Below are 72,089 nucleotides of genomic sequence, written 5' to 3'. Positions count from 1 at the left end.
AAAACCTCATCGGGTGATTTTAAGGTCACCACTCCCGAAATTTCACTATTATCACAACAAGCGGTTACAAGTAAAGGAATCCCAGTACCTTATACCAGCCTACAGTTGAACCCTTACTCTAATACCCAATTGGACTTGTTTTGTAGTGACAATTTCTCCTTTTGATGCACGGCTCCCAGTACGTGACTAACCAACTGTGCGGATCCCAGTACGCGACTTCAATCACCAACTAGAAAAGGTTGTTGGCTGCAAAATTCTCCAGTTCATCCTAACGATGAAGATCAAGAAAATGCTTGGTCACAAAACCCTACGGTACACAAACACATCGACTTTTTCATAAGAATGATGAACTAGGGCAAAACTGTTTCCGGTCACGAATTGTTTGAACAAACTTTGCTCAACACTTATGCAACTTGTGTCCTCTTTAACGGCTCTTAAAATAATCCTTTTATATGTCTAGGGTTGTGAGAAAAGAAAACTCAAACACATAATCACGGATTAGAGTCGAAACAGAATTGAAATTCTATTTTTCATAAACCTCGATAGATATCCTATCTGTCGAACTGCTGTCGAGCCACGGGGCTGAACGGCTCTTCAAGCTCGATAGATGGCTAGCTGTCAAGCTTTAATGACAAGCACTTTTCAGCTTAAATCTTGGACAGACTTGCATGGTTTCAACACTTGATCTTGAAACAAAGTTTCTCGAAGTATTAAACACATCCTAGATCTACCCAAATACAAGTAAAGTGTGTTTTGTCAAAAGATTAACCAATTATATAAAATAGTGACATATGTTCCTAACAAGTGAATCACATATGTTCTAACAGTTTTAACAAGGTTTATTCATAATAAACCTAATTAACAACTTGGTTTTAAAACTTGTTAATTTTATCAACTGCGGTCTAAATTTAACTTCAAATGACTCCTAGGTTTTCTATCCCTTTAACTTCAAATGACTACATGGACCACACTAAGAGTTGACTGTGAAACTGATACCAAGTAGTTAGCCCTTTTTTTAATCCCCATTATTGGTAAGTTGCATACATAATCAGTGGATCAATGAAATTTATACATTCTACTGGCTTTGGTTTGAATTAACACAAGTTAGGAGGTTTTCCCCACTGTTCTGTCTATTTATTGTTATAGCGAATTGGACATCCATCGGTTTCCTTGAACAAGTTTCCAGATTGTTTGTAGAAGAGAGAATTTTTAAGATTTATAGTGGCTGATGACGTTAAAAGAATCCTTTGGTTTAGTTTGACTGGCAGATGCATGAGGTGGCATTGACCTAAGTCTAGGAGAGTAAAATCAAGAAAATTCTCTCATCTACTCCCAAAAAAATAGATTCTGTTTTTGCTTTCTCTTGAAGGTTCTAGTAAGAAAATGAGAACTTCTGAATTTTTGTTCAGACTTAGCTTTGCATGGCTTATTTAAGGCCCCTGTTTATTTTTATCATTTTTTTTCATAAAAAAAGGACTGAAGCTTTTTTTTTTTTTTTTTTTGGGTTAAGAGATTGAGGGGTTTTACAAGTTGCACAATATGTCCAAGTAGCCTAAGGCTAGGAGGTGTAGGAATTTCAAGTTAGATCAAGCTAAAAACAATGTTTCCTTTGGACTTATGATTGAAAGAGTTTCTTTGAGAAAATTATTTTATTTTATTGATAAGTTCTTCAAGAAAATTAATCTGGTAAGTAGAGATTGAATGCATGTAAAGCAAGTCCCTTGAAGGTTGTGCGTATATGAGGGTAGAGGTAAACATTTGAGGCTCTTGCTTAACGTTAGGTCCAACAAGCATGCGGTTAAATTTATGACAAGGGTGTAATATTCTCCTTTTGCTAGTGAGATTAATTTTTTTTTTTTTTTTTTTTTTAAATCTTTTGATAAGTAAAGCAATAGTGACAACTAACCTTGCTCCTCAGAATGAAGAAATTAGGGTTTTAAGTTTTATTTATCCGTTGCAGGGACAGACCCAGGGGGCAGGGGGGGCCCGTCCCCCGCGCCCAAAGAAAAAAAAATAAAATAAAATAAAAATTGGACCCCAAAGAGAAATATTTTTTTTTTATTGGTTATATATAAATTTTATTTGCAATAGCTTATACTCTTAATTAAGTAACAATATTATTTTGTGTTTTTTATTTTTATTTTTATTTTTTTTTGGTGTTAGTAGATAATTGCATTTTAATGTATAAACAAATAATGATTTTGCGTATTTATCTTGGTTGATAATTTGTTAATACTATATGGATACTTATTTTTTTTTTTTTTTTTCTTCAGCCCCTAACTTGAAATCCCAAATAAGCCCTGATTTATTTTACCTAGAGGGAAGAGTTTGCTTGGTATAGGACATCACAACACTATCATGTGACAGTAAGAGCAAGCCTTCCCTCTAAAAAATTAGTATTATCTTTATTTCTTATGCAGTTCCACATAATTTTCCAAAGCTTTCAACTTCAACCAAAACTTGTTTGTTTCAGTGATCTTCATAATTAATATCTTACTACAAAAGAGACAGTAAAGAACTAAATGAACTCATAAAAACACTACACCAATCAAGTGCAAGATATTTCAATATTGAGCAAGCTGCAGGTTGGAGGTTCTCCAAGGAAAAGTAGCGGTATCAGTATCAGTATGAATGAATGAAGTGGTCTATGTGACCAAAGACAGACTAAATTGAGGAAAACACAGATACATTCATCCATGTACCTAATTAAGTCGTAAACAAAGTTGAGTTAGGATAATAGTTTAATTTCAACGGTTTCTGGAATCAGAAGAAGCAGCAGCTTTTTTTTTTTTTTTTTTTGGATAATTAAAAAGGTCAAAATAATCTGAAAGGATATAGTATATATACGGAAACTTGTTTAAAAATCTAGGTAGAGGTAGAAGAAGACTTGATTTTGATTTATGAGAGCGCCATAATTGCAAAATCCATGTAATTAGTTCATTAATTAATGAAATTAGATGATATTTGGTGTGATGCACAGACTACTTTATAATTTCATTTGAAATCATTTTTATATATATTAAGACTGACATATAATGCTTACTTTGTTATATAATATTTATGTTTACCCATAATATTGTTGAATACTTTGAAACTTGATGTTTTTAATTCATATTTTATTTATAAAAAATGTATAATACTGTAGACACTCAATTTTGTACCCATGATTTAATCAAGAAGAATGACTAGAGTGACTATCCATGTTCCCAAAAATCATGATTGCATTACATGCATCAATTTGTTCTTGCATTACATACATTAATTCATTCATTGCATATCATAAGAATGATCTTTAGATTCTAACGGCCCCAACGGTGTTTCTGGTTTCCAAATCGGACCATCGGATCGAAAGATATCGCATGATCAAGTTTGCACGGTTAACATACATTGTGTCTAGGTAGAGTCGATCACGCATGATCAATTTAAATTAATCCTGATTGGTTAAGCAATTAAAATTAATTAAATAATTTTGTGATTAGTTGATAATTAGTGTTTAAAATAGGGATTCATGCATTGAAATAAAAGGGATGATTGGATGACAATAAAATTGTGGATAATCTGAACTTTATCAAGATTTATTTTAGGGCATTTATCTACAAGATAATTATTCTTAAAAAAACTTGAATTATCCAAAAAAGAGATAAAAAATCATAGATGGAGAATGAAAACATGTCTAGGTGCAAGGACCTGTCAAAAAACCTTAGAAGAGGAGTCCAAACGGCACCCAAACATGAAAGAGCATTTAGCGTCCAAGAGCCAATTTGGCACTTTTGCAGTGCCGAATGGCACTCTAAAAGGGCCGAATTTTCCCCATTTGGGCTTTCGCCCAACGGCCTTTGGATGACGATAAGGCACACCCTTTTTTATCTTTTCACAAAAGGATGCGTCCGGATTCACATCCTAATCGTCTGTGCCTATTTTATAGAGTCTTCTGGCCTTTATAAATAGAGATTGAACCTCATAATTCAACACTTTTTTTTTTTTTTTTTTATGCTTTGAGAGGCATACGTTTTGAGACTCAAAATTCCTAATATCTGCTAATCCTCTCTGAGATTTGCTACAAAAGTTAGGGTTTTTAGGTTTCAAAGATAATTGAATAAGTTTCTTTGAACCCTAAAACATCTTCTTAAGAACAAGGAGTGCTCATGCAAGAGGTTGTTGTCAATCACTCTTTCTTTTTCTTACGCTTCTTGTTTATAATGATGAATCTTCTTTTATCTATGAATTATTAATCATTGTTTTGTTTAAAGTATGATTGTTTTTATGCAATTGTTATAGTCTCTTTCTTGAATGTTAATAATCTACAGGTGAACAACTCTTTTTCTCAAAATAAAAATAGATCTGCATCTTCATTAGATGTAGATCTGACTTTTTCTTAAAATAAAAACAGATCTGCATCTTCCTTAGATGCAGATCTGAATTTTTCTTCAAAATAAAACCGATCTACATCTTCTTTAGATGTAGATCTGAATTTTTCTTCAAAATAAAATAGATATGCATCTTCTTTAGATGTAGATTTGAGTTTTTCTTCACAATAAAACAGATCTGCATCTTCCTTAGATGTAGATCTGAATTTTTCTTCAAAATAAAACAGATCTGCATCTTCCTAGATGTAGATTTAGATTTTTCTTAATCAAAATTGGTTTGTGTATTCATTAGATGCAAATCTAAACATTTTTATCAAAAAAAGACAAATTTGTATCTTCCTTATATACAGATCTGATTTTTTTAATGCATGTAGATTTTTGAAATAAAGAAAAGGATAAAACATGACTATGTTTGTCTTTGGTTTATTTAATTCATGCTGCATAAATTTAAATTATGAGTGAAACTCTCTTCTTAAAAAATCCTCTCTTTTTTTTCATTCTTTTAAAACATATAAAAAATAGATCTGATTTTTCTATTGTCCAAAAACTTTTTTTTTTATTATTATCATAAAACAAATTTGATCTTTTGTAAATCAAAAAACCATTTTTCTTAGTTCTTGAAAACAGATCTGATATTTTTCAAATAAAAAGACTTTATTTTATGTAATAAACACAGATCTAAATTTTTATCTTTGGAAACCACTTTTTTCCACATACCACAAAACAGATCTTGTATTTTGACAAATCAAAATCCATTTTTTTTACCAACCAAAAAAGATCTGAATTTTTAAACAAAAGAAGAGACTTCATTCATAAATAAATTTGTGTTATTTAATTTTGGTGTCACATGTTCAACATATCATTCATGACATGCATAAAAAGGTACATTGGTCACAAGAGTCTAGAAAACCAAACTCTATCTGGGTGGAATGGATGCCTAGCACCTTCCTATTTCGTAACCTAACCTCTGGATTTAGATCTTTGGTTAAGTATGAATGCTTGAAAATGTGTGAAAACAAAAGAGCTATTTAGACCCCCAAATTAAAGTTACGGCTCAATTGATTTTACTCTAACTTAATATTAAGTGTGAAATAAAGTAAATGCGAGCGGATAAACATATAAGCTACTCTAACCCATAAACATTATAACATACCAGTAAAATGAAAGGTAAAAGAGTAAGGAAGAAGAATGCAAACACAAGATAACATGCCGATATGTTATCGAAAAGGAAATCGAAGAACTTGGAAAAAAACCTCTCCACCACCCTCCAAACAGTAATTGATCCACTAGATAATCAGTTGGGATACATAAGTTAGAAAGAGACCCTCCAAGCCTAATCTACCTGATGTACCTAAGCCCTCCAAGCTCCCACTCCAATAAGGCTTCTTGGAACTGTGTCTTGTCTAGCTCTCCGGATCCCGCAACAAGCTCCATATTGCATCTGCCATCTTTGGCTTCTTCCAATACTTCCCAGCAGCACCAAAACCTCATTGAATACTCTGAAAGGGTGTGGTAAGTGTTTGTGCTATTAACCTCTCAATGGTATGGAAATGGAGAGGTAGGAGTTGAAGAAAATCCATAAGCAATTGTGTAGAAGATTGTGGGTATAATAATCTCTAACTCTCAAGGTTTGTGGCTAGAGTTTTCTCTCCAAAGCACTCCTCAACTTTTGTGGATAATGTGGGTATATATAGTGTAGGTACAGAAAGTGTGTATCAGATAGCACAGTCTGGCAAAACAGAATGTTTCGCGAGTGTCTCGCAAGAAGGCTTACCCGCGAGCTACTCACGAAATACAGCTATCTCCATCTGTCTTGACTCTTCGCATTCCAGTCATGTGCATGGCACATGCATCATTTCGCGGGATGCTTAGTCGTGAGCTACCCGCGAAAACTCTTCTGTCTTCAATTGCTTAAGTCTTCACACTCTCTCTCTCTCTCTCTCTCTAACATACAACTCTTACAATTAAATCCCACAATAAATACATGGTACAAAAGATTAAATAAAATTACAATCAAATTTGGCACGGAATAAAAGCCAACAAAATATATAGTTGTAAATTACAACTTTACAAAGTAGATCTAAGCCTTGTCTTTACTTTTATTTTGGGTAGAATGTAACTAGGACAAAAAGCCATGTAATTATTTGGTAGTTTGTAACTAGGACCCAAAGCCATGTAATTTTTCAATTTTCCAAATATTAAATTTTTTTTATTCAATCAATGAAGAGAACAATTCAGTTATGTATTTATTTTTTCTTATTTTTTTTTTTTTTAAAATAAGTAGCAACTCTATACCACTTACCTGAAAAGAAAGGTGCCCTAAAAAGCACTCCCAAAAATCTCTCTTTTTTGAGAGGCCTAATTTTCCCGGTCTCTCACAAACACTATAAGACTATAACATATTATAATATTTACTATTAAAGGAATATTTTATTTTTTAAAATCTATAAATAAGAATTTTAAACATAAAATACTTTTATATCCTAAAATTATATAAATTTAAGCAACCCCCAAATACTTCCTCAACTACTTTATTCTCACAACCAAATATAGAGACCTCAACCACAAACATCCAATTCATTATCTCAATGAAATTAAGGAAATCATTTGTAAGTATCAACATAAAGAAAATGTTATTAAATAAAGAAATTGGCTAAAAAGATATCAAGTTATCAAAATTTAATTGTGTTTAGTTGGGTTTCTGTATCCTTAAAAAAAAGCAGTAAATACTTTGAAATCATTATCGATTTTCATTTTTATCACTATGGCTCATACCGCACAAAATAGCAGTAAAAAAAACCCTACAAAGAAACATACAAATTATGAGTTCTAACAAAAAAAGTAAAAAAAAAAAGAAAAAAAAAGAAGCAAACTTCATAAATAATAAAATAGAATGTTTCTTTTTCTTTAGTTCTAAAACAAAATGCATTTATAACTTTCCCAAACCAAAATCCCAAACACCCAAAGACTCAAAGAGAATCATAACCTTTACAAAATCTACGACGTCTGACTTCAACATCAAAACTATAAGCTCCCGTAACTAAATAAAAAACACTAGCTCCTTTCCTTAGTTATAGCCTACTCATGCGGGTTAGAATCAAATGGTACTACAATGTTGGAGTAATGTAGGTGTCATTGAAAGGTTAAAAGTAAATAACATCATTTTTTGTTTGAGTATCTTTGAGATGTGATGGCATAAAAGGTTGTGATCATGTATATATAAAGGAGTAGAAGTAAAAAAAATAGTGAATGGAAATGCAAAGAGTTTTTTTGTACGTGAGAAAAATGAAAAATCTTGAAACATTAAACCAAATGAAACAGATATTAGTCACATTGAATAAAAAATGCAACAAAAAGTAGTCTTAAAACATTGAATCAAAGGAAATAAAGAGTCCCTATTTTTAAATTTGTTCTAATCTCTGATATGGCCTAAGAGTATTTCAATTCTCTTCATAGAGTGCGCCACATGGCAGAATCTCTTGCTCACTTGCATGAGGTCTCTACTTTTATATATATATATATATATATATATATATATTAATTGAAACAGATCAGAGCTTACCAATATGAAAATATGAATAATAACGGGTTAATTTAGAGCAACATAGAGAAAGAAGAAAGAAGGAATACATATACCGGGGGTATTGGGAGTAAGGGCAAGGGCAAAAGCATTTCAAGGGCATCATCAATCAATCTTCAAATCATTATCCACCTTCCTTTATTATTAAAATACATTGCTTCAACTTCTGCTTCTTCGTCCTCAATACTTTCCTGCTCAACGACTAGGAGGAAGAGGAAAAGGAAGAGGCTGAGCACGATGAGTCATGCTGTTTGAGCGTTTAGCCTTCTGGATTTTGATTTCAATTTCTTCATCTTATTCTTGGTTTTTGGGTTGGGTGGGCTGATGGCTGGGCCTAGGACCGATCGTGACTTGATCTTCATCGATTGGATTTCTGGTTGCCCCACATTTATTGCTAGGAGTAGAAATTTGTGTTTACGTGTCCAATTCATATCATGTCAACTCATGAGTATCCGACTATATAGGTCAATACTAACTCGACATGTTTGTTAAAAGGTCAAGATTCCTCAATCCTAATATGATTCATTTATTAAACGGGTTAGTCATGTTGACCTATTTATCAGATTTTATCAAAATGAAAAAAAAAATTATGAAAAACAAACAAATAAATATTTTAAATATAAAATTCAGAATTAACGAGTAACTGCATCACAAATAATCATTCAAAATTAAAGCATATCTCAATATCACAAATAATCAATAACAATATGTCAAAGAAAATAAATCACCACAACTTATAAGTTTATATACCTAGGGTTTGAAAGATATATTGGTAAAATGTCATTTAATTAAACATGTCAAATGGGTCAAACGGGTTTCTTGGGTTGAACACTTACCCAACCCGTTTATTAAGCGGGTTAGTCATGTCAACCCGACTATGACACAAACCCATTAAGCCTTAACTCATAACCTGCTAATTTTGTGTTGTGTTGGGTTCGCGGGCCGTGTCCAATTTTGCCACCTATATTTATTGCTTTTCTTTCTCCTTTTTATAGCAATTTTTAAAAATGGTTCAATCTTCAAAGCTAGAGCTATTTGTTTGTTAATTGTAATTGTAATTGATGACGATGATATGAAAATAAATTAAGGCGTAAAGGAATGTTGTGTTTTGTTGAGTTTAAAGGCATGATGAGTAACAGTAAGATTGACAAGTAAAGTATTTTGACAGACTTCAACAATCTGAGAGAGAGGTAGTGCTCACTATTTTTTTTTTTTTTTTTTGCAAATTAACTCCCTTTTTCAAACATATTCGCTACTTAGCATGGTTTTCGAACTATTTAAGAAACTAACATCTTGAGTCTCTTAGACTTGAGTTCACTATAGAAATTCAAATCTCAAAAAGTCAAGTTCCATGAGATAGCAAAGTTGCGGTGGGAAAAAAAATCCACGTTCTTCTCTCCCACTTCCAGCCTGAAAAGGCAAAAACCCAAAAACAAAACCAAACACCCACACAACAAACCAAAACTAAAAGCACACCTCCATCACCATGAACAACAACAAACCCAAAAAATTCGTAATACCCAAACCCATTAAAAATTCACAAAACCAAAACCCAAACCCACAGAAAATTCACAATACCCAAACCAACCATGGCTCTAATCAGATATTGCTCATGTCCCACATCCATAGCCACATCACAACCACAACCACCATTAGAGCGGCTACCAAAATCGCGAACAAGGAGTGAGGCATGAGAGAGAGAGGGACGAATGGATGGTGAGAGAGAAAAATTGAAGAGAGAGAGTGATGGATCTTATTGATGATGGTCAAAATCAATTTAAGCAATAAAATTGAAGAAGAGAGAAGAGAGGAATAACAAAGGCAAAGAGAATAGAGAAAGAAAGAGAAAAGAAGAAACTGTCTGAACTGGAGAAGAAAGAAGGAGAAACAAAAGAAAAGAAAAGGTTGTGGATTTTTCTTTTAAGGAACTTGAGTCTCTAAGACTCGGTTCCATGTGGATTTTTTTTTTCCACCTCAGCTTTGACATTTCATGGAACTTGAAACTTTGAGACTTGAGCTGTTATAGTGAGCTTGAGTCCAAGAGACTCAAAATATTAATTTCCTAAATAGTTTGAAAACCATGCTAACTAACAAAATTGTTGGCATTTTGGTGTTAAATTGCAAAAGAATTTGTGCACATCAATGATTCCTTCCCACCTCTTCTTTTCTTTTTTCTTTTTTTCACTGTCCCACTATATATTGAAATTCTTTTGCATTTAGCATTATTTTTTCACTGTCTCACCAATGATGGAACTCTACAAGTAGTGGTAATCTAATGTGGAAGAAAATATCCATGCAGAACTAAGACTCGAGTTTCTACAATTAGAACTGTTCTCCAGTCCTTTCTTCTTCTTCTTCTTCTTCTTCAATTCTCCAGATCAGATCCTTCTCCTCCTTCCTTTTTCTTCTTCAAATCATAACCTTCTCATTTTTCTTCTTTTTCTCTTTCTTCTTTAGATCTATAATAGATCATCTTCTCCAAAACAAAACTCGAGTTTTAAAGACTCAAGTTCCATTGGTATAAAATATCCACATCAACCTCTGCCAGAGCATCAAATCGAGTTTATAAGACTCGAGTTTCGTTATTGAACTCAAGTCTAAGAAACTCGAGATGCTAGTTTGCTAAAATGTTTCAATAGCGTGCTAACTAATGAACTAGTTATTAAAATAATGCTAAATGGCAAATTTCCCCCTATATATTTTCCAAAAATCCTTAAATTGCCATCTTTTTAATATAATAAAAATAAAATTTTCCCATAATTGACAAGAATTATAATAAATATACACTAAATTATAAATTACATCCATTGTTCCCAATTTAGTTCAATTTTATAATTTATTATAATTCTTTAACTTTGAACTTTATTCAATATAATTATTTCGTCCACTATCCTACTTAGGCTATCATTGAATCCTCATAAAATTAACATCATTTTGAAATCTTAAAACTAGCAGGGAAAAAAAAAAAAAGAAGAAGTCATTTTTAAGACATTTAACAACACATTGTAATGGAAGGGAAAAAAAAAATGACTACATTGAACATTGAGGAATGTTATAGGACTCAAATGAATAAATCAAAAGTTTCAAGATTAAATTAAATTTTGGCCTAGATTAAAAGGTACAATTTATAATTTAACCTAATAAATATGATTGATATCACTTTAAAAATTAGTAAATAAATATTTGAATTACTACTAATTTATGATTGATAATACATAATTTATTAGGTAGTAAAATTTGTAATATCTCTAACATCACTTTGTTCACTATCCATGCAATAAGTATAAGGATACAATATTTTCACAAAGAGTAACTTTGTAAATTTATTCAATCATTATCCTTGAGTTTGTAAATTTACATCGGGAGTAACTTGAGTCACCCCAATAAATTTACATATGGAATAATTGTTTACCAAAAATATTACATGGGAAGAAATTTTATCACACTCACTACTAATTCAAGTCACATTGAATAGTAACTTTATAAAGGGCTATCAATATCATTCCACCAAATAAAAAATGTTAGGCTCTTTTGTAGTGGTATTCTAGTTATGTAATATATTATAAACATGTTTAAAAAAACTCTATATACTATTTCCTCAAAAAAAAAAAAAAAAAAAAAAAAAAAAAGATGCTTATCCTACATTAGTTGTGTGTGTTAGAGTTTCAATTCTTATAATCTCAAGTTACTACTACAAAAGTTAGGTCATTTTGTAATGGTATTCTAGTTATGTAATATATTATAAGCCTGTTTAAAAAACCCTATATTCTAAATTTTTTCCTCAAAAAAAAGAAAAAGAAAAAGAAACTAAGGATTTGTTTGGGATCCGCTTATTTGACTGAAATTGAAAACTTTTTACTGAAAGTACTGTAGATAAAGGTAAAATTTAGTTGAAATAGTACAATGGAATCCATGAGTAGTACCAAAAGTGCAGTGGAACTCATGAATAGTAGCAAAAATAAGCTGAATAGTAAAATAAGCTAGCTTTTTAAGATAGACCCAAACGCACACTGTGTTTGGGATTGACTTAAAAATGCAACTTTTTTTTACTATTTAACTTATTTTTGCTACTATTCAGTTTATTTTTGTTATTATTCATGGGTCTCATTACATTTTTTGCACTATTTATGGATCCCACTGTACTATTTCAGTTACTTTTTAGTTTTATTTAGTTAGATAAGCTATTCCTAATCAGACATTAAAAATACCATAGAAGAATGCACCATCTATAAGTAAAACATAATTTACATTAATAAAATCTAGTAATTTATACTGCCTCCGCCCTACTTTTTTTGCCTTCTATTCTATTTTAAAATGTTCCAAAAAATTGTCCTGTTTCTAAAAATAAAAGTCATTAATTTACTAATGTTTCTATTATATCTCTATTAATTTACTAATTCAATTTTTTGATAAATTTTTTAAGAGTAGTTTTGAAAACTTTTATATTTTTAAAAAGTAGACAAGACAATAAATGGTGTTCCCTTAAAAAAATTGACTTTTCAAACAGGACAAAAAAAAGTGGGACAGAGAGAGTATATATTTACTATTTGACTTAAAAAATACTTAATTAAATCATTTCAAATCCACAAGATAAAAATAATAATAATAATAATAATAATAATAATAATAATAATAAAAAAATAAATTAAAAAAAAAAAATCAGCAAGGAACATGTTTTTTCGCAAAAAGAGAGAATAGAAAAAGGGAGAAATGGATACATGACCCACTTATCCAACCGCCATCCACACACCGAAATCCAAACTTGTGCGTAAGCAAGCAATAACCCCTCCAACAATAATACCAGAAAGGGATCAAAAGAGAGAAGAAAGTAAGTTTAACCATGGCTACAACTTCTCTACACCCCAAATCCCTGTCACCCTTTCTCACAAACCCACCTTCATTCCCCTCTCCCCACTTCTCCAAACTCTCATTCTTGCACCCACCACACTACTCTCATTGCACCAAGAGACCAAACCTACTCCACACCCAGCAAGCCATCAATAACAAGAAGAAGAACCCCTGGCTCGACCCTTTCGATGACGGTGAGGACCCTGAAATGGAATACGGCTCATTGTTCACAGAAGGTAAGCAGGACGAGGACCCCCGACCACCGGATAACCCTGACAACCCTTACGGGTTCTTGAAGTTCCCGGCTGGATTCAGTGTGGAAATCGCCTCATTGGGACTGAAAATAAGAGGAGATGTTAGGCGGTGCTGCTGTGTGGTCTCCGGCGGTGTGTATGAGAACTTGCTTTTCTTTCCGGCCATTCAGTTGATCAAGGATAGGTATCCGGGTGTGCAGGTGGACATCATTGCATCAGCTAGAGGGAAGCAGACGTATGAGCTGAATAAGAATGTGAGATGGGCTAATGTTTATGATCCTGATGATCATTTCCCGGAGCCTGCCGATTATACGGATATGGTTGGACTTCTTAAGGTTGGTAGTTACTAGTTATGTGTATGTTTTTTAATAAAATATAAACATAACGTTTCTTTGTGTTTTTATTTTCTGCGGTAAAGTTTCTGCAGAATTGTGTCCTTGACCATATGCCATGTTTTATATATGAGGTATATATATATATATTGGTGCATGTTATTTGAAGTGGCCTATGATCATGTCTCTTAGTTACGGTGCCGTGTTTTGATAGTCTTTGTATTATCGATGAACACATAACGTGTATTGGTAATATTAAAGTTTAATGTGTCGTGCTTTTGTATTCTTGGAATCCTTTAATTTATTATTATATATATATATGGACTCATATGCATGCGAATCACATAAGCCATTTAACTAATGCTTTGAAGGTATATCAACTCAAGTTTTTTCGGCATTGACAAGTATAACTGATATGGATGCTGTGATGTTGTTTTAGTTTAACATTGAGCATGCCGAATTGAACTTTATGACTATAGCATCTATGAAATTCAGTTTTCATGTGAAATATCAAGGACAGTTACCAAAAAATCCTGAAAAATTCAGTTTTACGAGCCTTGACTGATCAAGAATTCTATCAATCGAATGTTTTTTTTTTTCGATTGATCGAATAGGAATCGAGAATCGATTGAATCAGGCAAAGACTTTATGATGAATTTCTTTATTTTTATGATCGATTGAGAAAAAGCTTTGACCGATCGAAGGTATTGAATTTTTTAATTTTCACTTACTTTTGACTAAGTGTTAAAACTTTGATAAAAAGCAAGCCTGTGTGTAATGAGATTACACATAATTCTATATAAAGTGATTAATTTTTATAGTCCTTAAAGGACATTTATTAGTCATTATCTAACTAAGAGGCCTAATGAGATTAAAGATATTAGTTAAATAGAGCTCTTAGTCCTAAATTGTTTAGGACTTGTCTTTTAAGAAACATTCTAATGAGATTGAAATATTTGTATGATTAAAAGTCCTTGATTTATTTTAATTAGAAGTTTTTAATGAGATTAAAGCTCTAATTAAAAGCATATAGTTTCTAATGAGATTAGAATCCTTTATCAAATAAGTTAATGATAAAGTTCTTTATAACTAATTTTTGATCCATTAGAGTATAAGGAATCCTAAATAGTCTAGGACTTCCATTTTAGTTAGTGATTTTAATGAGATTAGAGTCTTTAACAAGTGCAAGGTTTTAAATTGTGATGAGATCACAATAGTCTAAAGAAAACCCAAATAACAGGTGGGAGTGTTGGATTCAAAATGACCTTTTTGTTAAGTTTATTGTAATGTGAGTAGGTACCTTGTCTTGGCCTTAGCCTTGCATTCCATGTGGAGGGTATTTACTTCACAAATTACATGATTAAACCTCTTTGTGATTACGCAAATGTTTGTTGCACTACTGTGACATGACTTAGTTAGATCACATCGAATGTAAACGATTAAACACATTTGATGTGTAGGGTTAAAATTGTGATGAGATCACAATGATTTTTTAATACAGTCCACTTGTTTTAAAATTTCTAGTGGCAGAGAGATTTAAGGGTTGAGTTTCACAGTCTCCATTGTCGATTAATAGTGGTATAGGGTAAACATCTCGTCTTGGCTTCGAGCCTTGCGTTCCACACGGAGGGTGTTTATTTCATGGTACTATAAGATTGAACTTCCCGATTTATAGTGGTGTGGACAAGCACCTCGTCTTAGCCTAGAGTTTTGCGTTTAATGCGGAGGGTGTTTTGCATCGTTGTACTACAAGATTAAGCCTCACAAGAGTAGAGTTATGTGACTACACATGAGTTTAGGCAATGGTGTACACTATACTAAGTTTGATAGTATCCTCTATGTTGAGTTCTTGCTATTATTACTTAAGGTCCATTTGGTTAACCCACATTTGCATCTACATTTGCTTTGTTTTGCGTTTTTGGGCCTTTTTTTTTTTTTTTTTATAAGTCTAGCGCCTGTTGTACTGTTCATGGGACATGAACAGTGCAATCAGGCCAATGAACGGTAACCAAAATATATTTTTTTTATTGTTTTCAGTTTTCAGCAAAATAAGCGATATCTAAATGTACACTTAGAGGCTAAGGGAAGAGCGACAAATTATTTTTATTTGGTAAGAGTTACCATGATAGCATTGATAATGAGAATAGTTCACACTTGATCAATAGTGGTTGATATTCACTCTATGTTGAGGGATATCAATCGTGGGATTGAGTTGTTTGTTGCACCTAATATAATATGGTTTTATGGGTTTCATATTATATGGTTATGGATGCAAAATTATAATGTCTTTGTAATGTCATAAATTTTTGTTCTCTAACTACTATTTTAATTGAATCACATTGACTAAGAAACAATTTTGGACATTGTGCTTAAAGGAGCTGAAGTACATAAATATGTTTCGATTTAACGTTGTCATAATTTTCCAATACATGATGCATTTTTGGAAGATAACTTATGATGTGATCATAGTCTCATTGAGATGCTAAAATGTTACATTGGCTTCTATCTCAATTATGCTACAGCATGAGATGCAAAAGTTAGCACTAGGTTTAGACTTTATATTAAGTCTAAATGAGATGTTTGGTATGAAATATCGTGCTACTAGTTGATATTCGATATAAATCATATTGAGTGCTAAGAAAGGCTTAAAAAGTTCCAATTCTATGTCATTTTATGAAAATGTTTTCATCTTTAAATGAATTGGAATCCTTGGATGTAGAGATTAACTATTAATCTTATATGGATATGATCCACAAGTCCTTGTTAGAATCATTTGATCAATTCAGATTGTTTTGAAAATAAATAAATTTTTTTCTTTCATCTTTTAAACTATGTTTGCAAATTGGTATTTGTGTTATAATAAATTTTTGGCTTCTCAAATCCTATGGACATAGAAAAAAGTGACTCTAATACCATGTTAATTAAAAAGAGAGAGAGCGGAAGAGAAATTTTTATTTCAATGTGAATTATAATGAAAATCTATATACGAGTTACATTGAAACATATAATGAAGGTATGTAATTATTAAGTGTAATTCTCAAGTAAGTGAGGGAATCAAGATTTGACAATGAAGCAAATTATATTCAAATAATATTATGAATGATTTTATTAGGGCTACAAATTTTATCACTAGCTTTTACAAATTGATGTGCCAGCTTCTATACTTAATCCAAAGATGTAATTAATAAATTTATTAATTATATTGTTAATGCGACACTAATCACATTCAATTTCATGTCAATTTGTAATTGTTGTGTTAGCTAGTTTGTAAATATTTTGTTGTAAAATTGGTAGTAGGTTTTCCTAGTTTTCTAAGAGGTGGCATGAGTGCTTGCATTGGGCTTCTCTCTTTCAAGACTAAATGATAAATGTGGAAGAAAGAAAAATCAGAATTTGAATGCATTTTGTTCTTGCAAAAAGGTAGGCATTATTGAGTGATCGAATACTTGATATGGATTAATCCTTTTAAGAAGTAATTCCTCTGTGCATCTTTATAACAAGGGATTATAATCCATCTGGGCTATAATGAATAGTGCCTTGTTTTTACAGAATAGGTACTATGACATGGTGTTATCAACCAAACTAGCAGGGCTTGGCCATGCAGCATTCTTGTTTATGACGACAGCTCGTGATAGAGTTAGCTACGTTTATCCAAATGTAAATGCTGCAGGGGCAGGATTACTTCTGTCAGAAACATTTACGCCAGATAGTTTGAATCTCTCTGATGGAGGATATAACATGTGAGTTTACAGTTCAACACAGATGATTTAGGTACTTGAATATTCACTAATTCAGTACATAAAGATGCCACTTAGTGTAATAGTAAAACATTGTCCTTTCTGAGGAGAATTTTGTTGTGCAGGATAGCATAATTTTAGATGGCCATAACACAAGTAGCATGTGCCTTTCATCATAATAAAAGACCCCAAATTAGAATCGAAATGTACATAGATTAACCAAAGGAAAAAAGAAAAGAAAAAAAAAGAAGAGAGAGAGTTTCTATTGTATAATTGACAATCTGTTTGGTGTTTTTATCCTAGAAAGTCTTAACATGTGTTTGTTTAAATTAGGTACCATCAGATGCTTGATTGGTTGGGGAGACCATTTCGAAGTGTGCCAAGGCAAGTTGTTCCTCCCCTCAGAGTATCAATTTCAAGGAAGCTTAAGGAGGTTGTAGAGGCAAAATATAAGAATGCAGGGGCAGAGAAAGGAAGATACATAGTAATTCATGGGATAGAATCAGATTCAAAGGCCTCGATGCAGTCTAGGGGGGATACTGATAGCTTGCTACCCATCGAAGTGTGGGATGAAATTGCAGAAGCAGTAAGGTACTAAAATTTTATAAGAAAATTATTAGGTACTCCTGAATTACCATAAATGCGTACTCCCCCCTCTCATATAAATGGTGGGTCCCACCATGAATTTAATTAGTGGGACCCACCATTCATATGAGAGGAGGGAGTACGCATTAATGGTACTCCGGGAGTACACAATAATTTTCCAATTTTATTATAGAAAAAAGAGAAGAAAAGAAAAGAGGCTTGACTTGTGAGCTAAATGTGCTTGTATTTAGAATGAATTAATTTACTCCTTCCATTTATTGATAGGTTAGGCCATCTTTGACGTTCTTGACTTAAATACCTTTTATTATAAACAGACTATCTAAAAAGAGTTGAGATAAAGAAAGTGACATTGAATGCAAAAACTACTGATAACTTTGCTCGGAAAAATTGTCTTCTTTTTAAAAAGTTATGTTTTATGTTTTTTTTTTTTGTTTTTTTTTTTATTATTATTTTTTTTTTCTGACCATGAAATCATTTTCAGCATGAAGTGTTGCTTGGAGATGCAGCCGTATTGTAAATTGGCCAACATGCCTTTTTCATTAGATAATTTTACTACCTAAGCTTCAACCAATGAATTTTATAAGACGCACTTTCAAGTCACATGCTAAATACTTCAACTCAAATGTTCTGCAGCCATGAAATTGTGCATTAGTACCCAGTACACCGTATCACTGAATGTAAAAAATCATTGCTAAATATAAATGAATTACACAAATCTAAACTGTAATGTGGATGTATCACCTAAAAAAGAAAACTGTAGTGATGTGGTAGTGTGCAGAAGGGAGGTATTCTGTGCTACATATGTATTGTTGGCAATAAACCCTCCACATCATAGTATGGAAGTTTTATAAGAAATATTTGTACAAGAAGGATTTTCCATAGAAAAGGGAAATCAAAGTAACATTTATCAACAAATGTATGATTAATTTCATTATCAATCTAGGACTTATATAAATTAAAGGGGATAAAAAACCACAAAAGTTAATGTCTTACACCTGAAACCACATCAGTCAGTCCAGCAACTGTATGCAATTGATCTAATTGAATCCCTTATTTTCTTATCCTGACTGAACTGCCATGTCTGCCCTACTAGTTGGCCATGGTTTTAGAAACATTTTGTGAAGTTCATGTGGAAGTATTGACATGAGATTGTATTTGTTCGCAGGGGATTTAGGCCAGTTTTTGTGATTCCACATGATAAAGTAAGGGAGGATGTGGAGGAAGTAGTTGGAAATGATGCAAGTATTGTGTTTGTCACAACCCCTGGCCAGGTAACATTGTCCTCTTTCAATTAGTCTTTTTTTGAATAGTTATTGCACCAAAAGAGAAAAAGAAAAATTAAAACACACAAATATGATAGGAAATTTTTTGTAAGGACCATATGGTGCAGATGAGGTCAGAAAGGAAACCATGTCTAGCAAGATTGGTTTCTCAACTGCCCAGGTTGGAACTGCCAATCAATTCTGATAATGGCCTCTTGCAACAAAATTAGTTTAGTGGTTGCAACTTTCAAGTCCCTCTAATGTGGACCAACTGTTGTCAAAAGGCATTCACCAGGAAACCTTGAGTGACGAGTCAACATTCATGAAAATACCCTCTCATTGCAATATGATACGTTATGTTTACCAAGGACAGTTGCAAAAAGTTCCCAACTTGTAAAACATACAACGATAATACAAATTTTCTACGAAAGGATAACATATTAAGAATGATAATGCTAGCTGATTCAAAGCATGAAGCATTTACAAATTCCAGTAGTGGCACTTCATGGTGTGGTTATGTATGCTTCAGCTGGCAGCTCTCATCAATGACTCAGCTGGGGTAATTGCTACAAACACAGCTGCTATCCAACTTGCAAATGCACGTGAAAAACCCAGGTAAATGCGTCTGGCAAAATAAAATCACTAGTTTGCTAATTGAGTTGCAAAAAGAACCTCTGTCCCTTTACAATATTATGTATTACAGAATTTCATAAGTTTGACGCGTCTAAGATACATATTTGTCGCAGCATCGCATTGTTTTGCTCTGAAGAAAAGGGGAAACTATTTGTTCCCAATGCAGAAGAGAAGAAATGTGTCATTGTCTCGTCCAAGACAGGAAAATTAATAGATATTGACATTGAAGCAGTAAAAAGAGCAATTCAAATTTTTGATGTGTCCTTAGCTCTAGCCTAAAAAGGAGAAGAGGGTCACTTCCTTTTCCTTTTTTTTTTTTCCCAAAAATTTGTTTTGTTATTCTGGCTGTTTAGCTTTGTTTAAATTTTATTGTATAAATGAATATCAATCTTTCTGAAGTGTTGGGGTTGGCTAAGCATGACCTCAAAATCAATCATGTATAAAAGTGCAAAATTCAAGTTTGTTATTTGCCAAACCAGATTCAACGAAAGGGGTTCAGTGGTTCAGCTCTTTGTAGGAGTTCTTCACTAAAAAAGATTGACATCTTGAATGAAAGAAATTAATGTCATCAGAATTCTCCGAGACAAAAATTGGTACAAAAATCCTAAACTATGACCTCTTATTTCTGATGAAAATCTTAAGCCGAAGGTGTGGCATTTCCCTCAGAATTAAGACTGACTTTTTAACGCAAAATACCTATGCCTAGGGTGTCTTGGACTTCCATAGAGAGTTGCAAAGAAAAAAAGAGACAGAAAATGGAATATGTTAATGATGGGCAACTCCTCATCAGGACAGCAAGAATCAGGAACAGGAAGTACAGAAGGAATGGATATACTTTTGAGGCCAAAAATATCGGAGTCAAAACTATTTGGATGTTGCAATAGCTGAATGCAAATTCCACCCCCTAGCAGGTCAAGAGGCCATTGTGGAAGCTGTCATGAGAGCAAAGGAGTTGGGATTCAGCAAATTAATTGTGCTAACCAACAGCAAGAGCACAGAGAAAATATAGAGAGGCAAGAGAAGAACTAATTGGAGAGAACGCGTCCTGCTCACTGACTTGAAGTCCCTTTCTCAATAGGGAATGAAGCTGACAATCAAGTCTACCTACCAGTATTTTGAACACCACCTACTACAACAATGCCAAATTAGCATCCAAGGAGCCTATGCATCATTTTTGGGTTCATCCAGACCTGAGCTATATTAACTCCTATATGTAAAGGGAGTCATATATACCATGTTTATCGTTTTGTTTTCTGGCGTGTTATTCTTTTTGGACTGTTAACATTCAGTATCAAAAAAAAGAAAATCAATTTTACGTTGATGATTTATATCTATTTCCTTAAAGTTAGTACATAATTGTAAATTGATATGACCACTGCCCTTACCTCTTCTTTTTCTACTAAATTTTTAAACAGCCAAACAATGAGAAGGGGTAACAAATTCCCCTCCAGTCTCTGCTCCTCTCTATCCAAACACATTGTAAGCCCTCCAGGGATTATTAAGCCCTCCATGGATTATTTTGCCCAAATGAATTTAAAGGGTATATTACAATTTACTTACGTGTGGTTTGATTGAAATTTAAGTCGTCTATCTGTAGTTTAAAATTTGACATTTTACAGATTAGTTTAGATGGAGTTCTTTAACACATTTCTGTTAAAAACATAGCTAAATATGTAATTTTGCTTCACTTTTTTTGTCTCTCCTTTCAAAACACAAAAAACACACAAAAAAAAAAAAAAAAAAAAAAAAAAAAAAAAAATACAGGATATAATAAGATAAAAAATAACCTAGCAGAACTCTTGTATCATGGAATTTCAAACCACAGATAGACAATTTAAATTAAAGTCAAACTTCAAGTGGATAAAGTGTCAAATTTCAAACCATAGGTAGACAACTTAAATTTCGATCAAACCACACGTGGGTATATTGTAATTTGTGCAAATTTAAAACCCATTGCATTTATTGATCTTGGGCTCTAGAGAACCACTATTTAGATTTCCTAGTTGTTGCATAATGTTTCATGCCATCTCAAAACTCATTTAGTACGGGAAATAACTACAGGAACGAGAAACCTCACAATGTACCAATCAATTATGTAGGATAAATTAATTAATTTCATAACAAAAAGAAAGCAATATGAAAAAAAAAAGTCTACATAATCCGAGGTACAGTTGATTCTTCCATGATTGCTTCGCTAGTACTGTTGCTATTGCTGCAATCATGAGATTAGCTTCGCACGAGTAGCTGGATCTTCCTTCAATTCCACATAAATCATGAAAACATAGCCAAGTGACCAAAGAAGAATGTATTGAAAAGGCACCCAATAAAGACACGGAAGAAGACTCATAATGCTTCCTACGTATTGCGGATCTCTAATAACCCCAAAAGGGAATTCTGTCACCCAGGGAATGTTCTTTCCAAAACGTACTCCATAGTATGTTCCAGATTCACCAAGCAATTGATACACCCTGTAATTTGAGAGTTTTAGTACACATAAGAGAGAGAGAGAGAGAAGCATTTTAAATCCTGTTTATAAATTAAGACAAAGCATTGACCTTTATATATATATATATATATATATATATATATATATATATCGTTTTGCTTTTGTGGGGTGTGAGTTTCTAAACTATAGGTGTCATGTATGCTCCGGCCCGTCAGTGGTGTGTACTGCTATGGTGAAAGCGACTAAAATAAGTATTATATCCTTCATATAGTTAAATTCATGAGCGCATGATCTAACAGCCCCTTGGTTTGGTTTTCATGTCTAGTTTTTGCTTGTAGGTAAGACAAGTTAAGCCTCACAGTTAATGCATTTTATACAAAAGCTTAATTTCCAACAAAAAACAGTAGCCTGATAAAATTATAGAGTCGACCAGAGTCAGGTACACTTCTTGTTCATATCTGTTAAGATTATTGTAACATTTTAAACACGCTTCCCATTCAGCAAACTCATTCTACCAGTTCCTAAAACCAAAATATATGTGCCATGCTATCATCATATGAAATAAATGACATGCTGCTACTTCTGAGCCAAAGAAGATAATAAAATACCAGTTACAGACATCTCTTTCAATGACATATGCTAAAATTTTATCCAACAAAAAACAATTTTACCAACAGGCAGCAAGCTCCAAACCACCGTCCAAACAACAAAGTAAACCAAACTAACCTATTAACCAAAGACCGTGAAAGGAATCCTCTGCAAGTTACACAAAGACCTAATTTTGATAGTATTTTTTACATTCTTACAAAATTACAACATATATCTAACTTCCTGCCTAATGGCTTGAATAATCTCTACTTCAAATGAAGTTTGGTGGATTGGGTGTTCAGCATTTGAGAATATTCCATCAAACTTTGTTAGGGAAATGGCTGTGGAGGTATGGAACAGAGACAAACTCACCTTTGGAGGCAGGTTATTGAGATTAAAAATGGGAATGATTGGGGTGGCTGGTGTACAAGGAACCTTATGGTGTTAGATTTTGGACAAAGACTGGCCAAATCGTGTGTCCATGCAACATAGGACAAGACTGGCCAAATCTTTCTAAATTCATCAAGGTTGGTGCTGGTAATAGAGTTCAATTTTGGCATGATTTGTGGTGTGAGGGTTGTACTCTTTGAGAGGCCTTTCTGGAACTCTATAGCATTAGTTGTAATAAGGAGTTTTCTATTGCAGAAGTCATGCACTTCCCTAAACAGAGACTACATTGGGATCTATAATTTTCTAGGGCTGTCCAAAATTGGGAGTTGGAACCTTTAACTGCATTTTTGGAAATAATTTATTCTATACCTCTTAATGGAGATGACAAACTTTGTTAGAAGCCGGCAAAGAATAAGGGTTTTAAAGTGTGTGAATACTATTTCTCCCTTCCCTCAACTCCTGGCACTCTTTTTCTTTCAAAACCTATGTGGTGTTCAAAGATCCCTCCTAGGGTTGCTTTCTACTCATGGACTACCGCCTTAGAAAAGATTTTGAATCTAGATAACTTATGGAATAAGGGTGTTACAGTTGTGGATTGGTGCTATATGTGTAAATGGAGTGGGGAATCAGTAAATCATCTTCTTCTTCATTGTCTCATTGCTTTTGAATTATTTTTTTTTGATAAGTAATAAGATATATTGATAAAAAGGAACACCCTAGTGCACAGGAAGTGAACAAAGGAAAAGAAATCAAATACAAAAATATATTTATGGAGGGCTGTGGCACATTATGCATCAAGGGAAGAGAACAGTGTATTCTCGAGATTAAATCTTTCCTTCTCCAGTCTTTACTGGATTGGAGTTCTTTTTTTAATTCTATTCCATGTTCTAATTTTTTAGACATGCTTGATCATTGTAATTTAAGAGATTGATGTACTACTACCAAATACCCATTCACACCACCAGTGTACCTCGGTATTTTGATTAATAAACTTTCGCTATTTATCCCCAAAAAAAAATAAATCTCAACTTCAAGTGAAATCTTTCCACAATAAATTCTAGAATTGGGATCAACCCAGATGTCGATATATGACAGCTGCCCATGAATTCTATTTGCAACTGGCAGCCATTCAACAGTATCTTCTCTGTCAATCAGAAATTTATTTAGCCTAACTTGAATCAAGATTCAAGACTAAGTCATCTGACACAGCAGGAGGCCAGCTCCAATGCCCTCAACGGTTTCTTTGTCTGTTGCAAATTCACTTTCGCAATTTAGAAAGGGATCCCTCAAGGCCTCAACCCCAAAACATACACGGCTTAATCAAACCCTTATTATAATCTCCAATCCTTTGTACTGCTCAGCTAAAGATAATAGCAATCCTCTGCTAAAGGAATCTTCATCTTTGAAACCCACCTCATTTCCCATCCTTCAAGAAACAATTTATTGCCACCCTATGACGAATACAAATATTTGCTCCTGAGAAAACCAACTATGGTTGGAAGGCAATTTGGGGGGTAAAATTTCCTACAATGATAATCATCATAGTTTTAATTTGGTCCCAAAAATAAATTCCTGGCTCCGTCATTATCTGTGTATTCATTCATCCCATGTAACGTGTAACCATTATATTAAAACTTTGAACTTAGCTTAATGTAGGTCCAAACACATTATTTTATCCAGATTAGGCATCAAATATATGCAGAGGTCACTAGTTTAAATCTACCCTTTACCCTCCCCTAAGCCTGAATATATAGAAACAATTTCTAAAACTATTACATGGGCAATTCAGTGAGAGCCCAAACATTTGCTCGGAACCATTTTGTGAGTTGGTTGCAGGTAGAAACGGTGTATGGATCCACGCATAGTCACAACATTTTTTTTTCCCAATGCCATATCATATATATACATAAGTTTAGGATGTAATAAAGAGATGAAAAAACAGAATATTACCAATATATATATATATATAGAGAGAGAGAGAGAGAGAGAGAGAGAGAGAGAGAGAGAGCAGACCTGAAGTTGAGAAACTGGCCAAAGAGAAAGAGAGGCCAGAAGTAGAGAGGAGGAGGCCAAGAGAGATAGTTGTAAGACACTGAGAAAAGTGACAAAAACTGAACCAGCTTCAACAAATGGGACACGTTTGCCATCACCTTTGATGGGTCTCTTCCCTTCCCACACAGTTCAACCCATGACTGCGGATTTGTCCATAGCCAGAAGTAAAACGGGAATGGCACTATTACCCCAATCGCTGCAAATATCCCCATCTCTCTCTCTCATTCATTTCCAGTCCCTTGAGAATCATACAGATTGATCAGTCTTCATGGGCTGCTGGGCTTTTAATATATCAATTCATTCCCGCCCACAGTTGAGCAGGCTTTGTAACTCAGACATGAATTGGGCCGAAACATGGCGAAAATGGGTAAATACCCGTTAAAAACAAACTATTTAGTTAATAGGATCCGTTTACAAACTATTTATAATTTTAGCAACTCGAGTCTCAGAAACTCGATTTTGGGCCCCTAAATCGACTCTTAAAGGCTCGATTTTCATGGGTTGTTCCTCTCTCATGTGGCACTTTTTCCACGTGGCGCCTACATGAAAATCGAGTCTTAGAGACTCGATTTACATTTAAAATGAAAACAAAAAAAAAACCACAAGGGCAGCAGGAAATCCACAGCAACGCGTTCATCAGAGAAGAAAGAAAAAAAAAAAAAAAAAAAAACCAGAGAAGAATGTTCATCAGAGAAGAAAAAACCAGATCGCACCGCGAAGAGAAGAAAGAAAAAAAAAAAAAAAAAAAACCCAGATCGCATCGCGAAGAGAAGAAAGAAAAAAAAAAAAAAAAACCCAGATCGCGGTGCGACCTGGGTCGCGCGGCGACCTGGGTCTCGCGGCGACCTGGGTCTCGCGGCGCGACCTGGGTCGCGCGGCGACCTGGGTCTCGCGGCGCGACCTGGGTCTCGCGGCGCGACCTGGGTCGCGCGGCGACCTGGGTCTCGCGGCGCGACCTGGGTCGCGCGGCGACCTGGGTCTCGCGGTGCGACCTGGGTCGCGCGGCGACCTGGGTCGCGGTGCGACCTGGATCTGTCTGTGTCGCCATTCCTTCTTCTTCTTCTCTTTTTTTTTTTTTTTTCTTTCTTTCTGCTTTTTTTTCCGCTGGTTCTGCATTTTGGGTTGTGGTCATTAATATTTTATTTTTGGGTTGGAAATCGAGTCTTAGAGACTCGATTTCCATGTAGACGCCACCTGGATAAACTGCCACATCAGACAGGAACAACCCATGAAAATCGAGCCTTTAAGAGTCGATTTAAGGGCCCAAAATCGAGTCTCTGAGACTCGAGTTGCTAAAATTATAAATAGTTTGTAAACAGACCCTATTAACTAAATAGTTTGTTTTTAATGGGTATTTACCCATTTTCGCCCCGAAACATTGGTATGGTTGTTTTTCTTTTTTGTATTTGAGATTTTAAATTATAGTTTGTTGCTAAAAATGTCTTCTGATTTTAAATGCAGTCCAGTTACATGCTAAGTGTCCTTTCAAAAAAAAAAAAAAAGTGTCCTTTCGATTATACTCTGGTTTTGTATTAATTATATTTTAGTGCAAATTCATGTTTCTATATCACTTTTTTTTTTTCCTGTCCCTCACTTTAAAACATCAATGAACTTTTATCTTTTATCTCCAAAAAAAAAAAAAAAAAAAAAATCAATGAACCCAAAATCAGTGACAGGTCAAGGAAAATTATACTTAAAATCAAAACTAAAATCTAGACAAAGTTAAGTTTAAATAAAATGTGAAACTTTTACCCAGATGAGAAGGAAAAAAGGAAGAAAATAAAATCAATCTATTTTTGGGAGCATTTTGTTAAAGTTGATTGGGTTTTTATCGGTTCTTTTTGTGTGTTTGATTTTGTAAGGGGTTTTAATTTGGTTGGAATTTTCGGAGATTGGTGAGTCCCTGGGTATGTGTTAGGTAGCTAAATAATTGCAAGAATATAAAAGAAAATTAAAGAAACGAAGAATTCTTTTTTCTTTCAATTAATTTTTCCAGATTGTTTTTTTGGTCTGACATGGCCTTTTATTTTAAATTGAAATGCTTATGTTATGTGCCTCTTTTAATGTTAATATTTGACTTTATATTATTTTGCTGCATGTACCAGCGATGCACATTGTCAACTATGTACGAGATTTCCATTAGTAAATTGGTGGTAAGAACCAAATTAATTGTAAATTAAAAATAATATAGACTAAATTGACTAAGTGCTTATGGAGTGTGCCGAGACCCGGGGGGAGAGAGGGAAAGACCCACAAGTCTCTCAAAAGAAGTTTCATACATATATACACTTAAGATTAGGTTAGAGTAGAATCTTTTATCTTGTATATATATATATATATATATATAATTAAAAAAAAATGTAGATACCATTAAAAGTAACCCAAAATATGAACTAAAATTATATTTTCTCCTAAAAAATAATCACATTTGATATGTGGGTCCCCTTTTTTATATCTTTTTGTTCTCAAGCATTGACACCACAAAACGTCATACCAAATAAACTTTCTTTTCCAGTAAGCCCTAGTTATGTCTCCCTTGTCTATTATTGTCCAGCCTTATTAAATAAATAAAAAGCAAAAAAAAATTAAAAGAAAGAAAGAAAAGATCTGAGAGCAAACAAGCTTTGATGGCATTTATACAAACTTTAGAATCACTCTTTATAAGAGTATTCACATTCAGGAATGTAAAAAAACACCTATTCTACATCCTCAGACATTATTTTATCTATTTTATCAACCCATTTAACAATACACTTAACATCTTAGTTCTTATTTTTACATACAACTCAATAAAATAACATAAACTACACATCCAAATAATATAAACTACTCATCTCCCATCTCTTTTCCTCTTTTCTTATTAAAAAAAAATTAAAAAAATCTCTCTTGCTCTTTTTCTCTCTTTCTCAACCACCCATCACCCAAACCCAAACCTGAACAACCTAGTACCCAACACTCAAACCCAAATCAACCCAAAAACTAAAACTCAGCCTCCACCACCACCACCAATAAAAACTAAAACTATCACCAACAACCAAAGCAACCACCACAATCAACCGTTAGGATATGTGCTCTTTAAATCATATTATATGATGTTATGTATGATATTATGTATGACATTATATATGACATTATATTATGATTAATAAAGTTGTTTTATTATTATATAAAATAATGATAACATGAATATTTGGACTTTATCATATAGTCCATAAGATGCATAGTATGTGATTTAGTCATAGAAGATATAAGTCACAAGTTCTTTATAAATTCAGAATTTTAGTTCGTAATCGGTGGTGAAATTGTGTATTTCATCTACGAAGACTATGACATATCAATTAAGATGATTTGTCTTGATAATGGAAGTGGGGACTTATAGTTGATATATTGATATGTTTTAAGAGTTAAGACATATTGAACCAGACTGTTATGAGAATTATTATTCTCCTAAAGACTGTCAAATAAATAATAAATCTCACGACTTCTATTTACATGAATTCTTAATCTTGAGAGAATAATGAACTTGATCATGAAGTGCAGGTTGTTTTAATATATTAGGAGTGAGATCTAAAATCATGATCAAAACTTCAGTATGTTGGGTAGCTACATTTAGTGTTGATAGAACATATATTCTCAAGATGGAATTCATAATCTCTTAACGAAGATATAAAATATTCTCTTGAGATATATTTAATGGGTTTGGTTATTTAGAGTGTTAGGCCTAACCACTATAATAAGAAGTTACTAAATTATATATTTATGAAATTGGATTTCATAAATATATGATGAATAACTTAAAGGATTAAACTAGGTACTCAAGGATTAAAATGTAGTAATCTTCAAAGTGACAGTCTACATTCATGACTTTGTATTATTACGAATATTTTATGAAGGGGTTAAAAGTATAATAAAGTCTTGGGATATAATTTATTAATAATACCTAGAGTGCAATTATATTTATATAGTGGTATTAAATATAATTAATGGTAACTTTGGACTTGTCAAGAGTTGACAAAAAAGCCCAAGGCCCATTGGAGCTAGAGTCTTATTTGTTCCCTTTTGGTCTTACTCCAAGTCACATACTAAAACCCAATTGGAATGGCCCAAAAGGCTGGCCCAATTAGAAAATCAGTTATAAGGAGAGAAACATACATAATTTTGAAAATAAATGAAATGGTTTGTATGTGAATGTAGGACACTCATATTCTCTCTTGAACACACACATATAAACTAATTGAGAGACTACACTTCTTGGGTACAAGTGGAATTGGAGTGAAGATTAAAAGTGTTCTTAAGTACTTCTGATCTTTGGTTTTGAATTTCACCACATCAAGGTACACTCTCTTGTTCTTATATTCTTAAATTTACATAGTACATGTTACCAATTGCGATGAAGTAGATTCGTTAATTTTCCGCTACGTATGTTTTGTATGCGATACAAACATGTATTAAAGAGAAACCCTAATTTAGCATGTGGAAAGCAAACAAACAAACAAACAGAGTAACAGAGACTTAAGAATCATAAAATAAGATAAAACAGAAGCATATTATACAAACAGAAAACAAAGTGGAACTAAATCTAACAACCTAACATGTTTTAAAACACTAAGACAAAGAAAACCAAAGCTAAGCAAACATGTTATATCACAAATAAGCAAGGAAAACAAAGAAAAACAAGAATTGAAATAAGAAAAGAAAGGAAAAAGACTTAGAACATATACCTCAAACACAAAGCTCTTTGGCTTGATTTTGACCATTCCCTTTAGTCAAATCTATTCACAATCAAATACAAAAGTGATTAGTAATCTTAAAACTTGAAGATCAAGGCTAGAAAATGCCCCAATTAGAAAATATTGACTTGAGGATGTTTTGTGAAAAAAACCCATCTTTGATTCACTATTTCTAGTGAATTTTGTGTTTTACTTCAGGATTTTCTGTGTCTTTTGAAAATGTACCATGTATGGCTTTATATAGTTAAGAAAATGGGGGTTTGGAATGACTCCTAGGCGATGTAGGATTCATTCCAAACCTCAGATTTAATGCTAAAAACTTGCATTTCATAGTTTCTAGAACCCTAACATGTGTACGCATTCACGTGTATGCGTACATATGCATGAGGCATGTGTATGCACGTTTGGAGCATGCGTACGCATATGCATGTTTGCATATGCATGCCTGCATATGCATGCCCTAGGATTTCTGTGGCCTTTATTTTCCAAAAATAGTTTTATTCAACTTGTAAAAGTGTTATATTTTCTATAAAAACCTTCTTCAAGTCAATTTTAATATGATCAGGCCTTAAACCAACCTTGGGCATTAGAATTTTACCATAATTAGGGAACGGGGGCTCGAGTCGTAAGGGGTACAAGATGTTGTGTCTACAGATACCCATCTTTTGATTTGTGAGCTCCAATAACAATAACAAAAGAATAAGAGACAAAACATTTTGTTTTGACATACGGCTCGGGCCCAACCCACGCACACGGCACACAACATGCATACATGGGGCGGGGTGTAACTCTGCAGAGTTGTGTGGGATTCGTATGTTCGAATTCCCACCTTTATTTCTTGGGAAACAAGCAATGATAGGTTCACTTTTCCAAAACCTGTTTTGCCAATTGCAAGCAAAAGGCGAGTGACTCACTATCCTAGAGTCACTTAAAAAGAAAAACAAACATGGCCAACGGCTGCAACCATCAACCAAGCAAATAAGGTTCTCTAACGAGCTTAAAAGGATACATTTCTGTGGTATCCGTCTAGGGCTCTTGCATCAAATTTCTTCAGGTGGCTTGTGCCTCTATGTAATACTTGTCTTCTATCTCCATCTCTACCTGTTCTAGTAAGGCTCTTACCTCGGGGTGACCTTAGTCTCTATCTCTATCTCTACTTCTTCTATTGTGCCAGCATATTCAATTCCCTCAGGATATGTGCACAAATTCTGGCTTGCATAGGGTCTGTGCCTTCATATTCAATTCTAGAAGGATATGTGCACAAATGTCGTATTCTTCTTTTCTGACTGGTATGGGGCCTGTGCCTGCATATTCAATTCCCTCGAGATATGTGCACAGGTGGCCTTAGTGTTTTGACTCACGACAAAGTCCTTGGTGAAAGATCCACTAAGGAGGATGATTTGTTAAGGAGAGCGTTTGTTATTAGGACATATGTGATTCACTTGTTAGGAACATATGTCACTATTTTATGTGATTGGCTAATCCTTTGACAAAACGCACTTTACTTGTAATTGGGTAGATCTAAGATGTGTTTTAATACTTCAAGAAATTGTGTTTCAAGATCAAGTGTTAAAACCATGCAAGTCTGTCCAAGAAACAAGATGAAGAAGTGCTGTTCATTAAAGCTCAACCGCTAGCTATCTATTGAGACCTGTAGAGCTGTTGAAGCTCGTGGCTCGACAGCAGCTCGACAGATAGGGTATCTGTCGAGGTTTATGAAAAACAGAATTCTAATTCTATTTTGACTCCAATCCGTGATTATGTATTTGGGTTTCTTTTTTCACAACCCTAGACATATAAAATGATTATTTTAAGGGCCGTCAAAAAGTTCACAAGTTGCACAAGTGTTGAGAAAAGTTTGTTCAAGAAAATTGTGACTAGAGATAGAATTTGCCCTAGTTCATCATTCTTGTGAAGAAGTTGCTATGTTTGTGCACCGTAGGGTTTTGTAACCAAGCATCTTCTTGATCTTCATTGTGGATGAATTGAAGAACTTTGCAGCCAACAATTTTCTTTAGTTGGTGATTGAAGTTGCGTATCGGGATTCGCGCAATTGGTTAGTCACGTACTGGGAGCCGTGCATCAAAAGGAGAAATTGTCACTATAGAACAAGTCCAATTGGGTATTGGATTTCAACTGTAGGTTGGTATAAGGTACTGAGATTCCTTTACTTATAACCGCTTGTTGTGATAATAGTGGAATTTCGAGAGTGGTGACCTTAAAATCACCCGATGGGTTTTTTACCGTGTTGGTTTTCCCCATTTGTAAACAAATCACCGTGTCAAATTTATTTTCCGCTGCATACTTAGTTTATTGGTAATTTGTTTGTGCTATCACGCATTTGCATGTTAATTAACTTAATTAATTCACTTGGCCAAATTAATTGGTTAATTTATCACAAAGGGTCAATTTGTTTTTGGCCTATCATTGGTGACCCACAGGGGAGCCTCCTTGGTAATTTCTACCTACGAGGATGTCTTTGATGGTGTGTAGTCCCCTAGGGAAAATATAACTTGCTAAGGAGTTTTGGTGGTGATTTTGACCTATGAGGAAGTCTTTGATGATGTGTAATCCTTTGGGGAACTTATGTTGATTCCACTCACGAAGGGGTTTTATCAACTCCATGGGGAAATTTTCTTCACAACTTTCGAGGGGGTTGTCCTTGTGCCTTAGACCCACAAGGGAGTAATTCCATGATACTATACTTTACTGGGGATTCGATTGATTATCTTAACTCACGGGGGAGTTTCCTTAGGGATTTCTGTTCTTCCAAGGAATGTTTTTGGTGCTTTTAATTCACTGTGGAATGTTTTGAGAGTCTTTATGTCTTTTACCCAACTGAGGGTATTCTGTAATTTTTGGATGCATTCTTGAATTTTTTTTTTTTTTTTTTTTTTTTTTTTTTTTTTTGCAGTTCCTACCTTTTGGGAACCAACTGGGGGTATTTGGAAATTTATATTATATTATATTATATATATATATATATATATATAACTAAACTACACATAGTTTAGTGGAGAGACTTAAACAATGTGTAGTTTAGCCATCAGACCTTTCCGCCTTTTCAAATTTTTCCAAACGGTCACCAACCATTTCTTTTCTTTTTCCTCTTATTTTTCTTCATCTCTTCACATTCTCTAACTCTCTAGCTTCCATCTTTTCTCTCTACAAATATTCTCTACCTTTTTCTCATTTCCTCACAATTTGATCTTTTCCTCTTAAATTCTCTCATCCAAAACTCTCTTTCTCTATCAAATTCTCTCATCTTCATGGCAACCAAGTCCAAGAAAAGCTCCTACATGATTTCTAGCGATGTGTTTAACCTCACCCACTGGAATGGGGTTTTGAGGCTGAATAAGTCCCCTTCATTGACCCACAAGTGACATGATCATCTTTTACAAAGTGTAGGGAACAGATTGGTAAGTTTATCAAAATTTTCACATTTTCAAGTTTTGCTTTGATCTTCCATTTTAATATGTTTTTGAAAAACATGTAAATGCTTGGGTTTTGTTAGGAACCTCAAGTTGGAGGTGACCGAGTATTCTAGGTGGATCTACGATCCTGGAGGGTTTGCCCACCTAGGTGATGATGATGATGATGGTGATGATGGTGGTGCTAGCAGCTTCGAGACTAATCCCAACTATTAGCCGAGGAAGAGGCACCACTAGTGATGATCCTGCAGATAGACACACACAGACATAGACATACAACATATTTCTCTTTTTTATTTCCTTTTTTTTAATTTTTTTATTTAGCATGTATTTTTGCATCTTGGATATTATTTGAGACATTGGTTGTATTTTAAGAACATCTTTTACATTTTTGCTTTTAGTTAAGACATGTACTTAATTTACAACTCATAGGGATAATTGTACTTATTTTCATGCAATTTTATTTTCCTTGGTCCTTGACGCTTGAAATTTGAGCTTGATTGTTCCTTGAGTAGTCCTTTAGGTTATGGGAATCATAGAAAGAGCCTTGGTAGAGGAATCACACTCCAAAAAGGAAAAGGAATTTGATTCTGCCTTCCTCCTTACATGCTTATACATGGGCTTGCGTACGCATGCCGTGTGCCAAAAACCCTAGACACGTCTTTTAAGTATAAAATAGTTGTTGGAGGCCTCCAAACCCTCACAAAACGTGTTCTAAGCTCAGAAAACACCTCTCAAGACTTCCCAATGGCAGAATTCACTCCTTTAGCTATTTTAGCATGGATTAAGAAGCTTGGCCCTAGTTTCAAGGATGCTCTCTTCGCAATGGTAGATTTCACTCCCTTAGCTGTTTTCTTTGTGCTGCTGCTGAATTTTGGATCCCAACTTAGCATGTTTTCCAATTCAATGGTGTGGAATTATGCCCCACTTTTAAAGAATTTAGTGCAATCATGGGCAAACTAGACGTTAGTACTCTCAGTCTTCCCATTACTGACAAGGATTCTTTGACCTGGCTCAGCAATTCTTGGGGATTCCTCTCACCATGGCTCAAAGATGGTGCGTGCTTAACAAGTTGAATATCTTGCGAGGTACTTCTTGGTGCATGAGACACCTTGTGTAGATCAAAGGATGCTTTTGGTGGTCATCAATTTAGAGAGGGGAAGTCCAATAGGCATGATCCTAGTCGAGACTCTCAATGGTTTGGATGTTGTTCATAGGGAGGTAGCAACTTTCTTTGTAGGGAGCCCTTTCCTCCTTCTGGTATGATCTTTAATTTTTACCTAGGTTCTCAACCTAGCGGGATTCCTTTAACTTTTGCATGGATTGCCTTTCGATTTTCAACCCATTGAGGCTCCTTATATTGTCTTTGCATTTATTTTTTATTTATTTTTTCTCTCTTTCTTTTATCTCCCCTTTTTTCCACTCAAAACTCATGCTCTCTTTTTCTTTTCTTCTCTTTTCTCTCTCTCAAATTTTTTTTCCCCCAGATATGGCTATATGAGAGGCTTCGATTGCTTAAACCTCCTTTTGTCCCTCATAGTCAATATCAACCAAAGCATTATCATGACTACAAGCTCAAAAACCAGGAGATGGACCCTGTTGAGTTTACAACTGTATTCCTTTGTTTGGGCTTTGCCGTTGTTTTTACTACTCCTCAGGCCACATTGCAAGGCAATTTGGTGACCGTCAAGAAATTCCTAATGATGATGGCATCTTTCATATCTTGGTCTTCACTGAGAGAGTCATTGGCAGAATCCATGAGACTTGATTGAAGAGGATGGTGGCTAAAGATATCTGTTTCCCTTGGTTTCTCCATCCTATTTAGAGTTACAAGACTTGGTTGATTGTTGACATAAGGTCGGTTTGTATGGAAGCGAAAGATTACCAGAAGTCCAACAAAATGAAGAGGACCGACTGACTACCTTGATATGTCCCAAATTTTACTTTTCTGCACTTTATGATTCTCATGTCTTTACTTTTTGAATTTAACAAAGGATTGGAATGTTCCGAATCCCCTATGGAAACAATTTATTATCTTTTAATTTGAGCAATAAGAAAACCAACCATTTTTTATCTTTGCTTATTGTCTTTATTTTTTCTTTTCCTTTTTCTGTGCCATGTAATTTTTGCTAATGATGTCTTTGTGAGAATTTTCGCCTATATTTTGCCTAGATCGCCTTTTCGGATTTTCAACCTAACGGGGTTTCTTTGCCTTAATTTTTTCTTTGGCCGCCGTCTCGGTTTTTAACCTAGTAGGAATTTTTCTTTTTCTTCTTTTCAAATATTATATCTTCGAAGCCTATCCATGTTGATTGGGTGAAGTATCTCTTCTCCATCCAAATCCGTAATTCTTGTAGCGCCTCCTGACGTGACCTTTTTGATAATAAAAGGTCTAGACTATCTCGACTTCATCTTTCCTCTTGGATTGAAAACCTCATCTCTAAGTACCTTTAGGACCAAGTCTCCTTCCTTAAGGTTCTAGGCTTCACCTTCTTGTTAAATGCTCTAGCAATCCTCTTTTGGTAACCTTGTGCATGGTATTGTGCTCTAGCTATTTTCTCATCTATCAAAGCCAACTATTCATATTTTTCTTTCATCCAATCTTCCTCTAGGACTTTGGTTTCTACGAACACCCTTAGTGATTGTATCTCCACTTCGATGGGAAGCACAACTTCACTCCTATAAACCATAGAGTAGGGGGTTTGCCCCAGTTGATGCATGGATAGAAGTTTTGTAACCCCATAATGCAAATGGAATTTTTTCGGCCTAATCTTTGCACGTTACTATCATCTTAGCTAAGATATTCTCGATGTTCTTATTGGCTGCTTCTAGGGCCCTATTAGTTTGTGGTCGATATGGTGAAGATTTGTGATGCTCAATGTTGTATGATTCCATGATCCTTCGAACATCCCCCTCAAAGTAGGAGCCATTATTTGAGATGATTTCTTGCGGTACTCCAAACTGAAAAATGATGTTATTCTCTATGAACTAGGACACATGCTTGGGTTTTAGCACGGAGTAGGAGGTGGTTCTACCCACTTGATAAAGTAGTCAATTGCCACTAGAATGTACTTGTGTCCATTTGAATCCTTAGGGGCTATTCTTCCAATCACATCTATGCCCCAGACTAAGAAAGGCCATGGAGAGGTCATGCTGTATAGCTCACTAAGTGGTACATGGTTCAAGTTTGCATGTGTTTGGCAGTCGTGGCAACTTTTCACAAAATCCACACAATTGGTCTCCATCGTATTCCAATAGTACCCCATCCTTAGGATCTTCCTTGCTAACATTCTCCCATTCATGTGAGGACCACAAACTCCTTGATGGACTTCTTCCATGACTCTTTTGGCTTCCTCCTTCTTCAAGCAATGAAGGTGTATACCATCATAGGATCTCCTATAGAAATTAGGGTTCACTCCCAATTCCAAGAACTTCATGTTGTCATAATACTAAGGAACTTCTTCTTCTTCTATAGCCATGACTAAAGACTTTGTCCTCCCCTTGTGTACCAACTCATAACTTTGTTCAATCTCTAAAGGTCGTGTCCATACTCCTTTGAGTATTTCAACCATGGAGGCTAAGGTAGCCAAGGCATCCGCAAATTGATTCTGAGCTCTAGGGATGATAGTGTATTCAATCTCGTTAAAGATTTTGGTCAAATCCTCTAAATATTGTTGATAAGGTTTCAAGTGTTCCTCTTTCACCTTCCACAATTTTTGTACTTAGGCTATGACTGAAGTCGAATCTTGAAAGATTTCTGCCTTTTTTACCCCTAACTCTCGAAGAGCCTCCATTCTGGCAATACAAGCCTCATACTCTGCCATGTTGTTAATGGTCTCAAAGTTCAACTTGACGGCCAAAGGTGCATGGGATCCATCAGGGGTGATCAAGAGTACTCCTATCCTATTTCCATATTGGTTAATAGCTCCATTGAAATACATCTTCCATGCCCCTAGCTCGATGTCCAAAATATCCTCATCTGGAAAATCCTCTATACCATCCTCTCCTTTAATGGGGTTCTCAACACAAAAATCTGACACTATACTTCATTTGATAGTTTTTCTTGCCACATAATTCAAATCAAATTCTACCAATAGGATCAACCATCTTGACAACCATCCACTTAAGGCTGACTTCACAAATAGATACTTTAAAGGGTCCATTCTGGCTACTATCCATACTTGGAAAGGTAGAATGATGTGTCTTAATTTTTGCATGGACCACACGAGTGCAAAACATGACTTTCTATAGGTGAGTGTTTAGTCTCATAATTATGAAAACTTTTTATTAAATAGTATATGGCTCTCTCATTCTTATCATCATTTTCTTGTGCAAGCATACTTCCAACTGCATCTTCTAAGATCGAGAGATAGAGGAATAGTGGCTTTCCATGCTTTGAGGGTACTAGGATAGGTGGATGCAGAAGATATTCTTTAATGAGCTTAAAGTTTTTCTGACACTCATCATTCCATGCATGGGGTTCATTCTTTCTCAAAGGATTACAAATGGGCTCATAAGTGGAGGTGAGTTTGGCAATGAATCGGCTAATAAATTGTAACCATCCTAAGAATCCTGTCTAATATGGCCTTGATCTTTGACTATCAACCTCTATCCTTTTATCACTTAGCATAAAACCTAGCAAATTTCCCGTAGTTACTCCAAAAGTACACTTTTGTGGGTTCAATCTCAATCTATACTCCTTGATCCTTTCAAATAACTTTCTTAAGTTAGCAATGTGGCCTTCTCTATCTTTAGACTTCACGATCATGTCATCAACATACGCCTCTACCTTATTGTGCATCATGTCATGTAACAAAGCTGTAGCCATTCTTTGTAAGTTGCACCGCATTCTTGAGCCCAAATGGCATCACGGTGTAACAATAGATTCCCCATTCTGTGGTGAAGGTAAGTTGTCCTTAGGGTAAGCATTGTTTAGGTCTCTAAGTCCATACACATCCTTACCTTTCCATCCTTCTTAGGTACAGGCACAACATTGGCTATCCAATTGGCTTTGTGCATGGGTTTGACGAATCCTACCTCCAACTGTTTTGTGATCTCTTCCTTGATCTTTATAAGCCATTTGGTTCTCATATGCCTCAACTTTTGCTTGACAGCTACCATGTGAGCATGAGTATCAATGTGATGTTGGGCTATCAAGATCAATGCTAGACATATCTTCGTAAGACCTTGCAAATACCTCTTTGAATTATGTGAGAAGCTCTTTAATAGCTTCTCTTTCTTCTTTATTCAAGGTTGAGCCAATTTTAATTAAGTGTGAATTCTCATCATTGCCCAAATTAAGACTTTTAAAAGTTGGTTCCATAGGTTCAATTTTCTTTTCCAATTGATTATTAATTTCATTTTCAAATTCATTAGAATCATTTAAGTGCAGAATTTCAATATTATGGGACACATCAAAATAAGCCAAATTAGAATTCATCTTATTGAAAATGTTGAAAAGTTAATTTGCATTACAAAATTTCTTTCCCATATTCTCAGAAAACCGAACCCAAGTCCAATTATTAAGTTGCCCAATAGTAGACAGGATGAAGGCAAAAGGATCACTTGGCTCCTCAATGATGATGGTGAGCACGTCTGTCTCCATGTTTAGCATAGTCTCCATTGCCTCAGCATCCATGTAGTCTATCCAATCGACTTCCTCTTGAACCTCCTTGATCACCATAGTAGGCTTTTCCTTGAAGGTGAGCTTCTCATTGAAGAATATCTCCTAGTCGGGATTCACCTTTCCGTCCTTGTCCACCTAAAGCTCGGGAAAGCCACAAAAAATAAAATCTCCTCCTTCCTTCACAAAATTCCCATTTAGGGTACCAAGGTTCTTTTCGATTCCATTGCAGCCTTCAAAGAATCCTAAACCTTCTTTGGTCAGTTGAATCTTGAAGTTAGGGAATTCAACTACCCCTTTTCCTTGTTTTCCAAGACTTATACTAGGCATGTATCCTATGTTTTTCATCATTGCAATCACTTTATGGCTACAATATGGGAGCAAATCTGTAGTGTACCTCTCATCCTTCAATCCATAGTCAGTCATGTTCATAAATTCAAAGCCATTCATTTGAAGCTCATTTCCTCATTCCTCAAGTCCACAGACAGTAGCTAGGATTTCACTATCACCAAGTATTACACCAATACCTCCTTTCCATGGGATCTTTATCTTTTGGTATAGAGAAGAAGGGATAGCCCAAATGGGATGAAGCCATTCTCTTCCTAAGAGGAGGGTTTAGTTACGGGTGATGTCCATCATGTGGAATTCCACAACTGTCTCTAACGGACCAATCTTGCAAGAAGCCTTGTAAGTTCCTATAACCTTCCTTGAAATATTGTCATATGCCTTAATAGTCAAAGGAAAGGGGATGATTGTTTCCACATCTAGACCAATGGTGAGAGCAGTCCTAAGAGGGCATATGTTCAATGTGGATCCATTATTAATAAGCACCACTGGAACCTTAGCACTCATGCATTCAATGGTGATTTACAAAGGTCTAGTGTGAGTGGCTCTTTCGAGGGGAAGTTCTTCGCCGGAAAAGGCAAGGAAAGGATGGGATGGAGCTTCAACTTCCATGAGAGATTGAACCTCTTGGGGCATAGTTTCTATGGGCACCTCCTTCTCATTCAAAGCATCCAAGAGAGCATTACGATGCTTGTGAGAAGCCATCAACAAGCCCCATATGAACACATAAGTTTGAGTCTTTTTCAATTGGGTTAAAACCCTATCCTCTTTTTCTTTCTCTTCCTTCCCTTTGGGTTTAACGGGCTTGGACCCTTCTTCCATGTTCCTACCAGGATGATCTTTCTCTAAAATGGATGGTTTGTAGTGTTTCCCACTCCTAGTGATGTTTGCCACATTGTTCTCGAGGGCTCTTTTCTTTAACTGGGTCATTCCTTTGGGGAGTATCCCCTACACAGCCACCGCACTTTTCAAAATCTCATCTTCTTCATCCCATATTCCTTGACCTCCATAGTTGCTATCAACTTTGAACAATCCCAATTGATTTCTTCTATTTGCACCCAATTCTGATATGGAGGAGACTCTCGATGATAATCAGGCAAAGGGTTTTTCCAAATGTTAGGCTTGGTGATGGTGTTTGGATTTGGGAGAGTTCCATTGTTTATGAGGTCTTATATTTCATGTTTGTGGTGGAAGCAATTGTTGATTTTACGGGCCAGGTTTCTGATGGAAGTGGAAATATTCATTGAGGTTCCAAGTAGGAGGCACAGGATTAGTCATAGGTGTAGGGTCTAAGGGTTTAATGAATCCTTTATAAGTTAAGTTTTCATATGCTTGGGCAAGGGTCATTCCTAAGTATGATGGCACTCACATTCAGGGGTTAAGAGCTCTAGAAGTGGTCACTCCTCCCCCATATGTCTTCTTGATTGGAGGTTTTCTCTCACCTTTCTCCAATTATCCATTATTGATAGCATCTTCAATCCTAGTTTCACAATCACAGTGTAGACACTCAATTTTGCACCCATGATTTAATCAAGGAGAATGACTTGAATGACCATCCATGTTCCCTAAAAATCATCATTGCATTACATGCATCATTTTGTCTTTACATTACATGCATCATTTCATTCATTGCATATCATAAAAATGATCTTGAGATTCTAATAGTCACAACGATGTTTCCGGTTTCCAAATCGGACCGTCAGATTGAAAGATGTAGGATCAAGTTTGCACGGTTAGCATGCATTGTATGGGGTGAGACCGATCACGTGTGATTAATTAAAATTAATTTTGATTGGTTGATGATTAAAATTAATTAAATGAATTTATGTGATTGGTGGAGTATTTTTCTTAAAGTGAGATTTGTTGCATGGGATTAAAACAAATAAGCTGATAATATTTAAAGACTAGATAATTAGGCTTTTGGAATAACTGTATTCAAAATAATTATTTTAAAAGTCATAATCATCACTTTGGAATGAGGTTTATCATGACAATAACTCTGAAATTCGTCCAAATACAGTCTTAGAGTTGGAAAACACCTCAAAAACGTGCCAATCAAGTAATAGATTTCAGATTCACGTTCTGAGGCACTTTTGGCGTAGTAGAACTCAAAATTAGTACTAGGCTATTTCTGGAAAAGTTGTAGATAATTGAATTTCCTTTCATATATCAAAATTTCAGATTAATCAGAATTTTGAGTAAAGATATATGATCAAAATACGAAACTGGTTCTGATCTGAAAATCAGCTTACTCTTAACCAAGTCTCCTTTTTTTTTAGGATTTTCCCCCATACGTTTTTCCCTTATTTTTTTCATAATTCCAACCTCTATAAATAGAGGAGGCATCTCATAATTCAGTACACCTTTCACCCTCCAGAGAGAGACATTCTTTTATGCTCAAGGAGAGACACCTCTTCACACTTTCAAATCTCTCATTCCCCTTTTCTGGTACTCTCTTTTAACTTAGGGTTTTTAGGTTTCAAAGATAATTGGATAAATTTCTTTGAACCCTAAAACATCCTCTCAAGAACAAGAAGTACTCCATGCAAGAGGTTATTTCTGATAACCCTTTTTCTTTATTCTTCTCTTTTGTGATGATGCATGTATTTTTCTGTTTAGTTATCCATGATATGAATTGCTAATTATTGTTTTGTTTAAAGCATGATTTTAAATCCTTTATAATTGTTATGATTTTTTTTTTTTAATTTCAATAATCTGCATATAACCAATTCTTTTTCTTAAAATAAAAACATATCTGCATCTTCATTAGATATAGATATGAATTTTTCTTCAAATAAAATAGATCTGCATCTTCCTTAGAAATATATCTGAATTTTTCTTTACAATAAAACAGATCTCCATCTTCCTTAGATGTAGATCTGAATTTTTCTTCAAAATAAAACAGATTTGTGATGTAGATCTGAATTTTCCTTAGTCAAAACTGATTTGTATCTTCCTTAGATACAGATCTGATTTTTTAATGTATGCAGATTTTTTGAAATAAAGAAAAAGATAAATCATGATTGTGTTTGTGTTTGTTTTGTTTAATTCATTATTGCATAAATTCATATTATGAGTGAAACTCTCTTCATAAAATTTAAAAAAAAAAAAAAAATCTTTTTCATTCTTTTTAAACATATAAAAATAGATATGATTTTTCTGTCATTAAAAACCTTTTTTTTTTTTTTTATCATCACAAAACAGATATAAATTTTCATCTCCAAAAACCATTTTTTTTTTCATACTACAAAATAGATATGGTATTTTGACAAATAAAAATCATTTTTTTTTTTTACCAACCCAAAATAGATCTAATTCATTTCAAAAGAAGAGACTTCATTCATAAATAAATTTGTGTGATTTGTTTTTTTTTTTTTATTCACATGTTCAACATATCATTCATGACATGCACAAAAAGGTACATAGGTCACAAGAGTCTAAAAGACCAGACTTTGTCTAGACAGAATGGGTACCTAACAGCTTCCCATTCCGTAACCTAGCCTCTGGATTTAGGTCATTGGTTAAGTAGACCTAGCCTTGTCTTTACATTTTATTTTGGGTAGAATGTAACTAGGACAACAAGCCATGTATTTTTGGTAGCTTGTAACTAGAACCAAAAGCTAGGCAAAAATGGCCCATTACCATCAATTTTGGAAATAATTTGCTCAGAAACACTGTTTCCGAACTATATAGCAATCTACCACTTTTTCGGGCCTATAGCGGCGTTTTCTTGAAAATTTTTTTTATAAGTCCCATAACAGGTTCAAGGGGCCCTATAGTGGCGTTTTTAAGCCCTATAGTGACGTTTTTGGGCCCTATAGCGGCGTTTTCCTGCAAAATTTTTTTGTAAGTCCCATAACAGTTTCAAGGGGCCCTATAGTGGCGTTTTTAAGCCCTATAGTGACGTTTTTGGGCCCTATAGCGGCGTTTTCCTGCAAAATTTTTTTTGTAAGTCCCCATAACAGGTTCAAGGGGCCCTATAGTGGCGTTTTTTAAGCCCTATAGTGACGTTTTCGGGCCCTATAACGGCGTTTTCAGAAAAAGTGGTATTTCCCTAATTATTTCCGAAACAGTGCTCTGTTGCTAAATATTTCAAAAATTAATGCTAATGGGCCATTTTTGCCCCAAAAGCTATGTAATTTTCAAGTTTTTCAAGATATGTAAATTTTTATTCAATCAATGAAGAGAACAATTCAGTCATGTATTTGTGTATATTTATTTTTTTCTTATTTATTTTTTTTTTTTTTGCATAAAAAAATATGTGGTGACTCCACACCACTTACCCAAAAAGAGAGGTGCCTTAAAAAGCATACACAAAAAATCTCTCTTCTTTGAGAGGCACCCAATTTTGGCAGTCTCTCACACATAGAATTCCCCAAAAGAACTAATAGGCGATGATTGGTGCCTACTATTATATGCCAGAAGCAAATTCTTGATGATCATGTTGATTTGGTCCTTCTCATTTGGCATATTAATTATCCTAGATGCCTTTCCCTTCCACCTTGTCATGTATTCGGAAAATGTCTCTCCTACTCCTTGCTTGGTAGTCTCCAAATACCTTAGAGTTACATCAATCATGGTATTGAAGATGAATTGATCCACAAATAATTCCACTATAGTACCACCTTGATGCACTTCCCGTAAGTGAGAGAGGAAATGCATGTAAAGTTTGTTTCTCATCCAATCCTTTCATTTCAACAATGCTTAGATACCTCCTAACATTGTTGCTTTGGGTCTCCAATCCCATCAAACTTTTCGGCATCATAAATCTTGAACTTTGGAGGCAATGCAATGGGAGTCTTGGAGCTTATGCCACCCATATTGTAGAGACAATCATTCATCCCTTGGGCCTTGCAAAAGGCCAGTTCCATCTTTTCTTTTATAGCCATGGTGTCTGCGGTGAGTTTCTTAAATTGCTTGTTCCTTTCGTATTTGGCCTTATCCCTTTCATCCAAATCCTCTCCTTTCTCTTCATCATGTATCTCCACATGTATGGGCTTTTTGAGTTTGCCCAACTCTAGCTTGGTGAGACACTCCCATCTTTTTGAGAGTATCATTTTTTTTTCTTCTATTGCCTTGAATAGCTTTTGTGCAATTGTGTGAATTGGAGCAGCCATTGCTTCTTGAGATGTTTATTCTTCTTGAAATACTTCTTCTTGATGTGTGCCTCAATCTTGACCAAACGTCTTCCATGCCTTTCTCAAACCCAAATTGGAGTGGGGATGTGCTTTCTTGATCTTGGTGGTGCAATGGTGCTTGAAAAGAAGTCCCATTTTGTTAAGCCTATGTCCTAATTAAAAGGTTCTTTTATTAGATGTTCTTAGAAAAAGTCTTTAGGTCCATTTTAATGAAAGCCCAATTACAAAGTCGCTCGCTTTCCTCTCATGAACTTTGTCCCTTGTTTCATTGAGCTTTAGTCCATTTACACTAAAGCTCTCATCTTACTCTCATGGGCTTTCATTAGAATGTGCTTTAGAGATTTTCATCCCTTCATTAGAGTGTATCCATAGCATATTTATTACCTTTGGCCCAAGATTCTTTTTCAAGAGGCCTTTTGATTTGGGCTTATGATAAAAAGTAAGCTATGGTGTTATGAACCTTTTAAACTATGATATACCTTTGGATTTTGGGACAAGCCTCTTACATGTGAGAACTTCTTTTCTTTTATCCCAATATCTTAGGGTATGCCGTAACTTTTGGGTTATCCACAAGTTTTCATATCTTTTATTTGTCCTTTAGAATTAGGTGAACACAAGATATATGGTTGAACAAACAAGAGATATAAAGGGTACCCTCTTATTTATAGGATCTAGGATCTCCCTAAGTGTGGGTAGGCTCTCTAGAGCTAAAATGATAGATCAGTAGGTCACTCATAACTAAGTAGGCCATGATTCCAACCAAAGGCCTAAATGGACCTTTGTGGATTGATGGCAAATCGTTAACTTACTCAAAACTCATCATAGGCAATGGCATAGATTGTGAGTTGGTGGGATGAACTTCAAAAGACTTTGGCTCGAATGGAGTGTACTCATCTTCCCACTCATCACCAATCGGAGTAAAAGGGACAAAAGAACCAAGTGAAATGTGTGAAAACAAGTATTGAACAAGCCTTTATTAAGATTAAGAAATAGGACATATTGGAATCAAATGCTCTATCCCCAGTGGAGTTGCCACATAGATTTGGTCTAGGAACCATAAATATAGTGCCCTTATGTGGAAGGATTGATCTTAATATCAAAGTGTGGGTTCAGAGTTTAGGTATGGGGATGGGAAGATGTTAGGCATCCAACCGCACTTGACCCGTGGGTCGACTTCTGCTCATTGTGTCTTATGTCTTAATCTCATTAAAGGCATATTCAATATTGTATTCTATACTTACGCACACACTAACATACATCTAGCAATCAACATTGCATTAATCATCCCAAAACCTTAACATGCATTTTGTCCTACCCCACACCCTAACATTACACCACATATAGCATTTGAAACCCTAACATACATCTATCATGCATACGTATCAAATCATATCCAAGGTAGCAAATAAACAAGATATCACAAGGGCAAAAACATAGATATGGTGGATCAAAATAAACATGTGATTGCATTTAAACATTGAGAACACATCATTCAACCAAGCATGTTCATCAACAAAATATATGTTCATATGGATGCATGACTTACCTCACTGCATCATAGCACCTATGCATCAATGCATGCTCATATCGTATGCATGTCCATGGTAAAAAAAGAAAATATTAAAGAGAAACCCTAATTTATCGTGTGGAGAGCAAACAAACAAACAAACAGAGAAACAAAGTCTTAAGAAACATAAAATAAGATAAAACAAAAGCATATTATATAAACAGAATAAAGAAATAGAAGTAAAAAGGTTGAATTATGGTTTCTAGGCCTGAATATGCGTGCACATACATAGAGCTTGCATACATAACCCAGATGTATGCATACAGATGCAAAGAGCATGTGTATGCATACATGCCTCAAAACCCTAGCCCAAAAAAAAAATCACAGAAAATAGAGCGAAACTAAATCTAACAACCTAGCATGCTTTAAAACACTAAAACAAAGAAAACCTAAGCTAAGCAAACATGTTATATAAAAAATAAGTAGGGAAAACAAAGAAAAACAAGAATTAAAATAAGAAAAGAAAGGAAAAAGACTTAGAACTTATACCTCAAACACAAAGTTCCTTGGCTTGATTTTGACCATTCTCCTCAGTCAAATCTACTCACAATCAAATACAAAAGTAATTAGCAACCTTAAAACTTGAAGATCAAGGCCAGAAAAGGCCTCAATTAGAAAATATTGACTTAAGGATGTTTTGTAAAAAACTCCCTCTTTGATTCACTATTTCTAGTGAATTTTGTGGTTTCCTTTAGGATTTTCTATGTCTTTTGAAAATGTACCATATATGGCTTTATATAGTTGAGAAAATAGGGGTTTAGAACGACTCCCAAATGATGTAGGATTCATTTCAAACCTCAGTTTTAATGTAGAAGACTTGTCTTTCATAGTTTCTGGAACCTTAACATGCGTATGCATGCCCGTGTATGCATACGCATGCATGAAGCATGCATATGCAGGTCTATAGCATTCATACGCATACACGTGTCTGCGTACGCATGCCTTAGGGATTTTGTGGCCTTTATTTTCCAAAAATAGTTTTATTCAGCTCGTAAAAGAGTTATATTTTCCATAAAAACCTTCCTTAAGTCAATTTCAGTTTGATCAGGCCCTAAACCAACCTTGGGCTTTAGAATTTTACCATCATTGGGGAACGAGGGCCCATGTCGTAAGGGGTACAAAATGATGTGTCTACAATCTTCTAAAATTTTCTTGTAAGAGAAACATTATTAGAGATATTGTTTAGTAATGAGATGATAACAAGATTTCACCGAGAACTTACCAATTTCAGATTTGGTTCAAGTCCATCTATCCTCCTAACCAAAAGACCAAATTTGGTTGTTTTTAATAGCCACAATAAACTCCTAATCAAATTGCTTATTCAGAGAGTTTTCTAGTTAAGCAATATAGGTACAACTTTATCCTTTTACATATAAGAGTAAGACCATGGAAGACCACCAATTTTGTTTAAAGAGGAAGCCTCTATTACTTTTTCCTCTTGGGAAGTACGTCTCGGCCTAGGGTGGATTCAGTAGAGGGTGAAAATGGAATTGCCACCTAGATTAGCTCTAGGAACCATATATTTAGCACCCTTGCAGAAGGATTGACCTTTACCAAAGCATGTGTCTGGAGTTTAGGTATAGGGATGGGAAGGTGTTAGGCACCCAACCTCACTCGACCCGTAGGCCAGCCTCCATTCATTGTGTTCCAAATCCTAATCTCATTAAAGGGTCTTTAAATAGGTTATTCTAAACTCACATGCACACACTAGCATGCATCTAAACAAACAATATGACATATATCCTAAGTGTAAGAACCTAGCTTTCATCTATCATGATATCCTCATTAATTACCCAAGGGCAGCAATCATATCAAGGCGATAACATGGCATTTAAACAAGCAAACAAGCATGGCATTAAAGCATTTGAACAAACATGCTCTTCATTCTAAACAACCAACTCTTAATCATGTTAGGAAATCAAACCAGATGCATGTTCATATGATTATGCATGACTTACCTTACTTACACCATTGCACTACAGCACCTTTGCTGATAGGCCAAGAATGTATTGACCCCTTGTGATGAATTAACAAATTAATTAGCCAAGTTAATTAATTAATTCAATTAGCATGCAATATGCGTGGTAGCACAAACAAATCACCAATTAATCTAAATGCAGTGGAAATTAAATTGATGCAGTGATTTGTTTACGAATGAGGAAAACTTATACGGCAAAAACCCCACCGGGTGATTTTAAGGTCACCACTCCCGAGAATCCACTATTATCAAAACAAGCAGTTACAAGTAAAGGAATCCTAGTACCTTATACCAACCTACAGTTGAACCTTTACCCCAATACCCAATTGGACTTGTTCTATAGTGACAATCTCTCATTTCAATGCACGGCTCCCAATACGTGACTAACCAATAGATGCATGGATCCCAGTATGCGACTTAATCACCAACTTGAGAAAGATGTTGGCTGCAAAGTTCTTCAGTTCATCACATGATGAAGATCACGAAACTTCTTGGTCACGAAACCCTATGGAGTACAAACACACAGCTTCATCAAGAGAAAGATGAACTAGGGCAAATTCTGTTTTCGGTCACAATTTGCATGAACACAACTTTGTTACACACCTGCGCAACCTTTGATGGCCCTTAAAATAATCCTTATATATGTTTAAAGTTGTGAGAAAAGACAGCCCAAACATATACACATGAATTGGATGAAAATCAGAGTTGAAAATCTGTTTTCATAAACCTCAATAGATAACTTATCTATCGAGTTAGCTGTTGAGCATTGGACTTCAGCAGCTTTTAAACCTCAATAGATACCAACTATCGAGCTTTAAAATCCAGCACTTCTTCACTTATTTCTGGGACAGACTTGCATGGCTTTAACACTTAATCTTAAAACCTTGTTTCTTAAAGTATTAAACACATCCTAGATCTACCAAATTAAAAGTAAAGTGCGTTTTATCAAAGGATTAGTCAATTACATAAAATATTGACATATGTTCCTAACATGATTCACATATGTCCTAACATTTGCATCAATACATGCTCATATGCTTTATCCAAATATAAACTGTAATCATGTAATCTAAGCACAAGGCAATTGAAACATGTTATACTACTGACCTAGAACCTAAACATGTGAGGAATAAACCAAAGAAGAGCCAACATATGCATTTAAACAAAATAAAAGCAAGAAAAAATCAATTTTGGGTTTTTGGGCTAAGCTTGCGTACATAGGCAGAAGCCTGTGTGCGCAGGGTCATGAAGGTGTGTACGCATGCATGAGCCTGCGTACGTAACCTTGCCCAAAAACACAGCATGCAACATCAATCAACCTAGTCTAAATGACCTAAGATGCTTTTTTGAATCAAACAAACTATGAATCTAAACTACCTAAGAAGATATAAAGCAAAAGAGTGGAGATAAAAACAAACAAATAAAGAGATGAAAGAAACCTGTGGAACCATTTTTGAATACATGAGCCATGAATAGCTCATTCAAGAACTCACTTTAAGGAGTTGAAGATTGCAATAAACCCACTTTGGTTTACCTCGTGGATGCAACATCTCAATCAATCAGCATGAGACACCTATATTGAACATGAGAATGGACAATTAAAAGGATCCATGAGGCCACTCTATTGGAGGAGGGCCTAGGTATTTCCAACTTTGTTGGATTCTTTCAGGGCCAAGATTCCCTACTAACCTCGCTTATTTTGAATTCCCTTTTTAGGAACTGGCTTCGGTTTATCAAACATCAAGTAAGAGAAGCATAACCTGAGTTGTCTACTCCAATAATTTCGACTAATTTCCTTCTTGGAAGCCACCAAGGGCCCTAAATTCCCTATCTCAAACATGAGTAGCAGCCAATTTTGTTAAGGTATTAAAAGAGCAATTGGTAAGATCAGTGATGCACGAGACGTCCATATGGATTGGAAGAAGGCCAAGCCTTTAGGTGCTCCCAATATGATACTAGGGCAGTTTTTTGGTGGTCTCATTCCTATAAGACCACTAAAATTCTATTGTGTAGCCCCTCATATTGTCCATGAGGGTTAACCACCGCAAGTCTAGGAGCGGAATTCAGCCAAAAGTTGGATTCAATCTGTACGGCCTGCATGCTCTTCTGTCAAAGCATTCCTAAATGGTAAAAATAACCGAGCATCTCTCAAGCAAGATCAACCAGCTCAAAACTTGGTTTTCTTCAACTTGCCTCAATATCTTGATATATGAATCCTCCCACCCTTCAGTTAAAAATCTTACCAAGTTGTGAAAGTGATTGAGAGACCATGGAAAATGCCAAACTTAGGTAGCTTTTTTTGCACGGTCTCTCCCCTTTGAATGGACTTTTGAACAATAGTCTCGACAGCATCTTCAGCTTTAGCAAGAGCCAAAAGTCAAAATTTCTTTGCAAGATCATCAAAAGATCTTGTAGCTTTCTTGAAGCATTCCTTGGAAGCCTAACTTCCACATTGATAATAGAAAAAGGCAAACCAAGCCTTCATTCAGAGAGAAATGTAAAAAGTCTCCTATCTTATCAGATCTTACAATGAGCAAAGTCTTTGTCTAACTTTTTCCATTTCCTTTTTAGGAACATTCCCAACGGTATTGGGACCACCTTAGCCATGGTGATGAGCTTGACAATTCTCAGATGCATGAAAAATTGGCTTTGGCTACTTCAGTGATACAATGTCAGAACTTGCTCACGATGAATGCCAACAAATTTGGAACATGCTTTAATCAAGCCGACAAGACGTCACTCGAATCACACTCTTCAATGAGTAGTGATGACAAACATCTGAACATTTGTGATGATATAATCAGAGAGCCACTTGCTTGCTTAACATTTGGGCGACAATGCCCCATCAAAATTTCAGGGAATTGTACTAACATCCCTTCTTGTCATTATCATATTGCTTTTTCTTAGGTCCCTAATGTAGCATGTTGCCTTGACAGGTCATCTTAACGCTTCAAATGAAAATGAAGTTTACTACTTCTGCTTCACATGGATCTTCACCTTAGATTAGAAAATCTTCATCCCAAGATGTATGCCAAGCGTGGAGTCAATCATCTAAGGAATCTTTGCGAGAAGGAGACCTCCATCCCTTGAGTGGATATATCCAAAAGCTTCTAGATATTGGGAATGCCATCCATCAGAAACATTGGAACCCAAGTTTGTCCTTGCCACCTTGTCCTAGACACTATCCCAACAAAACCTTCTCTCATCTCAGTTGGCTTAGGTTTGTTGTAGTCTTCCACACATTTAAAAAAAGAAAAAGAAAAAAGAGATTTCCCAAAATAAAATCAAAGCATAAAGGTTCAAATCAAAAGATCAAATCATGAAAATCTATGTTTTGAAACGCATGCATCTTTTAAGAGTGGTAAGTCAATGCCAAAACCTTCTTTTATGGGAAAAGAGTTGTTTGAGTGAAGTGGTCATCCTTTACTAGGGATGAGGGGCATGTGATCCCTAAACACTCAAATCATAATATCCCATCTCAACAACCTTACATTCATGAAATATTCACCACTTTTGCAAAATGTCATATTCAATTCTCATATTGACAATCACCCTTTGGGAAGGTCCTACCCAAAATCGATGCGGACCCTAAATCATTGAATGATCATATGTTCAAGTTTCATTGACCAACTGATTGGATTTGAAATGATGGAGGCATTTGTTTCAGCTATCCAAACAGCTATATCACTTGATAGCCCTTTGAGCTAGAAAGAAAATATTTTTTTTCAAAAATTACCTGAAGATATAATTTGGCACTCAAGCTCCTTAGGCTAAGAAGTAAGTGCTCAGGATGATGGAGAAAGGCATTCATTTCACTACCATCCCACTTGTAGAGAAATATTGCTAGCCTAGTTGAGCCTGTTGAATTCTTTTCTTGTTTAACCCAATCAAGGATTAACCCCTACACTAGGGTGGATTAGATGGTTACAAGAATCTCATGCTAGGTGACCTCGAAGGTTTAAGTCCATCAAATGACTCCCTAATTGAAAAAATAAAAAAATAAATAAATAAATAAAAAAGAGCCCAAATCAATCAAATGACAAAGTCATAGGCCAATCAAGTCAAATAAAGCCCTAAGAAAAGAGAGGGCAAAAGAAAAAAATTCAGCCTAATACAATTAAGAGACATGGGCCAAGAAAAATCAAATGAAAGCCCCAAAAAGATGAAAATGGGCAAAATTCAAATAATGGACTAAAATTGAGAATACTGCCAAGCGTGAGAGGCAACCAAAATGGTTCTTGATGAAGTGTAATTCTTGACTTTAGGAAACCTTTCAAAGAATTTCATGGCCAAAAATATCCTCCCGTAAGCCTAGGAAAACCATATCCTTACATTACAGTCTTAAAAAGGTCCTAATTGAGAGCGACTACTTAGTCTATGGAGCTCGTGCCAAATAATCACCCATATATGAATGTTTTGATCTTGATATCCTTCACTTCAAGCATCCAATTAACCCTAAGGCCACTTATAACCTAATGACGGACCTCACTGATCACTGAGGATCGATTGGTCATATTATATAGCTCACTAGGTGTCACATGGTTTAGATTGGCATGCGTCCGATAGTCATGACAACTCTTAACAAAGGTCATGCAATTGGTTTCCATTGTAATCCAATATTACCCCATCCTTAGGATCTTCTTTGCTAACATCTTCCCATTCATGTGTGTACCACAAATTCCTTGGTAGTTCCATGATTCTTTCAGCTTCATCCTTCTTCAAGCATCAAAGGTGTATACCTCATAAGATCTTCTATAAGGTTGACCTCTGCATAGGATATATTGTATTGCCATCATTCTCATTGAATGACGTTCCTTCTTGTTAGCCTGTTTGGGATAGATTCCTAGCTCTAGGAACTTTAGAATGCTGTAATACCAAGGAATCTCTTCCTCCTCTATGGCTAGGATTACTAGGTCTTCATCCTCCTTATGCCTCACTTGATACTTTTTGTTCAATCTCCAAAGGACATGTCGATATCCCCACGGGTATTTCAACCATGGAGGCGAAGGTAGCCAAGGAATCTGTGAATTGATTCTGAGCTCTAGGAATGATGGTGTACTTGATCTAATCACAAGTCTTTGTTAACTCTTCCAAGTACTTTTGGTATGGTTTCAAATGTTCTCCTTTTACCTTCCACAATTTCTAGGTTTGAGCTATGACCAACATTGAGTCTTTATAAACCTCTACTTCTTTTGCTCCTAGTTCACGTAGAGCTTCCATTCCAGCTATACAAGCCTCATATTTTTCCATATTGTTGGTTGCCTTGAAGTTTAACTTAACAGCCATGGGTATATGTGATTCATCAGAGGTGATTAACAACACTCCTATCTCATTCCTATACTAATTCACCGCTCCATTGAAGTACATCTTCCATGCTCCAAGTTCTATGTTCAATATGTCTTCATTGGGAAAATCCTCCTTACTACCCTCTCCTTCCACGGGGTTCTTGACACAGAAGTTTGATATGGCACTCCCTTTGATAGTCTTCCTAGCCACATACTTCAAATCAAACTTGACCAGTAGGATCAATAATCTTTACAATCTTCCACTCAAGGCAGGTTTCTCAAATAGATACCTTAAGGGGTCCATTCTAGCAAAAATCCATACTTAGAATGGTAGGATGACATGTCTCAATTTCTGAACGGCCCACACAAGGGAAAAATAGGATTTCTCTATGAATGTTTACCTAGTCTCATAATCATGTAGCCTCTTACTTAAGTAGTACACGGCTCCCTCATTCTTACTATCGTCTTCTTAGGCCAACATACTCCCTACAACATCTTGGATGATTCAAAGGTAGAGGAGTAAATGCTTTCTGGGTTCTTGAGGTATTAGGATAGGTGGGTTGAAGAGGTATTCCTTGATGGTTTCAAAGGCTTTTTGGCATTCCTCATTCTATGGGTGGGGTTCATTCTTTCTCAAAAGTTTGAAGATCGGTTCATAAGTACAAGTGCACTTGGATATGAATTGGATGATGTACTAAAGTCAACCTAGGAATCCTCTTATCTCCTTCTCACTCTTAGGAGGAGGCATGTCCAAAATGGCTTTGATCTTTGATGTGTCAACCTTTATCCCTCTATTGCTTACTAGGAAGTCTAGCAATTTCTCAGCGGTCACTCTAAAGGTACACTTCTAGGAGTTCAACCTAAGCTTGAATTCCTTCCTTCTTTCAAAAAACTATCTAAAGTTAACTATATGACCACCTCTATCCCTAGATTTCACTATAAACAACACAATAATATGATCACCTAGGAAACCAAACCGGTAAAAACCTGGGGAGGATTTAACCTAGCTATCCTCAAGGTAAACCTGAATCCACTATCTTGAAAGAATCGAAGTTCATACAATAAGACTTACAAGCCCCCACACTCGACTTCTTATTGCTACCCACCAGTAGAACTTACTGACACGACCACGTGCAATCTCCGAATCTACGGACTCCTTCTTTCTTGGATTCACCACCAGATACAAGCACACCTGCTTGTGTTTCTTTAAGCTTCAATGGCAGCAACTGAGTTGATCATCAAGGTGTAAATAATATCTCCTCCTTGAAAACCCTAAGTTTGTGTAAAGGAAAGCTCCTCTAGATCTCACAAGAGATTTACACAAACAGCAATATGAGCAACACTAAAACGTGGCTAGGGTTTGCCTTTTATACTTAGGACAAATTAGAAAACCCTAAACGTTTTAAACTAACTAGGGATGAGTTGAAATCTGCAGAAAAAACGCATTCTGCCCGAGATTCGATCGATCGAGCCTAAGCTTCGATCGATCGAGCCAGGCCGAAATGCATAGTAACTTCTGCATTAGCTCGATTCCAACTTTACATAAAAGATACAACTTTGAGCAAGACTAAACACTACTAACCATATTGTTTTGATCATGGTTTGCCAATAATACACATTTGAGTTCTAAATACATAAAAACCTAAGTCTTTAGAACCTAACACATATCATCAACATGCATCACTACCTTGTTGTGCATCATGTCATGTAACAAGGATATAGCCATCCTTTGATATATCACCCCTGCATTCTTTAATTTGAACAACATTACTGTGTTGCAATAGATCCCCCCATTCTGTGGTAAAGGTGGCCTTGGTCATGTCCTTAGAACCCATCTTGATATGGTTATAGCTAGAGAAACCATCCATGAAAGACATCAAATCACTATTGTGGATATCGTACTTTGTTTGTCTTCGATTTGCATGTTGGACCTTGAAAATTCTAAAAATATCATTTTTTCACCTAGGGACCATGGAAACATCTAGATTGTCATGGTTCAACCCATTCGGGTATCGGAGCACTCAAAATGCCATTTTAGATCCAAATTCCTTGGTTAACCCAAGGTTGACCGAAGGTCAAAATTGGTCAATACCCCACCAAAAAATCATTTTCCAAGTTTTTACATCAAACCTAAGGTTATTAGAGATTTTTGACAACTTTGACCCAAGGTTCACTCTTAGGAATAACCAAAAAATCTAATTTTGATCAGACTATCAAAATGGGTTAGAACCAATGCCATTAAGAAGATTATTGAATTACCTTTTCAATGACTTCTTATGGGTTGAAATCAGAGTTAAAATGGTTGAAATATCTTGAAAACCATGCTAGGCATGTTAGCTTGCTTCTTGAGTCCATAACTTTTGATCCGACCATCTGAGTTTCAAAATGTCTAGTTTTCTGGAAACTAGACAACCATATCTTTCCAGTGGTACCAAGATCATATTAATCAGGGCAAGGGAAGGTCTTCAAATGATTGATAAAATTTAGAATTGAAAAGTTGGAGAAAAAGGACAAGCTTGCTGACGTTAACATGACACACGGCGTGCACTAAGTGCACAACAGGTACGGTTAGCGTGCAACTGCACACTCACAGCTAAAACATCAGTTAAAAAAATATTTAAACCCCAGCGTGCACTAAATGCGATTTCCTCTCTCAAAAAACACTTGTTCGGAGGGAAGGCATGGGCTTGGGTGCTATGAAAGAGGGTGAAAAGAAGAGTAACCTTTGGTGTATAACTAGATTGAGTCAATTTCAATCTATTATTACCAAAGGTCATCGTCACCAATCATTGAGTTTTTTCTAAGGTATGATTGATCACTTGACTCTATTTCATTTTATTACCAATCATAGGCTAAAAAAATGGTATTTTTTTTTAATCTAATACAGATGGTAAAAAATCTTAATTCTTGAGTTCAGAAGTCTAGTTAATTGTGGGGAAGGTGTTAGGCACCCCACAATGCCTGTCCAAAGACAACCCTTTGTTTTGATAAAATCTTAATTTTCGGTTATTGGCAGTTAAATACAAGCTATTGGCATTAGCTTTTGAGGCTTTAAAAGAATTGGGCTATGAGGATTTTGGAAAGGGGTGTAGCCTTTATCAATGCTTTACTAGCACATTTGGAATTATTGCCAAATGTCCATGGCAAAAGTTTAGCAGTATTTCGCCTTATTTTTGTGGTTGAAATTAGGCGGCATTTTGGGTCAAGTACTTCATAGCACACAAAATACTATTCTCACCAAGTTTTCACTGTGAGAATATGGCAAAAAGATGCCCTATTTTCACGATGAAAATCCGTTAAAGTTTCGCCCTATGTATACAGCATGCGATAGTATGTTCATACTAAGGCAAGCCAGAGCTCACCAAAGCACTAAACACATTGAAACGTGTCACATTCATAAAGAAACCAATGTCACTAATTGACATGGATCGAAGGCAATCACACTGTGACAATCATGCTCACAGTATAGCATGAATATGCATCTAAAGCAATCGCCTTGAATGCATACCCACACTCTAAGCTTAAGAGCACCTATGATCACGAAGGGCTACCCTCCTGACCACGAGTCAATCATACAAAGTGCATGACCATGTATATATATATACATGCACAATGCAAACACATAGAGCAGAAAGATAAACCAAACATTGCTAACATCCCAAAGGTATGGCCTAACAAGGTACAATAAAAGGAAAGAATTAGATATTGCCATACCCTAGGCATGTGGCCCAAGCAAGGTATAGAAAGATAAATTAGACATTGCTAACATCCAAAGGGTATGGCCCAACCAAGGTAGAGGAAAAATAAAGATCAAACATTGCCATATCCTAAGAATGTGGCCCAAGCATAGTACAGAAAAAGAAATCCCTAATCTAGAAAGGTATAGACATAATTCTAAAGAAAAGGCTAAGAGAGAGAAAGAGAGAGGACCCTACAAAGAGGCCAAGCCTTATAATCTACTAATTATTGCCCTTTGGGGCTTGCCCTTTTTGCTTGCATTTTAGAAGTTACACCCATGCTCCAAGTGTACATGCAATGAACAAGGAAAACACAAAGCTAGCAAACAAGCGAAATAGAGAGCAAAGAAAGAAATAAAGTACCAAGCAAACAAGCAAGACAAGCATGCAAAGGAAAGGAGACATGCCAACAAGAAAATGAGGAAAGAAAGCATGCAAAGGAGCAAACAAGTATGTTATCGATCGAACAAACAAGAAAGAGTGTCTTAGAAGGACAAATGTGGGTTTGGATTTGATGTTCGTATTTCCATTAGATTGGAGTACGGACGACATGTGTGCCATCAAGCAAAGTTCCTAAAAGGGACTTGGGATTTCGTGTACAAAGACGGGTATGAGCCCACACAAAATAGAATGATGCTTGATGACACAACAAGCACACAAAGACACATACATGAACACATAAACAAGGATGCAAAGACGCAAGCAAAAGCAAGAAAACCACACGAGATGGCACAAAGTAAGCATAGCAAGCACAAATGAAGCGAAGCATGCTATCACACAGAAAGGGGTAAGCTAATCATGTTATAAGGCATATACAAGGCTAACATGAGAAATCCTAACATGCAAAGCTAAGCAAAGGGGAGAAAGGCAAGCGGCAAGCAAGCCAACATCCCTAAGATGTGATCTCTCTAACATGATTGCACCCAAACAAGCCACAAAGAGGAAGGATGCAACCAAACCCAACAAAGAGGCACCACAAGGGCAAGCACACATGCCCAAAAAGGGAAACCAAACAAATGAAACATGGTAAGGGTGCAAGAAATGAGATCTAAGCATACAAGCATGGATAAGGGCAACCAAAGTAAAATCATGCAAATAGGAATTAATCCAAACCCTTTATTGTACTTGGGTGTGTGGATGGAGGCCTAGACCCCTAGATCTAGATCTACATCTTACTCAAAAGCAAGACACGGGAACAAGGGCATAAGCAAGATTTATAAAGCTATAAAAAGCACTAGGCATAAACATGGCAAGAAGCACAAGCAAGGTATTTAGACATATCTTGACCCAAGAAGGCTAGGTCAACAACATCAAAGTGGTAAAGCATGCTAAAAAAGCAATAGACATGCTAGGAAAGTAGTAAAACATGCTAGGAAAGCAATAGACATGCTAGGGAAGCAATAAGCATGATAGAAAATTAAAAGAAATCAATAAACATGCTAGGAAAGTAAAAGAAAGCAATAAATTTGCTAGGAAATTAAAAAAAAAAAAGAAAAAGAAAAAGAAATAAACATGCTAGGAAATTAAATGGGTGTACCTTGTAGCTAAAAAAACTACATCCACACCCCGAAACCTCAAATCCAAAGTAGATTGACAAAAGAAAGGGAGATGAGAGCAACACTACCTCTTGATGTGTAGAAAAATGGAGAGTTAAAGGCTTATGGGTGTTTTGGGAGAGAAATGTAGAGAAAAGAGAGAGAAGTGCCTAAAAAGGATGCCCAAAGTCCTCAATTTTTTTTTTCCTAGTCAAATTCACTCAAGTATGGGGCTGTCTTGGGCATTTTATAGGCCAAAACGTGTCTGACGTGCACTTAGTGCACGCTAGGTGACATCAACAGTTATGTCTTCTTCCAGCGTTTTGGTTCCAACTTCGATCGCTAATGAAGACCTTTCCAAACTCTGATTGAGGTGATTTTAATGGCATTGGAAAGATATGGATGTCTTGTTTCTAGAATACTTGACATCTCGAAAATCCAATGGTCAAATCAAAAGTTATGGCCTTGGGAAGCGAGTTGATGCGCCAAGAACGGTTTTCAAGATATTTCAACTGTTTTAACTCCAATTTTGACCCATGAACAGTTGTCGGAAAGAGAATTTGATGCTCTACACAATGGATTTAATTTCCAATGATGGTCAAATCAAAATTAGGTTTTCAGTTGCCTTCAAGAGTCAACTTTGGGTCAAACTTTGTCAAAGTTGACAAAAATCTCCAATAACCTCGGGTTTGATGTAAAAACATGGAAACTATTTTTTTGGTGTGGTTTTGACCAATTTTGACCTTCATTCAACCCTGGGCTAACTGTGGGCATTTTTTTTCTTTTGAACTAAAAAGGCACTTTGAGTGCTTCGATGCCCAAACGGGTTGCACCAATTCAATCTAGATGTTCCCATGGTCTCTCGATGAAAAATCGATATTTTTAGAATTTTCGAGGTTGGCACACAAATCGAGGGTGGACAAAATACGGTATCCACATCTAGACCTCCTAGAATTGAGAAAAAACGATTTTTGGGCATGTGCATAATAGTTGAGTATGAAAACAGTGAAGTTCTTTAGATAGAAGTAGCATAAAGAACTTCAACTTAAAACTCTTGGTAAAGCAACACATTTTTATTTTTTATTATTTTGAAAATTGGACTAGAAACAAAAACAAAAATTACTAAAAATAATTAAAAATAAAAATAAAACCAAATGCAAATCATCTCAAATTCCTCCACCCAACCAAAAACTTACATTATCCTCAATGTTAATAAGGAAAAACAATAAAGAGTAGAGAATATGGAGAGTACCTTGAAGAGATGAACATAAATGAAAAAATAAACAAACTTTAACACCTGCAAAATGGGTTAGAAAACAAAACAAAAATAATAAAAAGAAAAAAAAAATCTAAACTACGACACCAACACTAATGCTAATTGCTTGCAAGTCTTGATAAATGGGATTCTCCAAATTAATGGATTCCTCCTCTTGTGAAAAATTCTTAAGAAGTTGTCTATTCACCTTAAATATGTTACCATTCTTACGATTTTCAATTTCTATGGCACCATAGGGGAAAACATTTTTGACAATGAAAGGTCTAGTCCATCTAGATCTCAATTTTCCGGGGAACAAATGTAACCTTGAATTATACAAAAGAAATTTTTGAGATGGTTCAAAATATTTCCTTAAAATATGTTTATCATGAAAAACCTCCATTCTTTCTTTAGAAATCCTAAAATTCTCATATGCATCATGCCGAATTTCTTCCAACTCATTCAATTTCAATTTTCTTAATGAACTATCCTTAGGTTAAAGTTAATCATCTTTATTGCCCAATATGATTGATGTTCCAATTTCACAAGCAAGTGACAAGCTTTACCATAAACAAGTCTATAGGAAGTCATACCAAGAATATTTTTATAGGCAGTGCGGTAGGCCCAAAGTGCATCATTAAACCTCAAAGACCAATCTTTATGATTTGGATTTACCATTTTGTCCAAAATTTGTTTAATCTCCCTAGATGGTTTGTCATTGTCCTCTAAATAAATCCTATGAGTACAAACCAATGGACTAAGTCCTTTTGTGTTATCCATGTTCCTTCCTATGACACCCTTAAGTTTACTTAAAACCTTTAATAACTTACACTCTTGCAATGAGTCAAGTTCTAAAGATATTACCATAGAAAATGTCTCATCAGATCCTAGAAAAGAATACTTGAGATCATTTGAAAAGGGCTTCAACTCCCATTTAGGTACTTGCTCACTAGATGGCAACAACTTTATCTCACAAGGTGGCAACTCCTCATATTTCAATTTCCAATCGCTCTCTTCCAATTCCTATGCAAATTCTAAAAGATGATGAATGTATGCAATTTTAGAATTCTCATCAAAAGTAAAATCAAATCAATTGACTAAACAAGTTTCTAATGGATCTGAAAAATATGTTTTGTTGAATTGTACTTGAACAAGTGTTTTAATTAAGTCAACTTCATGCACATCCTCTTCATCCCTAGGTTGCTTACAAGTATTAAAAATATTAAGCTCGAGGGTCATATTACCAAAAGATAATTTCAAGAGTCCACTTCTACAATTTATCAATGCATTAGAAGTTGCAAGAAATGGGCGTCCTAAAATCACAAATATTTGAGAATTAGCATTAGAAATAGGCTGCATGTCCAAAATAATAAAGTCAATAGGAAAATAAAATTTTTCCACTTGAACCAAAACATCCTCGACAACACCCTTAGGAACAATCATAGATTAATCGGCAAGCTGCAAAATTATGGAAGATGGTTTTAACTTGCCTAGACCCAATTGCTCATACATTGAATATGGCAAAAGATTCACACTTGGCCTAAGATCAAGCAAAGCTTTCTCTATTTTAGAATTACTAATCACACATGAAACAGTGGGACAAACTAGATCTTTAAATATAGGAGTTCTATTGTTTTGAATGATTACACCAACTTGTTCAGTCAAAAATGCTTTCTTATGTACATTAAGCTTATGCTTAAGAACAAAAATCTTTCAAAAATTTAGCATATGATGGAATTTTCTTTATGGCATCCAAAAGAGGAATGTTCACTTTAACTTGCTTAAGCACTTCAAGGATTTCAAAATTTTGATTCACTTTTTGAGGGGGAATCAATCTTTGGGGAAAGGGAGCAGGGATATGACACCTTTCAATTTCATTAGATTTAGGCTCAGGGTCCTCATCACTACTCTTTATTTTGGAAGATTCATCGTGTGTATTGCTTTTAGGAATATATTTTTCAATGATTTTTCCACTACGAAAAGTAGTTACAGATTTAACTTAACTCTCTTCAACAGGGGCACACAGGGAACACATGGACCACATTGGAAACCACAAACAAACACATGCAGATAAGGACTAACAAACAGTCAAAAGCCTAAACATACAAAAACATTGCTGCCCCTACTACCTGATCCAACCAACAAGCATATTGTAAAGCTATAAATAAGGAGAGAGAGAGAGAGAGAGAGAGAGAGAGAGAGAGAGAGAGAGTTAATACCTTTTCACAAAGACAAAGGTCACCCAGCCTTTACTTTTCTCTGCAATTACAAGAAAAGTGGATATTTGGCTTTAGGAACAGAGAAAATTTTGGGTATTTGGCTTCAAAGGGCAGAGATGTATTTTGGGAAATGTTTGGTTTCAGATCATCCACATATGTGAGAGAGAGAGAGAGAGAGAGAGAGAGAAGCTGATGGTGTTTTAAGAGTTACTTATAGGGTTTCAATATCTGATAGGGGATTTTTAGAATCCATGCGCCAGAGGTGGTTGATGAAGCACTCACGTGATGGTCACGTGACAAGGTTTGGGGCGGGAAACCCACATGTCGAGCTTGGGTATGCCACGTAGTAATAATTTAATATTATTTTATTTCTTTGTTAGCCACGTATACAATTTTTGTCTGTTTGCTGACGGTAAGGACTAAAATATCACGCGTTAATTGTTTTAGGAACTAAAAGTGGTGAAATTAAAATGTAGAGATCAAAATAGAAAAAAATCTAAAATGTAAGAACTAAAAGTGCATTTACACCTATTTCGGTTCATATGACATTTTTTTCTTGGGACTAGGGGGGCTTGGGCCCCCTTGGCCCCCACCTAGTTCGGTTCATATGACATTTTTTTTGAGAAGAAACTAAGATGACAATTGATTCAGCTTAAAATTGCTTTCGAATAGAGATAAAAGGTTAAAACTAATAAAATATGATAAAACTCCCTAATAAAACTAATGTTAAAAGTAAAATTAAAAATGAGAAGTCAGAGAGAGATTTGAGAGTTAATTTAGGCACATAATTTAACTTGGTCATCATTGATGGGATTCACGCACAATTGGTTATGAATCATAATTTAATAATGAAATAAGATATCTACAATGTTGAATTGAAAGACATATTTTCTCCAAATTATTTATGACACCGATTACGTATACCTTCCCAACCTTTAAAAACTAAGCACTTAGACCATCTAATTGTATAATATAAAGTGGATATATGCATGGAATTTGCATAAATTCCAACCATTCTTTTATTTGTTCAGATCACTGTCCCACTTAATCAAACTTAATTAATTCACAGTTTGAAGGATCTTTTAATATGAGAATCATTTTCCACGTACCATTTCTATCTCTTTGTCTCCTTCTAATGCAGAATATGGACACCTTTGTTTTCTGGTAGTTATAGAACATGGACGTCATCAAGAATATAGTCAACATAATACATATTAATTTGCTAATAAACTGAAACAGAATATTTAGTTCTTTTTTCAATAAGCCAATAAACAACATAAGCCAAATTATAAGCGCATAATCAAAAGATTAGCAAAACCAATGGCAAATAAGAAGTTGTTATCACTATTTCCATTATTTGTATGAAACGGATTTATTGGAGGACTATGTTATTGGACAATAGGAATGAGAAAAAGTTTAATACCCCACAGGTTCTATGTGGGACTTTATACCCTTTAAAAATGAGAAGAAATGTTAGAAGAAATCTAAAAAGAGAGATGAAAAGAAGAGCGTGATCGAATCATATATATTTTCCTAAGATCTAAAAGATCAATCTTTCTTACCAAAACAATATTGTTGAACCAGAATATGCTTCAGCTTAATAGTTAATACACTATATATATATATATATATATATATATATCTATCTTGTAATGCACAAGGCTTTCCCATGCATGCATGGGAATCAACTGGCCAATTTGGTAAAATTAGCTTTGGGTGGTAAGTAGGGATCGAAGGAGGACCACTCCAGTTCTCTAGTCTAACTATTATGGATAACAACAACAACAACAACAACAACAATAATAATAAGCCAATTTTATAACAACTAGCCAATTTGGTAAATTAGCTTTGGTAAAGCCAACCAGTTTTGTTAAATTTATTACATCAATATGAGATTGTAGCAATAATTATTATGTTACATTGAAATGTGTTGTTGTAATAGGTAATACTTATTTTACGTTGAGATAAGTTGCTGCAATAGGTAATATTTTATTTCACATCAAATTATATTGTTGTAATAGATTAAATTTTTATTTCACATCAAATTTTGTTGATGTAATAGAGGGGGGTAATTGAGTAGTGGGAAAATTTACGAAATTTGCACTATTTTTTTTTCATTAGTTTCCTCTCTCTCACCCATGTCTATCCCTTTTTTTTATTTCATCTCAATATTTCTCTCTCACCCATGCATGTCTCCCTTTTTTTCTCATCTGAGTTTCCCTCTTTCTCTCATCCACATTTATCTCCCTATTTTTTTCTCATCTAAAATTTACCTCACACCCACGCCTATCTCTTTTTTTTTTTTTCATTTTAGTTTCCCTCTTTATCTCACCCCTCTATCTCCTTTTTTTTTTTGGTTTTTAACTCTCAAATTCTCTCTCTCTCTCTATCTCTCTCTCACGCCTACATCTTTTTTTTTCCCCTCTTTCTCTCACCCACTTTATCTCCATGTTTTTCTCATCTCAGTTTCTCTCCCTCTCTCTCTCCCCAAGCCTCACTTTTTTTTTTTTTTTCCTCATCTCACTTTCTCTCTTTCTCTTATGCCTATCTCAAAATTCAAATTTATCTACTAACTACAAAATTTATATCTCAAATTTCCATCTCACTCTCATATCTACTAATTCTAAAATTTCTCTCTCAAATTCAGTCTCTCTTAATTCATAGTCTCTTTGGAGAGGCTCTTTCTCAATTTAAAGATTTTCTCTCTAACTTTTAGGTAATCTTTTAGTTCTCTTTAAATTTTAATTTGATTTTTCTTTGTTTAATTGTACGGTCTTCAAGTAGTATTGGGGTGTGTGTGTGTATTTTTTTCAGAATCAATGATGGTGTATATTGGTGTCATTGTGTTGTATAGATGATGTTTTTCAACTTTATACTTATTTTCTTATTCTTTTTTCCAAAATAGGTGGTAAGTCAATGAAATGGTCGTGAAACATGCTTGGATAACACCTTCGAGAAGAAACTTTTCTTTCATGTTGTGTTGATTTTTGCATACTTTTTGAAACTATGTGTGTTGAATCTGAACTCAACAAGTTGTGTATATATTCAAGCTTTTTGACATGTATTCAAATGACATATTTTGAAATTTTTTTTATCTTTTATGTGTATCTTTGATTTGTTAATGTAGTTCTTAAATATGGTTTTTGAATTGCAAAACAGGTTAATGGAAAAATTATTATTTAAAAAATTATTTATTTATTTTTAAATTTATTTTTAATTATTATTATTTTTTAATAAAAGAAATCAACCTATTGCAATGAGATTTTCAAAGTAAATCGTTGCAATATGTGGAATTTATATTGCAACGAAAATCTAACATTGCATAAACCTATTTCCTTGGACTTTATTACAACAGCTTGCATCGACTTTTTTGTCGTTACAATAACACCTTATTACAACGACATTAGTTGTTATTGTAATGAATTTTTTTGTTGTATTATTAAGTTTTTTTTCTTGTAGTGATATATATATATATATATATATATTTTGTTCGCTCCTATGGTTTATTTTGCTATATCTTCGTTAGCTGGAGAGCATTATTAAGAACCAACATGATTTAGACCTATAGCATTACATTGTGGTCATGGGTTATTATCCATATATTCACTAGTCAATAGGATAAGAAGAATACACATACGTACCTTGGGATCTCAAGTTAGAAAAAAAGAAAAGAAAAAGGATAAAAAACCTATTATTGTCTTAATTAATTTTTTTTAAGAAAATAGTGTCTTACTATGATAATAAAAAACTATTATCAAGAATGGATGCCATGAATTAAAACTCTCTAAAAAAAAACATGATTTAGACCTATTGCATTATACTGTGGTCATGGGCTATTATCCATATATTCACTAGTTATTAGGATAAGAAGAATACACATATATACCATGGGATCCCAAGTTAGAAAAAAAGGATCATCTTGATCGTAAATAATGCAAGCACATTAATTTTTCATCCTTATCTTTCAAATTTTTCTGAAGTGTGATAATGATATATGCTCATCTCTTATTTTTGCTGAAATAATATATGCTCATCACATTGGTGCCAAAGTGGCCCATAATATTCCTATTGTAGCGAATTACGGGCCTTTTTGGTCTTCAAAAATTACCCTGTAACATTTGTAGTATGTAGAATTTTTTATTGGGGTAAGAAAAATAATCCCCAAATTAGAAGGTAGGTTCAAGTGCGCGCTATTGCATCATCATCAATTAATAATCATGTCCCACATTTAAATGGCAAACGTCATTCCAATTAAATTAATTAACGAGGTAAATCAGCTTAATTAATTAGGATTATAATTAAGGAAGATTCTATATAGGATCTTAATTGAACAATTGTAAACTTGTTCTTTTATTACACAAGCACAATTAATTCTTGTAAAGATAAACGAACAAACTTATAGAAAACCATAATTAATATATATATATATATATATATATATAGTAATCATAATCCTCACAGGACCACATGTTCACCAATAACGGTGGTGTGCCACCCCATCTACCTCAATAATTGGTAAAGAGAAAGTAATATACATATATGAAGATTAAGGAATTTAGTTTACATTTGATTCTAAAAAAAAAGTTACTTACATTTGAGCTCATCTCTTAGCACACATGGCAACATGATTGTGGGTGTCATACTGAGGTGAAAAGTGAATTTAATTTCAGCTCAATTAAATAACTGTATCCGGCCTTGTGTTTTAGAATTTTAGTTCACTTTCCTTTTTTCAATTTTAGGGAAATGCTAACGAATGCTCTTAGAGCATTAGTTAACAATCCATTTAAAGAAAATTTTCATGGAGGAAAGAAAAGTAATTAATATTTTGACAACTTTTTTCATTTCTCATCAAAATGATGTCAAAACTTTCCTAAAATGGATTGTTAACCGCACTCGTTAGCATGACACACTTAATTTATATAGTTTGTTGAAATTTTCAATTGTATTCATTTAATACTAGAAGATTGCTGAAATCATATTATTGAAGTCATCAAACTAACCAATTATTCGTACTATTACTCTCTTGAGTTTTATAATTAAAGAGTGCCATCATCATGTGGGGTTAACATATTAATTAGTTTACTTTTCTCGGTAATGGATTTTTTATAGATGACTCGGCTTCTTGGTGACAAAATAATTGTCACTTCTTTTTTGAGATAACAATTGTCACTTCTTAATTAATCATAATAACCAACTATACAGACACATATATTACGCATTGTATTAATCAACCCTCAACTAACGGTGCTTATTTTATATTTCATCAATTACAATAAATATGTCTATTTTTCTATATATATATATATATATATATATATATATAACAAATTATAGTTGATAAAGCACACTCACATTGAGACATGAGATCTTTATTAAACTAGAGTATATTTTTAGTCCTCAAAATTTGAGGTTATTTTCATTTTTCCCTTTTTAAAATATTAATTTTAGTCCTTAATGTTTAATTCAGTTTTTATTTAGGTTGTTCATATTTGATTTAATTTTCTATTTGGCCTTTAATAAAAATGAATATTTGAAATGTAAAGAGTCAAACAAAAAATTAAATCAAACATCTCAAAATGAAAATCTTAAAATGTGAAAGGAAAATATACGAGCGAATCAAACATAAAGGTAAAAATTAAAATTTTGTAACTTAAATATCCAAAATGAAAAAAAAAAAAAAAAAAACCCAAATTTTTAAGGTTAAAATTGTATTTTAGTCCTTTTTTTTTTTTTCCTAGTGATTGCTACAGGACTATTGTAATATAATTTCGACCACAGAGAACCACTAAAATACAGAGCTACTACTGTCACTATTCCCATCATTATATATGCTCATTACTATCAGCTCAAACGACACTACACATGTTTAGACTATACACCAATATTTTTTTGTCCTTTTTTTTTTCCTTGGTTTTTTCGATATATAGACACCACGTAGCTTGATGAATCCAAGCAATAATTGAAATAATATCTAGTATTCTGGTCCCGATCACAGATGAATACGATTGAAAAGGGTATATTCATCTTTTGGGCTTATATATTCAAATACATGCATGGAGAGAATGTGTAACATGATATGATTAGTGTTATGATTAGTGTGACAGTCTGCTAGAAATTAAAAGAAAGTCCACTGAAACTGGAGGAATCTCTCCATGTCAGCATATCCTCCCCCACGCGATTATATATATGTATAGATATATTGATGCTAGCTCATAGCACAATATCACAAACAAAACTAGATAATTAATATTCCACTCTATTATATCTACACATTTCATTTGAGTTGTACTGTATATCATATTATCTCTAACATGTCAGTGAAGGTAGCCGCCGAGTACTTGCCAAAACAGGCCTGCAGGGTTGAAACAGCAGAGAAGAAGGTGGTTGTAGTGAGAGAGTATGAAGAGAGAGAGAAGTTGGCAGTGGAAGAGCTTGAGAGACAGTGTGAAGCAGGGCAGCAGCAGCAGGGGAAGCCTTCACTTTTCACTGACCTAATGGGCGACCCCTTATGCCGTGCCCGTCACGTCCCACTACACATCATGCTGGTAATTTTTTTTAATATTATTAATTGAATAATTATTCAATTAGTGTTCTAGTATGATTATAAGAAATAATCATTATGGAATGACGTTCTTGGGGACGTGACCAATTTGCCCAATTTATTCAAAATAGTATTGTGTTTGAAACTTACTTTGATGCTTAGTATATGTGAATAAAATCATCATTGTTTTAAACAGAAATTATGATAGCTAGCTAGGTTTGTGAGATTTTAGTTTTTATTTTTTATTAGTTTTTATTATACGTTTTAAATATGATGTGTACAGGTTGCGGAATATGGAGAGGGAGAGATTGTGGGGGTAATAAGAGGGTGTATAAAAACTGTGACGAGGGGGAATTCAATTTATGTAAAGTTGGCTTATATTCTGGGACTACGGGTCTCTCTCACGCACAGGTTCTTCACTCTCTTTCTCTCTTACATCTTTTGCTTTCTTATTTGATTCTAGTCCCATTCCCACCCCCATAATAAAAAGGAAAGCAAATAAAAGAAATAAAGAAAGGATTTGATTCGATTATAAAGAGGACGCAATGCTCCTTGTATCATGGAACAAGAAATTTAGAGTCACAATTATTTTTACAAAAAAATTTCGCAATTTCTAAGCTGAAAAATTGTTAATGACAAATAATAAAATTGTCCAAAGTATTATACCTTAATTTGTTGTCACTTCTTGTATTTCCAAAACATCCAAAATTCAAGTTATTCATCTTTATTATAACTACTAAATTATAAGAAAATAAAATAAAATGACGGAATAAAAACCAAAAAAAACTTGTTAATATTTTTTTAATGCGAAAATTATTATGCGTAACTTTAGTCATCCACTAAACGAGAGTATTAATCAACCAAGAGAGGAAAAAATAAAATAAAGGACAGATGAAAAGGCAGCTTGGCTAGCGTTTCACTCATGCGTACTTCAAATTCCCATTCTCCTCTTGTTTGTACTTGTCCTAGTTTTTTTTTTTTTTTTTTTTTTTTTTTTTTTTTTTCTTTTTATGAAACTTGTACTAGATTGCTTTATTTATTTATTATATATAAACTTGTGCTAGATTGCTTGCTTCACCTACAATGGTCCGTATACCTGGTATTTGTATCCTCTCCCTTGCAGCTGGTGGGTCTCACTCAGCTATGAGGGAAAGGATAAATACACCCATAATAAGATATACTTTCTCTACATAAAAAGTAAATACGTGTGTTATTTGGTGTTTATCTGAGTAAGGGTCTGGCATTGGACATGTGACATTTATTTGACACATGTTAAAATTTTAACAAATTCAGTTCACACAAGTATTGGATCCATGCCAGTCCCTATCTCATTTTTATTTTTTATTATGATTATTATCTTTTAAAAAAAAACACAAAAAAAGACAAGGCTATATGTTGCACTCGCATTTCTTAATGATAATGTCAAAAATCATCAGTAAGTCACACAGTCTTCACGTGCTCGAGACAACACTTGTGAAACAAAAACAAAGAAGGCCTTGCATAGAGTATCAATGTGGTATCGGCCAAATATCCTCCGAATGTCAAGTTAGAGAACTTTCATAACTCTAGAGTGCCAAAATTGAGGTAAATTATGTGAACCTTGGTGTGTGAGGGTTTTGGGATTTTTATAGTAGCATAGAGTTGACATATGTTCCTTGGCATAGATGGCCTTTCCTTGTAGGGAAGATCTTTATTAATACGCATATTTTGTGAGATCCTTTCCTTGTAAGAATCCCCTTGATTATGGTTAATCGTGGGGCATAAGATTTTTCCTTATATACTCATGCGTGGAGGCCAAACATGGCCATGTCAAACCCGTCAAAGGTTTACTTATCCCCTTCAGTTTCCTTCCATCAGCTTCTTATCTCGTCTATGCATTCTGGTTGTCATATTCAGGTGTCATTGACTTCAAGGTGCAGCTGTCGGCCTTGAGGTGGAATTGTCATTTATGTCTATAAATGCATAAGTAAGGTTGACAAGTTCATTAGGACCGTCGGCTTTACCTTATGTAAACGAGTTTATCAAACTTTTAGACTTATCCTTATAACTTAACTAAAATTTTCTTCGACATTTAATTAGAGTGATAGATGTCACTAGGTAAAGCATCCCTTGGATATGATGCAGGCTACGAATTGTTACTTTTGTAGTCTGCCATGTTACTGTATCTTCTAAAATCTTCCTTACTTTTTCCGAATAACAGTCACTTTATAAAGTACCTCACAATTATTCGTTTCTTTATTTTTTTATTTTGTCATCACTATAGCTTTAGGTACTTTAATTTTTTTTCCTGGTGTTAGGTGCTTAATTTGGGTCCTTGGTCGACCAAGAATAATGGTTTAATGGTTTATAACCTATTTTAAAGTCAAATTCCACTTTAGAAGATTCGAAGAGATAACCATCATATTTCAACCACAAATATTAATTCTGAATTCTTTGAAACTTGGCTTGCAGGAGGCTTGGAATTGGCACAAAACTGGTTCAGAAGTTAGAAGAATGGTGCAAGCAAAAGGGCGCAGAATATGCATACATGGCCACCGATTACACCAACGAGGCCTCCATTAATTTATTTACCCAAAAATGTTCATACATGAAATTTCGAACTCCTACCATGTTGGTACAGCCTGTTCATGCTCATCACAAGCCAATTGGCTCGAGCATTGCAATCGTTAAACTCACCCCACAACTTGCTGAGTCAATTTATCATCGAACCTTTGCCAATTCAGAATTCTTCCCTAAAGATATAGACAATATTTTAAGTAACAAGCTCAATTTGGGCACATTCATGGCTCTCCCCAAGAATTCCTTCCTTAAGTGGGATCCAAAAACAGGTATTCTCCCACCAAGCTTCGCAATTCTAAGCGTGTGGAACACTAAGGAAGTGTTCAAGTTACAAGTGATGGGTGTGTCAAAGTTAACGTACTTGTGTTGCATGGGAACTAGGTTGGTGGATGCATGTATGCCATGGCTAAGGTTACCTTCATTTCCTGATGTTTTTAGACAATTTGGGGTTTACACTTTGTATGGTTTGCACATGGAAGGTCAAACAAAACGTACTGCTCGCAGTCTCATGAAGTCTCTATGTGCATTTGCACATAATTTGGCTAGAGATGAGGTTGGATGTGGGGCTGTGGTCGCAGAGGTGGGCCAGTGGGACCCGGTTAGGGAGGCCATCCCACATTGGAAGAGATTTTCATGGGCTGAGGATCTGTGGTGCATTAAGAAGCTAGCAGATTCTAGTGAAAAATGTGACACAGCTGATTGGATCAAATCCCAATCCTCTAATTCATCTGTTATTTTTGTTGATCCACGGGATTTTTGACACCTTTTTAGCTTGATTGACTCACATAATTGTCCAATTGTAAGGTGTAATTAACCATCTAATTATATGTGTGTGTTTTTTCTTACAATAAATGAAGACAAGGTAATCAAACCCAAGTTCTCTTGTAAAAGGATTCTCCATATAAATAATTGGATCGTGCCATTGAAAACCCCTTAAACCTATCAACATATTAGTTTGACTCTACATTATGAAATATATGGTGTCATATGAAATTTTACATTGCGTGAAAGACTTATTGAAAAAATAAAGGTTGCGAAATAGCTAATAGTC

The 72,089-nt window shown here is 34.8% G+C and overlaps 3 protein-coding genes across 4 annotated transcripts; 2 read left to right on the top strand and 1 right to left on the bottom strand.

The window, feature by feature from the left end:
* The first annotated feature begins 12,665 nt into the window (after positions 1-12,665).
* Positions 12,666-20,455, top strand: LOC115991531 (photosynthetic NDH subunit of subcomplex B 1, chloroplastic). 2 transcript variants are annotated; one of them, XR_004092222.1, is made up of 7 exons: positions 12,666-13,384; positions 16,931-17,121; positions 17,452-17,709; positions 18,890-18,995; positions 19,516-19,601; positions 19,733-20,212; positions 20,326-20,455. XR_004092222.1 is itself a non-coding variant. In XM_031115285.1 (6 exons), the coding sequence occupies exons 1-6, from the start codon at positions 12,788-12,790 to the stop codon at positions 19,896-19,898; spliced, it is 1,404 nt and encodes a 467-aa protein (XP_030971145.1). In that variant the 5' UTR covers positions 12,666-12,787; the 3' UTR covers positions 19,899-20,455. The 2 variants fall into 2 exon arrangements, 1 of the variants encoding a protein (XP_030971145.1); XM_031115285.1 differs by having other exon boundaries at positions 19,733-20,455.
* A 1,096-nt stretch (positions 20,456-21,551) lies between these two features.
* On the bottom strand, positions 21,552-25,346 carry LOC115989088 (phosphatidyl-N-methylethanolamine N-methyltransferase). Its single transcript, XM_031112753.1, has 2 exons — positions 25,057-25,346; positions 21,552-22,087 (listed from the first exon to the last, which is right to left on the bottom strand). The coding sequence occupies exons 1-2, from the start codon at positions 25,305-25,307 to the stop codon at positions 21,838-21,840; spliced, it is 501 nt and encodes a 166-aa protein (XP_030968613.1). The 5' UTR covers positions 25,308-25,346; the 3' UTR covers positions 21,552-21,837.
* Positions 25,347-68,043: 42,697 nt separating this feature from the next.
* Positions 68,044-71,957, top strand: LOC115992415 (probable N-acetyltransferase HLS1). Its single transcript, XM_031116611.1, has 3 exons — positions 68,044-68,483; positions 68,763-68,890; positions 70,931-71,957. The coding sequence occupies exons 1-3, from the start codon at positions 68,250-68,252 to the stop codon at positions 71,796-71,798; spliced, it is 1,230 nt and encodes a 409-aa protein (XP_030972471.1). The 5' UTR covers positions 68,044-68,249; the 3' UTR covers positions 71,799-71,957.
* The last annotated feature ends 132 nt before the right edge of the window (positions 71,958-72,089 follow it).

The sequence above is a fragment of the Quercus lobata genome, chromosome 5, assembly GCF_001633185.2.
Source record: "Quercus lobata isolate SW786 chromosome 5, ValleyOak3.0 Primary Assembly, whole genome shotgun sequence".
Classification (NCBI taxonomy): domain Eukaryota; kingdom Viridiplantae; phylum Streptophyta; class Magnoliopsida; order Fagales; family Fagaceae; genus Quercus; species Quercus lobata.
This window is presented reverse-complemented; position numbering and strand designations above follow the sequence as displayed.

Coding starts and splice junctions, on each gene's coding strand:
- LOC115989088 (XM_031112753.1), bottom strand. CDS start 25,307: ATGGGGATATTTGCAGCGATTGGGGTAATAGTGCCATTCCCGTTTTAC. Junction 22,088..25,056: donor GGCCAGTTTCTCAACTTCAG/GTCTGCTCTCTC, acceptor CTCAAATTACAG/GGTGTATCAATTGCTTGGTG.
- LOC115991531 (XM_031115285.1), top strand. CDS start 12,788: ATGGCTACAACTTCTCTACACCCCAAATCCCTGTCACCCTTTCTCACA. Junction 17,710..18,889: donor GAAATTGCAGAAGCAGTAAG/GTACTAAAATTT, acceptor ATTTGTTCGCAG/GGGATTTAGGCCAGTTTTTG. Junction 18,996..19,515: donor TTGTCACAACCCCTGGCCAG/GTAACATTGTCC, acceptor TGTATGCTTCAG/CTGGCAGCTCTCATCAATGA.
- LOC115992415 (XM_031116611.1), top strand. CDS start 68,250: ATGTCAGTGAAGGTAGCCGCCGAGTACTTGCCAAAACAGGCCTGCAGG. Junction 68,484..68,762: donor TCCCACTACACATCATGCTG/GTAATTTTTTTT, acceptor TGATGTGTACAG/GTTGCGGAATATGGAGAGGG. Junction 68,891..70,930: donor CGGGTCTCTCTCACGCACAG/GTTCTTCACTCT, acceptor CTTGGCTTGCAG/GAGGCTTGGAATTGGCACAA.